General features: G+C 44.4%; 2 protein-coding genes across 3 annotated transcripts; one reads left to right on the top strand and one right to left on the bottom strand.

The window, feature by feature from the left end:
• Window positions 1–16,201: 16,201 nt before the first annotated feature.
• Window positions 16,202–28,300, bottom strand: LOC307204569 (neuropeptide FF receptor 1-like). Of its 2 annotated transcripts, none has more exons than XM_079956169.1 (5): window positions 28,084–28,300; window positions 22,022–22,190; window positions 21,321–21,643; window positions 20,042–20,141; window positions 16,202–18,448 (listed from the first exon to the last, which is right to left on the bottom strand). In XM_079956169.1, the coding sequence occupies exons 3-5, from the start codon at window positions 21,616–21,618 to the stop codon at window positions 17,557–17,559; spliced, it is 1,290 nt and encodes a 429-aa protein (XP_079812295.1). In that variant the 5' UTR covers window positions 21,619–21,643; window positions 22,022–22,190; window positions 28,084–28,300; the 3' UTR covers window positions 16,202–17,556. The 2 variants fall into 2 exon arrangements, with proteins under 2 accessions (XP_079812295.1, XP_079812294.1); XM_079956168.1 differs by having other exon boundaries at window positions 21,849–22,190.
• Window positions 28,301–45,059: 16,759 nt separating this feature from the next.
• On the top strand, window positions 45,060–60,729 carry EIF4EBP1 (eukaryotic translation initiation factor 4E binding protein 1). Its single transcript, XM_079955298.1, has 3 exons — window positions 45,060–45,255; window positions 58,723–58,896; window positions 59,721–60,729. The coding sequence occupies exons 1-3, from the start codon at window positions 45,099–45,101 to the stop codon at window positions 59,750–59,752; spliced, it is 363 nt and encodes a 120-aa protein (XP_079811424.1). The 5' UTR covers window positions 45,060–45,098; the 3' UTR covers window positions 59,753–60,729.
• Window positions 60,730–60,948: the final 219 nt, after the last annotated feature.

Consider the following 60,948-nt stretch of genomic DNA (forward strand, 5'->3'; position numbering starts at 1 on the left):
ACTCCCATCAACCCCAGCCAACACTGCCAACGGTCTGGGATGGTAGGAATAGTTGCAGTGCAGTAACACAGGGATGCCCAGACACTCCTCAGACCTGTTGCAGGTTGTGGGGAAATGGCTGGCTGGCTAGAAGGCTCTCCCCCACCCTCAAATATATGTGTCCCAAAACAGGCAAAGTCATGCCAAAATCTTGTTTTGGTCCACCATCTTGATTCAAAATGGAAACCCTCATGCCAGGTTTGGTGATGATATCTGGAGAGGCTGCTGACCCTATACCCAAAAAGTAGACAAAGTCACATTTCAATCCACCATCTTGATTCAAAATGGCAGCCAAAACTCAAACTTTAAGAAGAGTGCCACCCCCACCCCTTGGGAACCCACATGCCAAGTTTGGTGACCCTATCCGAAGAGGTGTTCAAATGTACAGACAACAAACAGACAAATGGACAGACAAAGCACTTTCCAAAATATGTAGCAGATATACACACATGCACATACACCAACCCTTGCGGTTATCTGGTGTAATTAATTTATGAAATTCACTGCTGGGAGATCTGATCAGATGGCTTTAAAATAAGATTAGACTAATTCATGGAGTCTGTCAGTGGCTTTTAGTCATGGTGGCTATATGGCATTTTGATGTACAGAAGTGGCAAGCCACTGGATTTTTAAAAAGCAGATTTTCCAACTGCACAAATCCCCCCCCCCTTCCAGGTACCCCACGCTTAAACAAACCCTAATGAACACAAGGTGTGCTTTGCTCCTTATTTACACCTGCATCAATGGTACCTTCTCCATAGGAGCTGGTGATTCTTATCTAGTATTATACAGCAGCAATTCATTCAGTAACTAACACGTGCAAAACCAGGAGTACCATCAGGGTATTTACGAGGATGCAACACAACACCTCAGTGTGCCATGAAATATCAGTTGCAGGGAGGGAAATAGTAGGACAGGTTGCTCCCTTTGTGTCCCACTTGTGGACCTCCATGAGGCATCACGTTGGTCTCTGTGGGAAGCAGCTTTCTGGAAGAGAGGGGTCTTTAGTTGTGTGTTCATGTGTACTATTTATCAAAGGCTGTCCTTTGCTTGAAGAGCAAAGCCTGGCTTAAAGATAAAGACCCCTAAGAACAAAGAGCAGGGGGGACCTTGAAGTTGTCCTTCAGCATTTAGCACCTGGACATCATACTGAGCAGTGCCACAGGCCACCTGGCCATAGTCTTCCCCACTGCAGTGAGGTTGTAGTTCTAAATTTGCATCTGTACATATCAATTAACATACAGTCATACCTCGGGATGAATACGCTTCAGGTTGAGCGTTTTCGGGTTGAGCTCTGTGGCAACTTGGACATAACGGAACGCATTACTTCCGGGTTTCGCCGCTCGTGCATGTCCAGATGCTCAAAATGACATCACGCACATGGGTGGAAGCGGCAAAATGCAACCCGCAGATGTGCAGTCGCGTGTTACGTTTGCTTCAGGATGCGAACGGGGTTCCGGAACAGATCCCGTTCGCATCCAGAGTTACCACTGTTATGCACATTTTATGCAAATCTGGCGTTCTTTTTACCTCAGCATACATTCCCCCCACCCCACCAACCCTGAACTGGCCCTTCTGGTGGCATGCTGCACATCTCACAAAGCAGGGTTTAGAAAAGAACTGAGATTTGCAGACCTCCAGACCAGGCTGCTTGAATCTTGCAGCGTAAGGAATGAAATCCTTTTCAAGTTCCAAAAGGACAATTTTAGCATGCAGTATGGAATTTGAGTTGGCTTAAAGGCAGTTACAAACACACACACAGTAAAGAAAAGGGGGGTGGGGGTGATGTGGATAATAAAATTCCAGAAATTCAAACAGTACTGAAGTTTCAGCCCCAAAGCAAGCTTCAAAGTGACTGCTGACTAGCCCATAAAGTAAAGGTAAAGGTACCCCTGCCCGTACGGGCCAGTCTTGACAGACTCTGGGGTTGTGCGCCCATCTCACTTAAGAAGTCACGTGGCCAGCGTGACATCGCTGCTCTGGCCAGAGCCAGAGCCAGAGCCAGAGCCGCACACGGAAACGCCGTTTACCTTCCCGCTGGTAAGCGGTCCCTATTTATCTACTTGCACCCGGAGGTGCTTTCGAACTGCTAGGTTGGCAGGCGCTGGGACCGAGCAGCGGGAGCGCACCCCGCCGCAGGGATTCGAACCGCCGACCTTTCGATCGGCAAGTCCTAGGCGCTGAGGCTTTAACCCACAGCGCCACCTGCGTCCCTTGACTAGCCCATAGCTTCTTTAAAAATGTTATAGTAAAAAAAATGTTATGATATATGATTGGAGTTACTGTTGCCCAGGATGTGTACACATACACATTTTTGCCCTACTGTTTTCTTTGATCAGACAGGCTTTGCAAACTTTCAGAAGTACTGCACAAATCTGCGATCCACCAGGTCCAATAGGGCACTTGCCTACTACATTCCACAATGCCTCTATCATACTAGTTTCAGCTCCCTTGGGAGGTAGGGGAAGTTATCGGTGATTTCCAGTCAAGACCACAGGCCCAGGCAGGATTTGTGTGTGAAAGGAAAAGGCTTCTGGGAGAAGAATGTCTTTCAGATAGTTGGCATTCTTTGTTTCCTTTCCGTTTGGTCTAATGCTAACTGTCTGTTGATGTGAGATAGGCAGGTTTCAACTTTAAAAAGTCCTATAAGAATGAAGACAAGAGATGCTTTGTACTGCACCTGTGAACCCATCTGCTCTGTTACTGGCCTTGTTTGCACATAATGCCATGGCCAGTGTTATATTTGAACCATGCCCAGCAGTTTCTTTGGTTTACTCCTAACAAACCATGGTCTACTGTTAGCTTGATTTGTTTCAACTATGGTTTGGCATTATGTCTGAGCCCAACACCACGGTTTGTTTGGCCTTCATTAGAGTTTGGACATTGGATAAAAATGTTACTGTCCATTAATGGCCACAGTAACCAATATGGTAGCAGGTTGTTAGGAGATGGCTTATTCATGATGGAATCTCTAGAATGTTTGGAAACATTTTAGGGTGGTGAATGCCTTTCTCAGGAGAACTGACGGTGGCAGGCAGATCTGCTGCATAACAATGGTTATGGTATATTACTGTGACTTGACTCCGCATTAATTGCTGGTCTGCTTCAATTGTGGTTTGGCATCACATGTGAACCCAGCACCATGGTTTGTTTTGCTGTTTCTAATGAAGTGGTCAAGTGTATTACAGCTGCGGTGATCTCTCATCAGGGTTCTCTTGGTCTCCTAAAGAGTTTTTTGCCCCAGCCATCAGAGTTTGGTGGTAGAGGCTCATGTGCTGATGAACCCTCACAGGACAGACCAGTTTGGAAATCCACCTCCCCCTTGGAGCTACAATTTCTGGAGGACTCTTTCTCCAAGGCCTTCCTTGACAAAATCAAGAAAGAAGATAAAATAGATCTATATCTGTTCTAAGCACTTTTTTTCTTAAGCCCACAATATTGTGGGCTAATTGACAGTACCATGAGCAATACCTGGCATTTTACTTCCTTAGTGAACTCATCAGCTTAAACTTGGACATGGTGACATTTATTAGCTTCTCACTTTGGGATGAAAGGAGAGCCCAGGACAAGGGAGATGCTCAGTGGAAGTCTGAACAGCTAAGGCTGGGTGACATTCTCCCCCCCCCCCCCCCCCAGTCTCAGTTCTGCACTTGGCAGCCACATGGTAGGAGCCATACAAGACTGCTGATGATGGTGTGATTCATGTCAGTCCCATGTTTAAGGCAAGCCAAAGGCAATGGTTCTTATTGCCATGGTGACACCTTGTGCTGGCATCTGATCTTAACTTAGCTATGCCAGTCATTAGATTCATATTCATCCTCCTTCTTGGAAATGGGCCTGCGCATTCAAAACTTAGCCCAGCCCTAAATATTCCATAGCCATCTCTGAGCAGAGAAAATGGCATGCACTGGTTTTCATTTCACCCTTTCCTGCAGTGACTTATGGAATTTTCCGACAAAAAGAGATTATATAGATAGGGACAGAGAACCTTTTTTCAGCCTGAGGGCGACATTCCCTTCTGGGCTTGCCAGTAGTGGCTGGTGTCAGAGGCCAAAGTGGACAGAGCAATGCATGTAAATCTTACCTTGGTTCAGCTGGCTAGCTTCTACAGATGCCTGCCCACCACTCTCTGGCCTCTATTCAGGAAACCAAAAGGCATTATCAGAGTTCAAGAATGCAGGCTCAACCAGGCAAAAACTCTCCAGGAGGTGCAATGCAGGGTCAATGAAAGTTGTATCTCAAACCTCCAAGTGCCCCTATTTTCCAGGGACAATCCCAGATTTACAGAAGCCATCCCAGTTTCTGATTTGATCCTGGAATGTCCCGCTTTTCTTTAGGACATCCCTATTTTCATCGGAGAAATGTTGGAGGGTATGGAGTTATGCAAGCCCCAATAAAAGGAGATAACTTAAAAACCTTTAGAGGACATCTGAAGGCAGCCCTGTATAGTGAAGTTTTTATTGTCTATTTATTTATTATTATTATTTTTAGATATGTGGCTGACGCAAAGCTAGCCGTTAGGAAACCGCAATTACTAGACCTGGCTTCTATAAATGCATGAAACAGCACACTGTGCCAGCTTGGCTTACAAGCCAAGTGACAGGCTGTCAAGCAAGGCCCTGCTGCTCATGGTGCTTCAATTGTTTAGACTCTTGGACAGCAAAGGACATGGTCCCTCAGCTCTGGGTCTTGCCTCCAGCTGGCTGGAGGTGTGTTTTCCCCTCTAGCTCCCTGGCCCCCTCTTATATAGCGTTGCACTAGGCTGACAAGGCAGCCTGGCACATTTGTCGCATCCACATGGACTATACATCACTGTAACATTCCCTATGCATTTCTGGGGGAAAGGGAGGTCTACTGTAAGTATTCTCATGGCTTTGAACGAAAGCAACAGCGTGAGCCAAACTGATGCCTTATCTATGAAAGATAACTGGCCAGCTGGTTTCAAACTTTGATCTTCCCAGCTAGTGTATTGTTTCTCATACTTTACCAACCATGTGACATACTGCTGTTTCCTATTGAATAAATGCTTGAATATACAGATTCACATTAACTCCTACAAGTATGGGATATTAATAGCAAGCAGTGCGAGGTCTGGGCGTTTTAGGCCTTCAAGGGAGAACTGATGACAGAGCCATCCTATCTCCTCATGATACAATTCTCTTCTGTGATGCTACATGCATTGACTGCCCCTGAGCTAGGTGACCTGAAATGTACCATCTTCTTTTCTTCCTGTGCTATCCTGCCACGTAATCAGTGCTTTACAAATAACTGAGGAGACGTGATAATCTGAGCACAGGAGTGTTTCTGCACAGCTGCTGTGCCACAAAAACAGGATGTAACATTAGTTTGAAAAACACGAGTTGCCATGCTGAGTGAGCCCCCAGAAGGACACCCATTATCCCAGTTCTCTGTTTCTGTCATTCATTCATAACTAATGCTCCAGGCAAGGGACCCAGTGCACAGCAGGCTGGTAGCAGCATCCAGCCTCCCACACTCCGAAAGAGATCTTTATTCTATCTATAGAAGTTCTGTTTTTAGCTGTGGTACCTAATAGCTATTGATGGACCTTTCCAATTGTTCCCCCTGCTTCTCTTTTGTAGTGTTTGGTGTGAATCATCCAAGAAGTGATCTCTCCTCTCTCTTCCAAATCTGAAACGAAAATTAATGTTTTCCTTTGGACATCAGTTTCCAGAGCCAGAGGCAGTGCTCAGGTAATTAAAGACACAAGCTTTTTGTAACCTCAGTGAAATCAGCAGCCTCCATCTCTTAAAATAATTAAAATGATGTGACTAAAGGCCTATAGATATACTGTTGCAATTATCAATTTTAATTGCTGTGTCACTTAATAAGGGTCTATGACACCTAATGGTGATTATGATCCCTTGTCGGTTTGCAGTGCAATTATAATTTTCAGAGTGGAGAATATCTCAAACACATTCATATGTATTTCTGCAAGAAAATTTACCTTCATTGTTTTTCTCTTTGTTTTTGTCCATCATTCTTTCATTATAGTAAAGATTGCCTATAGATTACCAATAAATAATATTTGCTGCCAATAAAAGGCTACTGACCTAGAAGATGCCATGGAGAGAGGCAGCAGCAGTAATATCATCCTTGCACAGAGGTTTATATGACTTTCTGTCAAAAAAATCTTTATCCTGCACTTTCTACTGCATTTCCCTCTCACTTTCCTTACCAAAAAAGGCTGTTTTTATGTTTATTTATCTAATATTGCTTTTATTTTTATTTTTGGCCAAAGTTGTTGAGCCAAGAATTTTTTATTATTATTTATTTACAGGAAGATAGACACTTCCCCAATGAGTTGCCATACATCCAGGTTTTTCTGAACATTTGGCCGACTCGCAGGAACCACAGACGTTGGCAGCCTTAATTTATCTTTAAGTGGGTATGTTGGTCAAAAGTGCAAAAGCACTTTCATCCACATTCATGGCACAAACCTAAATTTAAAAGGTAAAGGTAAAGGTACCCCTGCCCGTACGGGCCAGTCTTGACAGACTCTGGGGTTGTGCGCCCATCTCACTTAAGAGGCCAGGGGCCAGCGCTGTCCGGAGACACTTCCGGGTCACGTGGCCAGCGTGACATCGCTGCTCTGGCCAGAGCCAGAGCCAGAGCCGCACACGGAAACGCCGTTTACCTTCCCGCTGGTAAGCGGTCCCTATTTATCTACTTTCACCCGGAGGTGCTTTCGAACTGCTAGGTTGGCAGGCGCTGGGACCGAGCAGCGGGAGCGCACCCCGCCGCAGGGATTCGAACCGCCGACCTTTCGATCGGCAAGCCCTAGGCGCTGAGGCTTTAACCCACAGTGCCACCTGCGTCCCATATAAACCTAAATTTACTGGTGTGTAATTGAATTCATCTAAAATAGTGACATGAGCTCTGTACCTTTCATTGCTCTTTGGTTCTGACTAGATCTTCAGTACCAGCTACTGGCTTGTCTTGTGACTTAACGGGTTCCCACTCTTGACTCACCTAAGATTGCTGCCCAGCCCTGACACTAAATGGGACTTCCCAGGGATCCCACAATACCTGCCCCTTTCCATAACATGCATTACTTCTATGAGAAAAAATATTTGTGTTTCCCTGCCCCCCCCCGTGAGCATTTTCCATCAAGTAACAAGAAAAGAAACTGCATTCTTAAATTGAAATAATTTATTATCACTTGTACAACTTGTATGCAGTGGGATTACACGAGCACCCCCCACTCAGCTCTCTTAGTCTTAATTCCCCTCTTTTACTGACACCCACCCACCAAACCCAAAAGTCAGTTGCCCTGTTGTTATCTTTTAATTCAGCACCCTAACAGCCCACGGATAGAAGCTGTTCTTTACCCTGTTGGTGAGACTAATCATGCTTCTATATCTTCTGCCTGAGGGCAGGAGATCAAGAAAGTGCCAGCCAGGGTGTGAAACATCCCTGAGAATTTTCCTCACTCTCCCGAGGCAACGTTCTTCCGCTATTTCATCCAGTGGATTCACAGGACAGCCCATAATATCTTGTGCTGTATTCACCACCCTCTGTAGGCACTTCCTATCAGTTGATGTCAAACCAGCGTACCACACTGTGATGCATTATGAAAGGACACTTTCTATAGTGATTAGAAGGAGATCATAAAATGGCCAGGCAGGAGAGAAATGCTCAAGCAGAATTTCTGATGCACTCACCTGACTTTTCAGGTGGCCAAGAGATGTTTGTGAATATCCTTTCTTTCATCCTGCAAATCATTTGTGCTGGTCCGGGGGGGGGGGGAGGTTACCGTGGGGCGAGGTCCAGGACCTGAGTTGAGGGTCGGCAGACAGTCCTCCTCAGGCGAAGCGGGGTCCACAGAGGGAAGCCGGGCAAGGACAGGAACTCTGGGGGAAACAGGACTGGATGCTGGCCGAAACAGCTCATCAACGACATTGCTCCCGCAACCTGGGACCGGGCTGACTGGCCTTTATCTTCTCTGAGGCCAGGGGCGGTCCCGGCCCCCAGGAGACCCGCCTCTCCTGGCCTTAAGGTGAGCACTCCTCCTGGGAGAAACCAGTTCCCTTCGCCTCTCTACCCTGAGCCTCTGCAGTTCAGAAGAGGCTGAAGGGTTACTGGGCCCAGGGGGAGACTCACCTGTAGGCACTGAGTCCTCAACCACCTCTGGAGCCAGAGTGGATTCACCTGGTTCCTGCTCCTGAGGATCCGGCACAGGTGCAGGCGCTTCAGAATCAAGGCCCTGCCCCAGTTCAGCCGGCCCTGGAGGCAGGGACTCCTGTGCAGGCTGGGATTCCTCTGGTTCAGCCTCTGAATCGGATTCCCAGGCCATCACATCATCTCTCTGCTGGTATGCACTCTGCAGCCTTCCCAGGTGCCCACACACCCTCAAATCTCCTGACTTCTTGGCTAGGCATTCCTGTGAATGCAGAAGGAAGGGCGGACAGGGCCTGCCTACTGCCTATTTGACAACTGTTGTTTGTGAGGAGACTTTTTTTACTTTGAAATGAATTGTGTAGAATTATTTTTATAGGTAAAAGAAAGGACTTCCCTTGAAAATAAAACTTTTATGTGCACCAATCTCCATAGTTACCCTCCCCAGTTAAAACCCAGGGGTAGACAGTGTTAAGTTGTGGGTGAACATATCAGACAATACAGCGATTCTTCAAACAGCTCTTGTTTATTCACAGGCCAGGACAGAACTGAACTGAAGGGTTCAGTCAGCCTGCTTATATAGAGCTCCAGTACAATGTAACTGTAACAATTTTCTGAAACTATCCAATCACTGAACGTCACTTTCGATCCCTTATTTGCATAACTATCTACAGTATCCCCCCGCTGGCCCAGGGTGAGAACTTCAGTACATAACAGACAGCATGAGGTAAGTCCTGCCAGGAAGTTACAGACACCCAGGGAAGCTGCAGTGTTGGTGAAATCTTTACTGGAAAGAAAAACATAGACAGAACACTGGTTGCCTTTATCACAGGCAAAGAAAAAGAATTAGGGAATTGAAGGGAAGTTTTCTTTTTGCACAGCACTGAACATGCATCTTGCTAGTCAGGGCTGACTTGATACATTCGGAACCTGAGGCAAACCACAAAATGGTGCCTTCCCCCGCCAGCTAGGGAAGAAGGGGTAGGAAAGATCTACATCAGGAACAAGGGGGGAATCAAATCAATCTTACCTGGAGGTTGAAATGGGGATCAAAGGCCATTGGGGAGGCGCTCTGAATCATGGCAGGTGGGTGCAGAGCACAGGACATTCCAGAGGGCAACCCCTGGCATTTCCTCCCTAGGGGTGGCAGGTGCCCAGCAGCACCTCCTATTCTTCTAGAGGCTACTGTAAAGGCAGCATGGCTGGGGCATAGCTGTCAATGTTTCCCTTTTTTTAAGGGAAATTCCATTATTCCGAATAGGATTCCTCGCAAGAAAAGAGACAGCTATGGGCTGGGGCTGTTGAGGTGACAGCAGAGCCAGCCTCCAAGGCAGGGGTCAGCAAAGTTACCGCGCCTTGGGCGGTGTCTCCAGTGCCGATCATGTGGTGGGCCGGAGGTTAGGGGAGCGCATGGCCATACACATGCGCACGCACTATTTCCGGCACACTTCTGGGTCAGAAGAGCACCGGAAATAGCTTGTGCACATGAGCATGGGCCTCCTCCAACCCGGATGTGCACCGGAAATAACGCTTGCGCATGTGCAAATAACACTTCCACATGTGCAAATAATGCTTGCGCATGTGCACAAGCTATTTCCGGTGCTCCTCTGACCCAAAAGTGGGCAGCTGCGCAGCGCAGCGCCAGTAGGAGCGGGCGGCGGGGATCGCCACAGGCTGGATAAATGAGTCCCTCGGGCCTTATCTGGCCCGCGGGCCTTAGTTTGGGGACCCCAACTCCAAGGAGTGTGTCTTAGCAGCAGGGCTGGATTTAGGTTTGATGAGGCCCTAAGCTACTGAAGATAATGGGACCCTTTATATGTCCAGCTGTCCTTTGTCAACAACAAATTGTCTCTGTTTTTTGTGTTGAATATATGCTATATGGTAATTTATGGACCTAATAGGTATCTAAAGCCATTTGCACATAACAAAATATGTATTTTATCAAAGTAATTGTTGAACGGAAATACAATTAAGAAGTACATTAAAACACTGTCGCTGTATGTAGGTTTTATTTTATTTGTTTTTTATCTTATATTTTGGAAATGTACATCTAGTTTTCTTTTCCTTTAAATTTTCAGGGGGGCCTCAAAGAGTGGGGCCCTAAGCTAAAGATTGTTTAGCGTATACATAAATCTGGCACTGTTTAGCAGCAGCAGCGGGAAATGAATTCCTTGGAGGCTGAATCCGCTGCCTCACTTTCCCTCTTGGGTGGGCTGTCCCTGTTGCTAGTTCATAAAATGTTCTGCAGGGGATTCAGCAAGACATCACCTCTGAACCTGCCCCAACCTCATTTGTACAGGAGAAAGCCTGAAGCGAACAGGCCGATGTGAGACCTGACCCACTTTTGCCTTGTTTTAACTGACACAATTTTCTGGCTTCCAAGGGAAGTTTAAACACATTACTGGTCTGCTCTCCTATCTATAGAACACCCAATAATGTATTTCCCAAAATGGTAGCAGCATTTGTGAATGAGCAATTGTTCATATACTTCTAACTGTGCAAGAGCTATTTCCAGCTCCGATCCATATTCAAAACTTGCACTACATCTGAAAGTATCAGCTGCTGAATATCGCTTGTCTGGTGACTCATCAGTATAAGACTGGCAAATGCAAAATTGACCCAAAGCTGTAGGCATGGGGGTGGGGTACAACTTGCATTGTAAAAGCAGAGGCAGTTTGGTGTAGTGGTTAGAGGCTATGGTTAAGGCTATGAGGAGGATCCAGATTCAAGTCCCGCTCATCCATGAAGCTAATGGTATGACCTGAGGCCACTTACCATCTCAGGGCCTAATCTACCTCATAGGGATGTTATGAAGATTAAATGGTTGAAGCTTTCTACCCATTGGCTTAACTGGAAGAAAACATGCTTTCAGCTTCCAGTGTTCTGGCCAATGAGTGCCAAGGCACGAGGATAACTGACAATCACTAGGCCAGCGGTGGGGAACCTTATGTGCTCAAAGGTCACATTCCATCATGGGCAATATTATTAGGGAGTCCACTTAGAGTGGCTTCCATACTGTGAGAGGGATTTGTGTACATGCCTGGAATTTTAGGTTTGTACAGTAGAGTGCTTTTTTTCTTTAAAAATGCTTAGGGGTACTCTCATTTTCCTACTCATATTGAAATACTGCCCCTCAATGAGGCCAAACTTAGAATCACAAAATGTTTAGGGGTGTGTGTCCCCCTTTGTCCCCCAAGGAGAAAAAAAGCACAGGGTTTGTACAATTAAAGACCATGGTGCATTTGCAGCAGCACAACCGAACGCCTTCATCTGCCCCAGCTGCAACGAAATGCACCTCTCCTGTATCGGCTTCTGTAGCCACAGCAGGCACTGCAACCTGCCAACAGCTTGGCCTCACCCACAAAGGCACTTTCCTTCATTGTCTCCCGAGACAGACCAATGCCAAAAGAAACACTTAAAGTGAACTAGAACACCTCTGACACGGGTGGCGCTGTGGGTTAAACCACAGAGCCTGGGGCTTGCCGATCAGAAGGTTGGCGATTCGAATCCCCGCAACAGGGTGAGCTCCCATTGCTCGGTCCCTGCTCCTGCCAAGCTAGCAGTTCGAAAGCACATCGAAGTGCAAGTAGATAAATAGGTACCGCTCCGGCGGGAAGGTAAACAGCATTTCTGTGCGCTGCTCTGGTTCGCCAGAAGTGGCTTAGTCATGCTGGCCACATGACCCGGAAGCTGTACGCCAGCTCCCTTGGCCAGTAAAGCGAGATGAGCGCCGCAACCCCAGATTCGGCCACGACTGGACCTAATGGTCAGGGGTGCCTTTACCTTTACCTTTTAGAACACCTATGTACTTTCAAAAAGAAACCCGAACCTCAATCAGAGTAGAACCAATCATCCTTGCCACAAGTGCACCTTCCACTGACCACCTGCCTTGTGCTTTGCTTCAGTGGTGTAGCCTGGGGGGTGCCGGCTGCACAATCGGGGAGGCCATGAACCAGGCACCCCCCACAAAGATCCCCATTGCATGCCCATCATGCCCTGCCCAGCACGCGATCGACCACCTGGCAGAAGCAGGGACTGGCGAGCAGAGGAGAAGAGCACTCTCCCGCCCCGGCCACTGGCAAACAGCGCTATGCCCCTGCTTTGCTTCTGGTGCTAATGCTTCCCTTTCCCTAGGCACTAGCATAATCCTGTATTTGCCAATTTGTCAACAGGAAGAAATAAAGGAGGTTTTCAGCAAAGGCACAGACTCTTCTTATGCAACTCATGCTGAGGTTAGGGTGGCCCTCCAGGAGCATCCTAAATGCAACCAATTCCTGCATATCTGCTCCACAAAGCTTTTGTGCTCATTGCCCACTTCCTGGGGCTTCCAATGTCTCCTACTGCCAATTTTCAAGCAGCAAATGAGGTCCATAATTGCATGCATTTTTGACATAGACTTTTGACAATAGCACAACGCAAGCCAGCAAGCCTATCAAAAATCTGTGGATGATGGAGACAGGAAGGTGGGAGAAAGTCATATGATACCCACCAACAGATCATCCATGGAAAATGGCAGAGTTATGCTGGAAAGCATAATGCTCCCCAACCAAGAATCTTGGGAAGTGTAGTCTGTTAAGGGGGCTTGAAATTGCAGCTCTGTGGGGGGTAAGCTATATTAATAATAGTAATAATACTAATAATACTAATAATTTGTTTCTTGTACCCCACCCTTTTGACTGGGCAGCTTCCAACAAAATATAAATGAACACAATGAAACATCAAACATTAAAAGTTTCCCAAAGCAGATGTCTACAAAAAGTCCTATAATTGTTTTTCTCTTTGACATCTGATAGGAGGGCGTTCCATAGGGTGGACACCAAAATCTAGTAGGCCCTCTGCCTGGTTCCCTGTATCTTCACTTTTCCCAATGAGGGGACTGCCAGAAGGCCCTCGGAGCTGGACCTCAGTGTCTGGGCTGAGTGTTGAGGGTGGAGATGCTCCTTGATATCCCACTTTATCACTACCCGAAGGAGTCTCAAAGTAGCTAACATTCTCCTTTCCCTTCCTCCCCCACAACAAACACTCTGTGAGGTGAGTGAGGCTGAGAGACTTCAAAGAAGTGTGACTGGCCCAAGGTCACCCAGCAGCTGCATGTGGAGGAGTGGAGGCGCGAACCCGGTTTACCAGATTACGAGTCTACCACTCTTAACCACTACACCACACTGGCCAGAGCATGTGTACCACTCTGATGAGACAGTTCCCAGGGTTCTTGGGTGGGTCCACTTTAAATGCATGGTGTGTGCGCAGGCCCACACAATTTAATCCTGCTGACTGCAGTATGACTAAGGTCCTGAAAGTAGTATGGCTCACTCTCTCACCCTTTGCTCAAGGCTGAACTAGACATGACAGCCACAGCAAAATGTGAACAAATCTCCTTCAAACAGCAGCCATAGGGAGAAAGCATATTCCTGATTGGGACTGGAGGGGTAGGAGATCAACCCTTTCGTCTCAGTGCCATTTTTGCCCATCAACCAAAGCTGATAGTCAAGACCTCTTTTCAAGCCATCCAAGCCAGTTGGCATCTCCACCACTGGAGGCAGCAAATTCTACCAATTCATTATGTGATGTATGAAAAAGAATTCAGGAACTTAGGAAGCTCCCTTGCACTGAGTCAGATTATTGGTCTAGCTAAGTATTGCCTACGCTGACTGATAGCAGATAGAGAGGCCTGGAGTGCCACATTTGAACCCTGAGCCTAAGGTCACTTCTCTCCCCCACCCCACCCCCATAGTCCACATTAGTTCATATTTCCCTTGAGCCGAATTTAACATGGATTAATTGCATGGCCAAAAAGCGAGTTTTCCTCGTTCTTTCTGTCTCTTACATGTCCACAGCTCTGATCCCAACACCCATCTCCCTCCCCTTGTTCAGAGTTCATTGATCAAGGGTGTTAATTTCAAGAAGACTCAGCACAAAAGGTAATCAGGCACATCCCTAAAGAGCCGTGGGCAGCAGAAGGAAGGAGTGGAGCCCAGAGGAGGAACTGATTTGCAGTGTGTCTGAAGCACCACTGGCATGATTAGGAACTGGCTGGAGCCAATTTCCTTTCACTTGAGTAACTAATGCAAGCTGATTAAGGCTTTGCAAGGGCATGCAACTCTCAAATCACTCTGAGGACCACTCTGACATTCGTATTTAAAACAAGAGGCCAAATCACATTTTCGCTGCGGAAAAGCACTCCTGCTACAATTTAAACTCGCCGTTTTCTTTTTAACTGTTAACCACATTTTCTCTGTATTGTCAGGAGTTCAGCCTACACTTGAGTAGGACCCTGGCATGTTCTCTCCCTCCTGGTCTTTCCTTCGGGAGCTTCAAAATCTTTCTTCTGCCTGAACATCACAGCGACGGATGCCAACCGACACCGGCACACTTAGGGATCCGCAGAGTTTGCGCAGTTGCGTAACAGACCTCAGCAACTCAGCATTTAGGCTAATCTACTTTATTTACATATAAACACACAAGGAGTGCTGCAACATGGCTCCCTCTCCCTCTAGCATCTGACAGCAAAAAAGAGAAAAAGAACAAAGGACAATAGTCCCACTTCACAGAACACAGTAACAGAAACATCCTGTCTCCATCACTCCCCACTCTGTGGAGTCAAAACATATACCGTCATATGATAGACAAAAATCCCATGACTGCAATCATAGAGCAGGAATTCTAACATGTATATCCCAGAACGCTCTCTCTCACTGTCACCCTCTCTCTCTCTCTCTCTCTCTCACACACACACACACTCACACACTGCACAGGCATCTCTGAATCCCTCTCACAATTCTCTCTCCCTCCTTTCTGGTTTCTACTCTATCAGTGGCGACTGTTGCTCATTGGGACTGGTGGGGGGAGAGAGAGAAGGCAAGGAGCATACAGAACTGATGTTGCTATTGAACTGGCACAGCTAAATGTTTGCTTCTGTAGATGCATATACACCATACATTAAAAGCTCCTTTTGCCAAATTGGGGGGGGGAGAATCCTAGGAACTGTAGTTTACCCTCACAGAGCTACAATTCCCAGTACCCTTAACACACTACAGTTCCCAGGATTCTTGTGCACTGTCTGCTTTAAGTGTGCATTAACTGTGTGGCCAGTAAAGCGAGATGAGCGCCGCAACCCCAGAGTCGTCCGCGACTGGACCTAACGTTCAGGGGTCCCTTTACCTTTATGTATGCAGCCATAGTTTTCATAGCCCTAAATCCCATCTTCTTTCTCTTTGCCCATAAAAAACATCATCTTCTGAGGTCAAGTGAAACTCATCAAAGTGCAATGAAAGTCTAAAAGGGATCTGTAGACAAGTAATGGGGGGGGGGGAGGTGTTACTTATTTTAGCCAAACACAAACAAAACACGCAGGATATGCAATGAGATTTTGTACTCTTATTTTAATGAGTTACCAGCTACAGTTATGTCATGACTTGTAGACAGACACATATACACCCTTCAGTTGACAGAGTGTGAGGCACCCCCCATTCTATGAGATGAGAATGTCCAATTTCCATGTAATTATCAGCCCATCCTGCTAGGAATGACTTTTTTATTTATACAAATGAATTCTTTATATCCCACCTTTGTGCCATAGTCACAGTACAAATGAATACTGAAAAAGTATTAAACGATGCACTACAATAGCTAACAATATACTTCCCAAAATGGCATCAGATAAAAATATTGGCAGAGCATGTGCATTATAACAAGTGGAGTATCTTCATTGCAGGTTTTTAAGCAGAGGTTGGATGGCCATCTGCCATGTATGATCTAGTTGTGATTTCTGCATTGCAGGGGGTTGGACTAGATGATCCTTGGGGTCTCTACCATTCTATGATTCTATGATCTGTCTTGAGAAAGTTCCTCCTGACCTTCCCATCTGGGAGGATAAAATGAAGTTTGCGTAGTTTTGACACAAGTTCAGTGTGTGAGTTAAAATGTGGTTCCTTGCATTCTCACAACTCCTTTTGCACAAGTGTGTGTGTGTGTGTGTGTTTGTACAAACATAATTTGGTGGGTACCGTATTTGGGGCTGGCAAGATTCCATGCAAAACCTATCCAAGTATCCCCATTGCACCAGTATCAGCCTACAAGGACAACACCAGGGAGTTATCTTCGAAGACCATATGTCAAGGCTGAGACAGAGCCCAGGATGCCAGCTGGGAACGGGGTGCTGGACAACCAGTTTTCAGTGCTACAAGGGTCCCAGCCCCTTCCAGACCGCTATAGCCTCCAGTTCCCTTTACTCTATCTTCCCTGTGTTGTAGACTGTACAAGTAACTGAGATTCTTCCTTGGAAACATGAAAGCACAGTGTTGTTCTTGACATTGCTAAGCAATGGCATTAAGGTTACCACAACATGCACCTCTTAACTTCTTCACACAACAATAGCCGCTTTCATTCTTTTGAATACTCTCCACTGAAAGTTGTTGGTTTTTCTCTGAAAGTTGCTCAGATGTTTACAACTGCGCATATAAATGACCACTTGTTGCAAATTTGCGCTCTGTTGACCCCTGCTCAAAATCCTTTCAATATCTAGCAACATCTCTGGTGTTATACACTTGGTATCTGAATGTCCAAAACTGGGCAGAAAAATATTTGCAAAACCACTTGGACTACTATCCTGCAGCTCATCAGCCAGCCTCTGGTGGGTCATGGGATCTTTAAGACGTGCTGCCATACCACTAGGGTGGCACTTGAACTCCGAATGAAGCCCCCATCACACACTGACAGAAAAGTCCACCAATGCAGATGTACCACCAGCAATGCTTTCATGTCCATAGGGGGGTTAAAAAATGACATATCAGGGCATATCAGGGCAAATGAAAAAAGCTTGGATGTTCCGTATCCAAATCCTCCTTTTTCACCCAATATGCACCCAGGAAGAGTAGAAAAGAATGCCAGACTTGAAGCTAGAAGGCCGCATACATATTGTACCTTTAAGTGCACTTTCAAAGCACTTTCTTTCCCTCAAAGAATTATGGGCACTGTTGTTTACCCCTCACAGAATTGACAATTCCCAGCAACCCTTAAAAACTACAATGCCTGGAATTCCTTGAGAGAAAGAATGTGCATTCAATATGCTTTAAAGGTATGTACGTAGAAAGAAAAATAAAACAACAGGCTGAACAGGGGAAATAATAAATGAAAAATTCTGTTCTCTTTTTAAATCCATATTTGTTTGGGCTTCCAATACAGGATTTGGGGGCAGGCAAGGGAAGACAAACTCCCTCCATATGTTTTTTCCCCTAATAATTGTAGAAAGAACTGCCACAACATGCTCAGTTCACAGAAAATACGAATGAGTGGCCACCCAAATATCCCCATCCATTCATGTGAGGCAAATGCAGTTGCAGGAACGGAATGATCCCAGAAAAATCTCTGCTGATTCAACCCTCCTCAGGCATCCCAAGCTTTGCAAACTTTGCTCAGGGGTGTGATGTCGTTGACATCCTGCAGCAGTATTCCTGGTCCTTGTCCCTGGCCATGTCCAGCCTGTGGGCCACAAGGAGCTTGAGGGGGCAGGTTCTTCAAGCACATTGAATCGGAGGACTCCCCATCAGTGAAGATTTTATTCCGGGTACCAAAGCCACTGGTGCTGACGGTTGTCCGCTCAGCATAGACCCCTTGATGGACCATTTCATCAGAGCAGGTCTGGAGTTTGAAGGCTGCCTGGAAGCCCTTCTTGAAGTTCTCATTGAAGTAGCCATAGATGATGGGGTTGACGCTACTGTTGGAGAATGCCAGCCAGTGCGCAAAGGGGAAAACATAACTCGCAAGGAGATTTATGTGCTGTTCATCCAGCTTGGCATAGTCCGTGAGCAGCATCAGTGTCCACAAAGGTAACCAGGAGAGCATGAAGAGCAGAGCCACGAGCACAAGCATTTTGATGACCTTCACCTTCCTTCTAGAAACCGCCATGTTGCACTGACCTTCGTGAACTACCTGGTGCTGACTCACTGGGCCTGAGGACCTATACAGCTTGAGCCCAATTCGGCCATACATGAATGTGATGAGGGTCAGCGGGACAACATAGATGTGGGCAAAAAGCACAGTGGTGTAGACTTTTCGCATTTCACTATTGGGCCAAGCCTCGTAGCATGAATACAAGGGGTAGGTCATGCTCTGATTGCCATTGTATACCATGTAGCTGTCCTCCTGCTGAGCCACTGTGAGCTTGATAGCAGAGGGACACATGATGGTAATAGCCAGTACCCAGATGATAGCAATGGTATTGAGTGCCTGGAAGAGGCTGAGTTTGGATTTAAATGGGTAGACAATGCAGCGGAACCTGCAGAGGAAAAAGGGAGGAAGAATACAAGTAGGGGAATGACTGCTATGCAAGAAGGGAGGAACATAAAATATATGCTTTCTATCTGGCCAAAATGGGCCATTCTGAGGGGCAAGGAAATAAAGAGGCTAAGCTGGCCTCAACCACCATAATTTAATATTATTTGTTTATTATTTGCATTTATAGACAGCTTCCCGTCTGAGATATCAAAGTGGTTTGCACTAGGTAAATAAGTATAAATGCAGATTTACACTAGGTAAATAAATTTAATGCAGAAAAGACTTTGCAAAACAAATATTCATACATAAACACACTATTTATATCAATGAAATCGGAGAGCATTACAAGGCAGCATAATGTAAAATTTCAACCCACATGTCTCATTCACCATCCATTCTATGCAACCACAACACTCATTCTCTACCTCAAACATTATCTCTATCTCCCAACTGCTCATGCTCAACAGTATTAACCTACATGCAAAGGATATAATAATAATAATAATAATAATAATAATAATAATAATAATAATATTTATATCCCACCCTCCCCAGCCGAAACCAGGCTCAGAGCGGCTAACAACAGTAAAATGATACAACATTCTAAAATGGTGGATGAATCCTCTAATCGAGTCTTCACCAATTTGATGCCCTCCAGATCTGTGCTGGCTGGGGGCTAATGAAACTTCACAACTGCTAGAGAGTACCATGTTAATGAAATGAGGTACCATGGAGTGTTGATCAGATGATTGGGCAAATGAATGCATTGACCTTCAGCACAGATGAGTGAATACATTGTATTCCGTAGATGGGGTGCCACCACAAGTTCCCATCTCACAAGGTCTCATCCCGCATCATAGCATGTCACTGGCACTTTCCTTCTCAGTACTGCAGCTTTATAAGCTCCTTGACACTGTGCCCAACATGAGGATGGAGCAAGTGGGGAAGACCTGCTACTTTGCTGTCAGTCATGCAACTATTTAAAACACAGGAGGATTGCTGTCACAATAAATTTGGCAGTCCCAAACACCTATATTTCCTTTAAGTGGAAACACTTAGCATCATTTGGCCTCAGGATAGGACTCTGACCAGGAAGGGGCCAAGCAAATACCCTTTTATCAGGACTCAAGGTCTTCAGCACCCGTTAAGCCTCCCTCACCACGGCTCACAGATTGTCTGGTCACTGCTGTTGGGGTGGATGACACACTCGGTGATTGCATGGGACAAGTGACAGTCCCCATGGACAGGTCCTATGGGTGAGCTGACCCAGTCCTATCCACTGAACTGAGAACAGACACCTCATAACACATTAAGCATCTGACCTATGGAACTTGGCTCATTTGTTTGAAAGAAGGGTGATGGGCATCAGTTTCCTCCTTCCTTGGCCCCAAATGCATGGGAACTGAGCTTGATCTCACAGCAAACCTGTGTGCTCTCCCTTTCTGGCAAGGGTGGGGAACCGGTGGCCCTCCAGATGTTGCTAGACTCCGACTCCCATCATCCCTTTCTTCTGGTCATGCTGGCTGGGGCTGTTGGGAGCTGGAGTTCAACATCTGCTCCCCATTCCTGCTTTAGGACCTCACCTTCTTCTTACCTTTCCACAGCGATTGCCACCAGAGTGAAGACAGATGACGAAACAGACATGCCCTGCACCAGTCCACTCATCTTGCAGATGCTGTTGCTGAAAGGCCATCCTAGGAGGAAGCAAGCAGTTGGGGGCCATGAGACAGAGTTCAGCAGACATTAGAGAGAGGCTAGTTTTACCAGCTGATTCTATCTATTTAACATGCAGGTGGTCTCTCTCCACTGTGAAAATCTCGTCACCAATACATCTCCAGCATGGCTCAGCTGCTTTTCAAAAAGTGAGAAGCAGCTTAGAGGAGGTTATGACTTGCACAGCAGCAGGAGAGAATGATGCTTAATCTTTTCCCTGCTGACCATTTAGAAAAAAGGACAGGCAAGAGACAACATGGTAGAGATGTAAAAAATTATGCATGGCATCAAGAAAATGGATAGAGAAAAGTTTTTCTCCTTTCATAACCCTCATGGACTCCATGCAGCTGAATGTTGAAGCATTCATGGCAGACAAAAATAAGGACTTCTTCACACTGTGCATAGCCAAAAACTATGGAAATTCACTCACACAATGGCCACTAACTTTGGTGGCTTTCAAAGAGGATTATGTTATTTTGTGGTTTTTATATTGTGATTTTATGTTGTAACCGCCTTGAGACCTGCAGGTATAGGGCAATATGCAAATTTAATAAATAATAATAAATAATACTATTATTCTCTACTCAAAGTCCTATCCTTCCAAGCTGCTTTCTGTTTCATTATGATGTCAAGTCAACATTCAGCATGAAAGTGAGGGTTGTATGAATCAGCTCTTACACCATCATCATCACTATCATTAATAATAATTACATTTCTAAACCACCTTTCATTGTGTTATGGGGTTGGATCAAGGCCAATTGGGTTGTAGCCAACTAAGCTCTATGTAGAGTAGACCCATTAAACCTGTGCTATGTGCATTAATTTCAGTGGGTCTTCTCTGAGTGTGACTAATATTGGATACAAGTTACCCATTGAAATTAGTTTCATTTGGAATAAATGGGGCTGAATTTAAGCCCTGACTAACCTTGCCCCCTTGAATTCAGTGGGAGGTAAGTGCAACCAACTTAGCCTGTGTCCAGCACATGATCTGGGAACATTTCCCTCTTTCCCCATAAGAACATAAGAAGCCAAAGGTCCATGTAACCCACAGCAAACCAGGTGCTTCTGGGAAGACTGCAATGGGCCATGAAGGTGAATTTTCCCCCAGAAACCAAGAGGCTGAGCTTAGCCATCCTATGCCCCCCCACCTTTTGGCTTACCTGTGATCAAATTGTCAACTAGTGTGGTAGGAATACAGAAGATGCCCACCAGCAGATCACTGATGGCCAGGTTGAGGATGAATAGGTTGGTGACTGTCCTCATCCGGCTATTTTTCAGTACAATGAAACAAACCAGGCTGTTCCCAGCCATGCACAAGGCAAAGATGAACAGGTAAGCGACAATGTAGATGGCGGCAACAGGTGGTGAGTGAGAGTAGTATGGGGAATAAGTCATGTTCCTTTTGGCATTTCCCAAGGAGTAGGTTGTTTGGTTAGTGCTGCCTTCAGGGGTCTCCATAGTGTGGCAAGAATTTGGCTCTCACCTGGGAAATACAAAAGAGAAATCACAAGTTAACGTGGATGGTTTGAATAAGGGGAGCCTTTCAGGTACAAAATTAGGATGCAGCTGCTGGTGCTACTATTATGAAAGGGCTCTGCTTCAGCGTTTTCATTGCTGAAACAACTGTGTTTCCCAGAGCGTAGGCAACGTCCTGCCCTGGGGCCAAACCATACATTGTCCCATTTTACCTTGTTTCCAGCTTAAACCTCCCCTTGTTTGGCTGAGCCCTGCCACTCTGCAGAGCAGAACATCAGTTGCTTTAGGCTTTTCACACCTGATGTTGAAAAGGCTGCACCAGAGACATACACATACGTAGGGAGCCCATTATGTCACTTCCTGTTTTGCCCATCCCATCTAACACCTGATAAGGTTCCTTCTCTTTCTCCAGAGGGGATAACTGCAGAGCAGTGCTTTCTGGGTGCTTGCAGGCATGCAGATCAGTTGCAGGTCTTCTACTGAGATTGCTGCAGGGAAGCGTCATCTTCTCCGCAACCTGTGTGCCATCTTGAAGAAGAATGGCCTTGTTGCAGCTAAAAACAAACAAACAAACACAACAACATTGTGCCCAAATCCACCTTGTTATTCTGTTAGCAATGCATCTGAAAACTGCAGACATGAGAGAGGTGCCCCTGGGTAAGAAACCTGCCAGATTGCAGACAAATAGGCCCAGGGACTTTTAAGCACCTTTGAAGTTGATGTTTGGGTGGGAAGACCTAAAAGGGATTCGCTTTCTGGATGAAAGCATTCAACTCATACTGCTCCATACCAATCCTGCATCACCTCTGACAAGCCCCTAATTCCCCCTGAATCCCTCTGGATCTACTGTGCACCTCTGCTTTTTATTATTAAATATTAAACTATGACGTTCATTTAATTGCTTATTGTAACCAGCCCATGTATTGATGGAAGTCAATATATAAACATTTTAATGAATAATTAAAAGCAAACAAAAACGTAAATAGGCCTAATGTTTTTGGTAATAGGTTTTTCAGATTTACACCACCCAGGACTGGCTCTAGGTTTAACAGTGCAGTGGGCAAAGCATCCTCTGGTGAACCCCTTACTCTGTTGGTGGGTCCCCACACGCTTATCGGGTAGTAGCAATGGGCACAGTAGCACTTCAAGCAGCACTGAGTGGCTGGGAGCTGCCATTTTAATTTCTCATAATTCCTCCAAAGTGATGCTACATTGGGGTCATTCTTGGAAATCAACATGGCACCCAGCCTCTCTGAGGATTAGGCCATATAGTGCGAACGAGCCCCCAGGGCAAATGTGAGCAGATGGCCCTGCTTCAGCAAGTTGAGCCCTGGCAGCTGTCCAAGGTGCTGACCCATGAAGCAGTGCAAATGGGGCAGTGGTTTTTCTGAGAGCTTCTACTGCTGAGATGTTTAAATGGTTCCTGAAGACAGAGGCTGCATTCTCTGAGGCACTTGCAGGAAACCTGCCACAATATGGACAGCTTAATTTGGAATGCATTGAAATAAGGTAAACAGCTTTTTAATCACCAGGCAAGACATTAATGAGAAAAACAAGAACAAGAGGAAATGCACCCAGGAGTGAAGACTTAATGCCCACCACAACTGGCATTCCATTGCTGCTCTATTTGTCTAATTAGCTAAAGTAACTAATGAAAGCAACCGGTCTACAATTATCTGGGGGTGGGTGCCATTCAGTCTTGTAATTATTCTCCTGTTTAATAAGCAGGTGTCAAAAGGAAGGAAGGAAGGAAGGAAGGAAGGAAGGAAGGAAGGAAGAAAGATCTCCCCATCACATTTTCCAGGTCTAGAAAAACACATCTTTGTCAAAGGAGTGCTCTTTCTCAGCGGTCGGTCACTTTCTCAGTATTTCAAGGGAAACTAATTTTTGCAAGTGCACAAAAGCTTCTCTCCAGCAACCAAGTGCACTTTCCTTTTCCTCAAGTCTGAACACAGGTGGCTGAGATGAAGCAGGAGCATATAGAAGAATCAAAAGCCTTGTTCTTCTGGCAATATAAGCATTTACCAAGAAGCCTGTACTTCTGCAGCCTATAGGGCAAGGTGAAAAGACCAGATATTCTATTAAGATAGGGCTGTCTGAATGCCAGCTGCTGCCCCCACTCCAGGTTTTGAACCTAAAAACCTGAATTCCATGTCAAGGAAGCGCATGTTCTGAGATCAGAAAATGATTAAGCATGGATAGATTTGCTTATTTAACATAATGTTCTTTTGCTCAGGCTGTTTATTAAGCAGATGTCTTGCTGAGCTGATTTGAATTGTCTCTTAATTGCTTTGTACTGTACTCTTGAATCAATTATAAACCATCAAGGCATCAGTTTGATTGAATAGCAGGGTACAGATCTTTAAAACCAACCAAACAAGCATTTAATTACTCCAATATTTTGTGTGATAGGATAGAATGAAATAGAAGGAAGGCTTTAGAGATAGAAGTATCATAGAGTTGTAGTCAGTTAAGATTGACTCAGAGTAAACCTATTGAAATTGATGGATATAATTTAGTCATCTCTATTTCACCTCAGTGGGTCTACTCTGAATATGACTAGTGTTGGAGGCAACCCATAATAATAAACCCCAATCAATTCCATGTTTTGCCTTAGATTTTTGAAATGCATTGACTGCTCTTTAAGCAAAGTCAGTGCTTTTCTGTGTGATCTCTGTATTTCTTGTAAGCAAGTAAGATGTTGCAGCAAACCTAGACATTGTGTAAATGCAAGCAGTTCCATCACAGACTCTAAAAGGCAGACCCCAGGCCTATCACAATCGCACTGAGGAAACTGATGGCAACATTTCATGTGCACGTACCCGTGGCTGAGTGACAGCCAGAAACCTAAACAACTATTCTACACGATCTTCTGCAACATTGCCAATGACCCTTTAGCACACCTCTGAATGATGCACCAGATCATTGATCTCTGCATTCCAAGGAACTCTAAGAGTATGCCTGGAATTTTGGGGTGAGAGCTTGCAGCCTGCTCCTCATGACACGATATGTTTGTTTTATTATCCCTGTATGTTTCCAGTGGGAAGGAAACTGGTTTTTTTTCTGACTCCACATGGAATGTGGTACACGGTTCTGGTTACAGCAAATAGACATGAATATTGTCAAACTGGAGAAGGTGCAGAAAAAGACAACCTCAGATACAGCTTATCCCACCCACCTGCCAAAATCCCTTGTGCAGTGATTCCCAAGCACCCAAAATCCAGCTGGGAACCTTGTGCACCTAAACAAGGCAGGATTGGCATCCAGGGATGTCAATCCTGCTTTCTGTCTGGTTTGGGTAATGTCTGCTGATTAATAGCCGGGTGTGGTTTCAGGAAAACGGGCTCATGGGCCTAAATGGAACCACTGGCAGGTCAACATTGGCCTGTTGACCTCATGCTCACTCCCCCTGCACTAGGACAACAGAGCCCTTCATTCCACTTCAATTGTGCAAACCTAAATTTCTGGTCCCCTTCATGGCACACTGTCTTGTTGTGGCAAAGGGGCTTGAATAACTCCAAGAAACTATGAGCTATGCCATGCAGGGCCACCCAAGACAGACAGGTCATAGCAGAGAGTTTAGAGGTCCAAAGTCACAAGGTGGTTAGATTGGTCTCAACTAGAACCAGGGCCTTTTCAGTACTGGCCCCGATGTGGTGGAACGCTCTGTCACAAGAGACTAGGGCCCTGTGGGACTTGACATCTTTCCACAGGGCCTGCAAGACAGAGCTGTTCTGCTTGGCCTTTGGTTTGGACTTAGTCTGACCCTTATGTTTCCCTCCCCTTATGGTTTTGATCTATGGGCTACTTTTAAAATGAGGCTGCATTTTAAATTGCATTTTAACCTGTGCTTTAAATTGGTTTTTTTTTCCCCATTATGTTTTTACTGTAATTTTTACTGTTGTTAGCCACCCTGAGCACGGCTCTGGCCGGAGAGAGTGGGGTATAAATTATTATTATTATTATTATTATTATTATTATTATTATTATTAGACTAAATGTGATCCACCTGGAGAAGGAACTGGCAAACCACTCCAGTATTTTGCCAGGAAAACTCCATGGACATAAAAAAGGGAAAGCTTTGAGAAGAAAGTGAGAGTTTCCAAGGCATGCTCTGGTTCATGGGGTCAAGGAGAGTCGAACACGACTAAGATGACTAAACAACAAAATTTCAGGTATGTCCTGTAATCCTTCCTGAAGAATAGCAACAGTCTGGAGGCACCTTTGGTAAAGTAAGTTTGCAGATGGCTTGAGGTGGGTTTCCTGACTTTAGGTTGGTACCTTATCCTCACCCTTTATGGCAGAGCTCCAACCTGGCCACATTCACACATGCCTTGGCAGTGTCATGATGAGGTCCCCACATTGCCTTTGAAGAGCCTCCAGAAACGCTGCCTGGCCCCAAAAGGCAGCTGCAAGAGTCTTATCAGTGACTCATCATTTGGAGCACATTTTATCCCATTGATTTATTTTTATTTGCGTCAAGATTTATATTGCGACTAATCACTGAAGCCTCAGGGTGGCTAACAAAGATAAATATTTTTAAAACCTGAAACAAAGCAACAGCAGGATTGGAAGCCCTGTAAACAACAACAAAATAGCAGATAAAGCACCAAACCAAAGCAGCCAAGGCACTAATTCAAGGGGGGGGGAGGAAACAAGTGCTAAAAGCAATCAGATGTCATACAAGGCAGAAACTGAGCTATTGAGGACCCAGGCCCTGAATTTGTATTTGCTGCCAGCTCTCCAGCTTCAAGCATCAGGGATATTAATTTTTTTAAATGGTTCCAGTGGGTGGGTGCAAAGTTCCTAAGTGGTATAAAAGTCTGAGAGCAGACATAAGGCAGCAGTGCAGGGGTGAGGGATCAGTAGTCCTCCATGTGCTTTTGGACTCCATCTCCCATTGTCCCTCACCGCTGGCAATGCAGGCTGGGGCCAATGGGAGTTGGAGTCCCAGCAACATCTGGAGGGTCACAGGTGCCTCATCTCTGATGTAGTGGATAAAGGTAAGTTGTCAGGTAGGGTGGGGAGCCCTTGACTGAAATCTCTCCTATCCCCTAGCCATGAACTAAATAACAGCAACTTCCCAGGATGCAGAGATGCAGGCAGAGGCCATTCTCGCCAGTAAGTACCATGGAAGCTCAGTGTTGTTGACTGGCTAGATGATCCAGGTGCAGGCTGCTGATGTTGACACAGTGGCTAGGCAGTCAGAAACTGCATCCTTCCAGTTCTGAGGCTTCTGCCTCACTCCATGGGCATTCTTGAATGATCATAAGTATGGGTATAAATTTCCTTTCTGCTCATTTATTTGCCATTCTTCAAGTACCAGATTTCCTAGAATAGGCCACTGCTGCAATAGATCAGCCACTAAGGCTACATCCATATGATCTGTTGATGGGTGATTTACGCTTAATTGTTTGCACAAGTTTGCAGGGAGGGCAGGCAATGTCAGATATTTGCTGAGCATTCAAGCTGATTTGTTTGTGTTGAAGTTATATGATTTTGCATAAGGCAAGTGTTATTCCACATTTTCTAGTTTATTTTCCCTTGCGGGAGTGTGGTTTGTTGCACAAGAGCACCAAGCCAACTTTAACTGAATTTGCTGGTATGCGATTGAATCTCACCCTGAAAGAGCGACAGTCTGAAAGTTTCTGCCCATCTGCAATATGAGGATTCTAATACTGATCTGTCTTATAGGGGTGTTGTAAGGATTGTTAAGACGATGATTGCAAAGCACTATGAATAAGTGTGCAGAGTTAATTTTCCTTCTTACTGAGTAATTCCAGCATAGTCCCATACATCTGATATTAAAAATGGGGCTTACTTGGCAGATCCATTCCGCTCTTTACCCCAGCTACTCCTTCATTTCCTCCAATGATCCCTCCATGTTCCATTTTAGACTGTAAGCTCCTTGATCACCACCTATCCTCTTATATTCTGCAAAGCACCATTCACATGGCTAGAGTACGACAATAACAGGGATGGTGCTGATGCTGTAACAGAGCCCTGGATTCAGCCATAAACAAATAAACAATATGAGTGAGCTCTCTTTAAAAAAAGAAAATAACCATTAGAGTGTGTTCTCTATCCAACCCACTAATTGGTCTAAAGCAGCCCTACATAGATCTGAAAATGTGTTTCATGGTCCATGGAATGGGATTTACCCAAGGCTAGGGGAAGAAGGGAACTGTAGAAACTAAAGACTGGCTGTTATATCCCAAAGGTATGAGAGTAGGCAAAAACAGTTAATGAAGCCAAGGAATATACCATACACTCCCTGTATATAAATAATACAAGATTTGTTGTCCCCTTTCCTTCTTCTTTGCTTCTCGAGAGACAACTGTTAATTTTGCATCACTTTCAACAACTACTCATCTGAAAGACAGACCCAATTTTCCTGACATGAAATGTAAAATTCAGAATTTATTTCCACAACATTTCCCCCCTTACCTGCATCCTGCAGTGATTTTGGGATCTTCCTTTGTGGCTGGCAGAGAGAGGAATCAACTTTGCTTCTAACATTCTATGCTTCCATCACTGGAACAACAGATAGGCTTAAACAAACAGCAGCAGCAGCAGCAGCAACAGCAGGGAACTAATCATGCCTAGTCTGTTTTAGTCAAGAGAAGAACAATCTGGAGACAGAAGGAGGTGCTGTGCTCCCAGCTCCCATGCCTATCTAATCCACCTCAGCTCCGACTGAATACAAGAGAATATACAGTCCCTTTATAATAAAAGGCAAGAACAGTGATGTCACTAAGAAGCTTCATAACACATATGTGCAAAAGGGAAACAATGATACTACTGCACTGTACCTTGCTTTCCATTCACAAAAAAATAGTATTTGTTGCATTGTTGTTGCTGACATTATTTGGTACAGCCAATTCCTCACTTTTCTTCTTCCCCCGCTTTCTTTAAACATATTGCAAGCCTGAACCCTTCCCTTATTTTTTTTAATTTGGAAGGCTCTCCTCTAATGGAATCCAGCCCTCATACTTAAAAAGTGTCCCCACCCCTAATATAAAATAACAGCATAAAATCATAATACATCAAGCAATGCATCACCAAACTGCTAGGCAACCCCAATACAGATGATAGTTAGCATGAATCAAATGCCTCCATAAAGAGGCAGGTCTTAGCTTGGCACTGAAATGAGACTGCTGTCGGTGCACTGTTAGCATCAGCAGATGGGACACCCACTTCAGTTTTGACATTGCCGTGATTTGAGAACTGATCTGCAGCATGTGCAAAGTGTGCCACTTATGGTTTTGTTTCACAGCTGAAACCAAAATTTTGCTCTGTTAAGACAGTAAATCCATTTAGCCTCCCTCACAGGAGCCAACTCCTAGGGGCCAAGGTCCCTTGTCCTCCCCCCCCAATAAAATATTTGAGGGCCCCCCCATTAAAGGGCACTGCCATTCAGATGGTGTGTGTGCACACCATGTCTTGTGATTGATTCTTCACCCCCCCCACCACCACCACCACAAAAAAAATATTCAAATTGCCACCCCTGGTCTCCCTGAAACTGATTGCTGCCATTCTACCCTGCAAAACTGAATCCAGACAGAAAGTGTGTTCCACATTCCATTAACATCAATAAAAAAGGTTCACATGCTCATATTTTGGCATTGCAGCCTAGCATCTCTAAGCATACCTGCAGTCCTAAGTAAGTTTGTCCCAACCAAGTTGCACTGATTTTAGCGAGACTCAATCCCTGTGAAGAAGTAGGGCTGCAGGAACAAATATAGTAGTTTGTTCTTTGTCATATACACCCAGTCCTTTAAGATACAAAAATAAATGTAATATTAACATAAAGCACCAATAAATAAAGGATATTAAACCAGGTTGGTTGTAAAGGAAAAATGAGGAGGGAGGGGTAAAACCATTTACGGGCCCCTTCAGGTGTTTATTGAGTATTCCTCCTGTTTTTCTTGCACCAAGGTTACACTTCGGTTAAATTATGTTTGGTCCTTATTGAGCATTCATCCTGATTTTATTATGAAGAGGTTATATGACAATGAACATTCACCGTGATTTGCCAGTGCAGTGCTTAACACATTTTCCCATTAATCATTTGTCCCCACCCCACACTTTCCAAGGTAATTCCTCGTCACTTTCCAAACCACCAAGGGTCAATTTCGCCTTTTAAAATATGTATTTCTTATTCTCTCGTTGTGAAAGTCTAAAGTTCCAGTATGTGCTTGAATCCCTCCCACAAAATAATGACAGTGTGGAAGCATAGTCGAATAGCAGAAGAGGCAGAAAGTGCTTAGCACAAATGTTAAACGTTTTACAAGCTTCTTGGGCTCTGTCCAGGGTCCTGAAAGGCTAACCCCTCTTATTCTAGGGAATCCTGAGCCTGACTCACTCCTGTCTGCCCTCTGCCCCAGAGTATTTACCAGATCTACACCCTCCTAATGTACCTGCAGGTTCTGCATCATCAGGAGTGGACAAATGCAACTTTCAACTCTTTTCAAAACTATTATCAGGCTAATGGGAGTTGTAGTCCAGCAACACCTGGAAGATACAATTTGGGCTACTTTTCCAGTCCTTCTAAAAATGCATATACAGTAGTGAATAGACAGAAAGAGATTATGCCTGCAGTCTCTGCAATCTCCACCATTAACTTTCTGTGCAGAGAATCTACAGATAAGCAGGCTGTATGCAGCTGAGATTCCTTCCAAAAGCAAAGTCTCACAGTTACACAGCAAGAGAGAGACAAAAGGCATAGCTTCTGTGCATACTAAACCAATCATTTAAGGGACAAAGACAGCTGGCATGATCTTTCTTCACCTGTTTACTTTCAGGAATTCTGGAAAAGACTAAATTCTATAATGAATTAACTCTATAAGACAGAGATATCCCTGCTTCTCAAGACAAACAATGCTGCAAACTGAAGTTCTGATACCAAATAGACACCAGGTGTTCACAATGCATAAACAAAGCAGCTCCGAAACAGCAACTTGCAATTGTCAGCAAAGCCCAGTCAAGTTCTCTGTAAGCCTGGTTTGTTTTCCAAGCCAGAATGCTAATCAATTCAGGCGTCCAGCTAGGAAGGTACACAGAGGCTGTCAGAGTTTATTCTTGGCTGTCCTCACAGGATGGTTAGATTCACCCACGCTAAACACTTCACACACAAAAAGGCATGTTTCTTAGGAGTAAGATGGTGTACGGCTTTAGAAATTCAATCACCCTGCTTTTCCACCTCCCCTCCTGTCCATCCTGCAGTTTGCTCTAAGCTTCATTTTGTTTGTTATGCGGGGGGGGGGGGACACATTAGATGGATGTCGATATTTATTTCTGTATACCGTGTGGGTGGTCTTTTCTTCCTTACTGGGCTACAATCCAAGGACCATATGCAGCTCTGGTACAGGTGGAAAGATTCAGAGGCAAAAGTGGGTGGAAGGATGAATATAAATTTTATCTTCTAGGCAACTGGTTATTTCCTACACACAGATCTCGCTATCCTCCATTCAGATTAGCAAGAATCAATACAAGAGTTCAAGGACATCATCCAGCCAGACAAAAATAACTCAAGGTGGATGTAAGGCAGGACCAGTGAGACCAGTGAGGTGTGTCCTGGGAACCACTGTTTAAGAAAGTACTTGACAAACTGGAAATAAGTCTACAACAGAGTGGCAAAGGTGATGAGATACCTGAGAACCAAGTTCTGTGAGGAATCATTGAAAGAACTGAGTACGTTTGACCTCAAGAAGATACCATTATGATGCAACATGGTAGCTATCTGGAAATATTTGAAGGGTTGTCACATATCAGATGGTCAATTTTGTTTTTTTTGTGTGGTTTTTTTGCTGCTCCAGAGGATAAGATCCAAATCAATGGGTTCAAATTACAAGAGACTAACAATTTTAAGAGCTTCCTGATGGTATGAGCTGCTTGACAGTGGGAAAGACTTCCTTGGAAAGTGGTGGATTCTCCTTCATTAAACGTTCTGAAACCGAGTTCACCTATATGAGATGCTGCACTAATGAATTCCCTGCATTGGCGCAGGGTTGGTTTACACGGCCATTGAGATCCCTTCTGGTTCTATGATTATATGAAAATCCACTTTGAAGAATGCTTTGGGGAAAACTAAAGACAAGTTATACTACTCTCATTCTGAATTAGGAGGGGAGGGAAAACTGTCACTGTTCCAGTCCAACGCTGGATCGGTGAGGCTGGTCAAAAGTTACAGGACCATGGATAACACCATATGAGCAAGTCACTCCAACAAGGGTTGGGAGCAGCCTGCGGCTTAACCCTCTGTCTCAAGACTACCTCCTCCAAGCTCCACCACCTCATGGAGAAATGCAGAGCTTTAAAGGGCTAAGCACCTGGCCAGCAGACAGACACTCCTCTTCCACTCCACTGCCTGCCTCCTAGTGTGCTCTCTGTGCTACTGGGCTAGTGAAGTGTGGTGGGAGGCATCTGGTTCCTCCGGCTCATGCTCAGAGCTCCGGTCTCGGCACCTGTGAGAATCTGAGCTCTGGCCCTCATAGTCCAGAGGATTATTCTGAAGGCTCCTGTCTGACAGCCAGTAGTCAGCCTAGAGCCCTGGACTTGATCCATCTCCTTTACTGGTGCCTCTGTCTCTGCATCTTGGTTGCTGCAAGATTAAGGGGTAATGAGAGGGACTCATCCCCATTGTCAAAGCAACAGGGCTGAGAGTCTCTGTTTTCCATTGTGTGCTATGGCAGTTTAATTGCCACCGTACAGCACAGCCAAGGTGAGAACATCACTTTGGTTGTCTCAGCAACAGGGTTGCATTTCCTTTCAAAGCTAGGGTCGCCCGCACATGATGGGTGTGAACATTTTTCTCTCCTTTCTTAGAACCCAGGGGGGAAATGAGCAATGGGGAGGGGAAGCCCCCCTCCCCCGTTTCAGCACAGCTCCAGTGAATTAATTCACAAAACATTGTGAGAGATGGTAATTCACATAGCAGTTTCAATATTCAAATGACTGAGCCACAAATGGTTCTTAACAAAAAAAGAAATCCTAGCAACCAAAATCAGCATTAAAGCAGGTTAGGGAAAAGGTATTTTAAAAATGCAACTGCTTCCCTTGGCTCCTTTGGGTGAAAGGTTTGGATTTTTTGTTGTTGTTTAGTCGTTTAGTCGTGTCCAACTCTTCGTGACCCCATGGACCAGAGCACACCAGGCACTCCTGTCTTCCACTGGCTCCCGCAGTCTGGTCAAACTCATGCTGGTAGCTTCGAGAACACTGTCCAGCCATCTCGTCCTCTGTCATCCCCTTCTCCTTGTGCCCTCCATCTTTCCCAACATCAGGGTCTTTTCCAGGGAGTCTTCTCTTCTCATGAGGTGGCCAAAGTATTGGAGCCTCAGCTTCAGGATCTGTCCTTCCAGTGAGCACTCAGGGCTGATTTCCTTCAGAATGGAGAGGTTTGATCTTCTTGCAGTCCATGGGACTCTCAAGAGTCTCCTCCAGACCATAATTCAAAAGCATCAATTCTTTGGCGATCAACATTCTGTATGGTCCAGCTCTCACTTCTATACATCACTGCTGGGAAAACCATAGCTTTAACTATACAGACTTTTGTTAGCAAGGTGATGTCTCTGCTTTTTAAGATGCTGTCTAGGTTTGGAAAGGTTTGGATAGGCATTAATAAATACGATTCTGTATTATAATATTTACAAATGCTCAGTGATCCTGTGCAGCATGTTTCAACATGACACCAATGCATTTGGAATCTTGGAGAAAGTAATGTAAAGTGAAAGGTTATTTCATCCATACATGGTGAAGTTGTAAGGTGATTTAAAAAATACTGAGGGGAGGGGACTAGAATAAAGCAAAGTGAGAGGTCACTGCATTGCAATAAGACTTCAATGGAACTTTTAACTATCTTTGATGGACAAAACAGAGATCTCCCTGACAAAGACTTGCTGTCATTTCTTTTGGCAGCAACTAGGGAAGTGACAGCATGAAATTGGAAGTCAGATGAGGAAGGTTCACTATAGGAATGAACAAATGTGATTTGGCAAATTGATTTACTGGAAAAACTGACTACACACATAAAAGCAACAAGACAAGTAAACACTGTAGATGACACTGTGGTCAAAGGTACCGATTTGTTCCTTGGACAAAATATAATTCTGGCTACTCATGGATCTTTGGGGTAAGTAAAGAATGTTATACTAGTTAAATTTACTTGTTGTGTAACAAAAAGTATTAAGATTATCAAGGGTAGTGTACAGCTAATTTACAATGTATGCAAAAATAGGTACCGGTACATTATTGCTCTTTGCTGCTATTGGTAATGGTATTTTTTAATAGAACAAAATATAAATAAACTGGGTTTTTAAATAAAACAATAAAACCCCAAACATCAACATTAATCATCCTAAAACTTACCAAATAATTATCCTCAATACAGTGAATAGAAAATTATTGGTGTGTAGCAGCTACTTCTGGTGGTTACTATGTATGGCTGTTTTTTATTCCAGATGTGCCAAACTGTTAATGATTTTTTTTTCAAAAAACACATTTGTCATGCTTTGCTTCTCTGATGTTATCTTAGGCCACTGATGAAGACATTTGGGTCAAAATGTGTTGAAGCATGCTGCTGCCTAGGATTTGGCCTATTAAGGACAGATTATTGGACTGCTTGTATTCTGGATAATTACTGCAAAATAGTATTTTTTTGCCAATACAAATACTCCAGTATTACATCCATAACAACAGATTTTTGTAAATTTATTATGCCTTTTGTCCTTAACTCGGATTTTTGGTACCGTTTCAGTATTCAGCAGAATATCTGGCGTGTCTGCACAATAGAACCATTCTATTCATTCCTCCCTTCACCTAGTGGGCTGGCTGCAAAATGACATTTCGTCTTCTGGTGAGGCTTAATAATACGTCTATATTATTCAATCTCAGATTCTCCAAGCATATTATTATAACTAATTTACAGATCCAGATTTAGATAGTGCAAGACAGTGCTCTCCAAGGCCCCCTGACACGCAGAACCATAGAAAATAGGCTGCCATACAATCTCAGTTGGAAATGAGGACCATTCGCCAGTCTTTGCTTCTGATAATTCATTCCTGGCATTTTCTACCTGGCCAGGTATTCTTACTGCTGCAAAATAGCATTGGCTGGTCCATGATGCTCTGGTGCAGCAATGATCTAAAATTTTCCCCAGCAGCTTATCCTCAGGCAACATTGATCAGAAACTTAATAAAGCATCAGGGTTTCATAATGTCCTTGGTGGTTCCATTTGCACTTTTCCTATTAAAAGATTTAATCAAAGTTTATCCCAAGATAGAATGTGACATTTTAGAATGTGGATGAGTGAGGCATTTGACACGCCACACCATCAGTTAGTACCCTGAGCCAAGTTAAAATTTTGTGCACATGCAATTGCCAGGCTTTCCTCTCTGTATAATGGTACCCACAGAAGCACCCCTGGCAAGTTCTGGGTGGTCTTAACCTTTAATGCTTAACCCTATGCAGAGAAAGCCAAAGGCTGGGTCCAGGTGCCACAGAAATAGACATCTGAACAGCATAGAAATGAGCCACAGAGAGCTTTGGGACAGCAGGCTCCCTTTCCCCCTTTTTTTTGTTCAGTGTGGCTGCAAGGAGATAAAAACCTTTTGTCCCCATTCTTTATTTACCATTATTGGAGTTCTGAGTTTGTTTTCAACTTTGTGAATCTATTTTATTCTTTGCTTTTGTAATACCAAGATTACACACACACACACACACACACACACCTGTAGTTCAAACAGCTTTGGTCTGACTTTGCCTGGAAAAGTGGCATATACTGTAAATTAAATGAAAAACATTTGTGAATTGTGTGGTTTCTTTTTTAAAAAACAAAACCATACCAGCATTTGTTTCATGGTTAAGATCAGGTTCAGGAGAACCTGATCTTGTAACACCAAACCATGGTTTAACATGACATCTGAATGCAGCCTACTCCCTCAAGTCCCATTGAACCAGTGCCAGAACTTCCACCAAGGGATGATTCTTGATTTCACTCAGGAACAATGCACTGTGATTACAGCATGTACTAACCAAGGCCATAGGGCCATCCTTGCTGTTAGGTCGAATGAGGCCATCATCTCAGGAAGCTAATCTGGCCTGTCCTAAAAGGGTGACATTCTCTATATCCCCTCCACAGTTATGGAACTGGAACTTATTGCCAGTTAGGCACTGCCAGACCACAGCACTACAGCTGAAGTGTGAGCTTTAGCCCATTGAAGGAACTCCAGTTTTTCATGGAGTAGGTCTAGGTTCAATCCCTGGCATCTCTGAGTAGGGTTGGGAGAGAACCCTGCGGGAAATCCTGGGAGGCCATTGCCAGTTTGTGTAGGCAATACTGAGCAGGTGGACCATGTGTCAGACTCAGTGTTAGACAGCTTCCTATATTCCTACAGGCTTAAGGAATAAGCTATAAGGCAAGGAAGCATGTAGGTAGTATTTTGCCCAATTGCTCAGTCCAAATTATTTTAGATGTACCTGGCAGTCTTTAAGTTCTGACTGCTCTGGAATGATTCTATGTCTCCATAAATCCCATGAAAAGCATGCACAAACTTGTTAACAGACTATCATGTGACACCTTTTTGCACAAAGATATGGACTGTAGCCAAGGTGAAGACTAGTCAGGAAGACCAGAAGGACTACCAGGAAGACCAGCTGGTGCAAATCAAGACATAAATAATTGGAATATTCACAGTTAGCATTCATAGGACAATCTGGGGTGTGCAGTGCAATCCTATTCATGTGTACTCAGAATTAAGTCCCACTGAGTTCAATGGGCCTTGCTCCCAGGTGAGTCTGCCTTGTGGACTGAAGCCTGAAGGAATAAGTCCAGCTCAGCCCCTACAACCTGTTTTCAAGAGACACCAAAAGCGGGGGAGGGACCTCACTTATTACACAATTTCTTGATTATTCACTATTATAGGGCCATGAGCTTGAATGCAGAAGACTTGTCCAAGTAGCATTCACATGGAAGGTCAGCAGAGGGCACCAGCATGCTGTGTAAACACCTCTGGATTCTGAAAAATGAAGATCAGCTTAGAAGAAAATGTTACCAGTCTTTTTGCTTCCACTTCTTTTTTCAGGAATATAAATGATCAATTGCTGTAAAGGTAAAAGGTAAAGGACCCCTAGATGGTTAAGTCCAGTCAAAGGCGACTATGGGGTTGCGGTGCTCATCTCGCTTTCTGGCCCAAGGAGCCAGTGTTTGTCCACAGAAAGTTTTCCGGGTCATGTGGCCAGCATGACTAAACCGCTACTGGTGCACAGAGGACCCTGACGAGTGCCAGAGCGCACAGAATGCTGTTTACCACCCCACCACAGCAGTACCTATTTATCTACTTGCACTTTGACTTGCTTTCAAACTGCTAGGTTGCCATGAGGTGGGACAGAGCAACAGGAGCTCACTCCGTCGCGGGGATTCGAACCGCCGATCTTCTGATCAGCAAGCCCAAGAGGCTCAGTTCTTTAGACCACAGCACCACTTGTAATGATCCAGTGCAACTGGATAGGCACTCATTTTTGCATCTATAAGCTAATAATTGGGTGAAATTCTTTACCATTTTACTTACTCCATCAAGGAAAGGCTGGTGCAGGAAATCTGCTGCTACAACATCCTTGATAAGTGCCCATCAAGGCCAACTGGTGCAACTTGCCAAAACCCATGTGATTCGCCTCCACAAAAAGCCAGGAAAATATTTTCAAGTTGCTTCAGCACTGGCACTTGACACCACAAAACTGTAATCATATTGTCAGAGCTGCCTGAGTCCCTGACACATATTAATCCATTTTCTTCACCTCTCTCTTGGCGAGGACACATATTAATCCATTTTCTTCACCTCTCTCTTGGCGAGGAAGCACAGAGATCAGGAGAATATTTCATATGTGGTGATAAAGTTCAAGCATACTGAGCAGAAATATATTCAATGAAATAAGTCTCTTTACAAAACAGACAGTTCACAGTTCAGTTCAGTTCAGCACAGCACAGCTTTGCTGACTGTCTTCCATGGGGAACAAAAGGAGCTGCATTCTAAGGAATTAATTACATTTCTACGCATGGCAGCTCATTAGTAGAAACTGGCGGCACAAAACTGGAAAAGCTCGTCAAACATGCAACTTTCTCCATGGAGACAAAAGGCAAAATGGACAGGAGCATTAAGGGTGAAACTTACAAAATATATGAAAGCTTTAAATGGAACTCAAGACACCAACAATTTTATGGAAATAAACTGTCCTTTTTTTACTTTCTTGTCTGGCAATCCACACAAATTGCACCCTCCATCTATGCAGTGCAATGTACGTTGTTAAATACCCGAGCTTTTAATCAGTGTGTGGTTGAAGAATGTACTGTTTTTGATACATGTTTCTTCTGATGTACTAGCATAATCTAAAGCTTCCCCTTGTAAAATTGAATATCAAAATAAATTTTCACACTGTAATGCTACATCTGCATGTCCCAGTGGATAACCAATAGATAGATGGATAGATAGCAGCAGCAATATATGTGATAATGAAGCAAAATATGCAATTTGTGCTGATGTTATTTCACAGTTGTCAGCATCATGCTTCTAAAGAACTATTCTGACCATATTTCCTGTTCCAATAATAAACAGACCTTCTGCAAAAATAAAAATAAAATAAGTACTCAAGAACCATTGCTACTGAAAATGTCAGGACATTTCCCAACAGCAAATGACAGTGACAGATCCTTTTGAGTTGACACACTGCTTAGGCAGCTTCCTCTTCCCTTCTCTATTAGTGACATTTTACCCAGTGTCAGTTTACACCCAAGTTGGCAGAAAGAGGCAGAGCAGAGCATGGGGCTAGTGGAGTCACAGAGATATAACAATTACCTTTCAGATATGAATGCAAACATGTGGCCCTGCTTTCATCAGCCAACTGATGTGCCAAAGGCACAGTGGGGCACACCTACAGATGGCTAGGCATGGACCACACTGGATTCAGAGCCTTTAGGTGGTCTTGCTGACCACCCACTTCAATTCATCCCCTAGGCAATAAATCTCTTTCTTTCTTTTTTAGGTTAACGTTGCCCAGCTATTAGGAACATCAGAGAGAACGTCATTCACAGAAACATCGAGTCAGCCAAACTGTAAGTTTGCGCTGGTACCCTGAATACCCTTTGCACAGCAATGGAGCATGCACATGCGTATCTCAGTGGAAAGAGAGTTTGTGTCATGCTCATGAAGCAGATAAAACCACATGCATATTACCATGTACTTTGCATATTTACAGTGCGATCTGGTGAACGTTTACTTGGAGCTACACTAAGTCCCATTGTGTCAAGTTGGACTTGTTCACTCCTAAATGTGTTTGGATGCCGCAGCATTAAGCTTGCCAACTGCCATAATGAAGATCTTCTTTTATACCACCCAAGCTAAGAACATACATTTCTTACCAGTGTTGCCAACTTTCTTTTCTTTTCTAACCATCCCTGTTCATCTGCCTTTAACTATAGTCTGGCACACAGAAATTAGAAATTAAGCCAGGAAACATTCCTCAGCCAGTAAACAAAACTTTGTCGCTCCCTTTTTCTGCACCTCAAGTGTTTATTTTTACTTATCATTGCATGCATATCACAGCTTTCCTCCAAGGAGTTCAAGGTGAGCATGGTTCTTCTCTCCACAACAACCCTGCCAGGGAGGTTAAGCTGAGAGACTGTGACTGGCCAAAGATCACCAAGTAATCTTTGATTTGAACTTTGGGGATTTGAACTAGGGTGTTCCAGGTCCTTTTCCAACACTCCAGCCACTACAGCACACTGGTTTTCTTGATGTTAAGAGCCAAGGGTACTAAAAAAGGGGGGGACCAGTCCCAACACCAGCAGTTAGCCAGTTTGAGCATTGGCTGAAGGTCCCAGAGACTTGGAAGGGCTCTTCATGGGACCAACCCAGCTGAGATTCACTGCCCTCCTCACCAGGCCCTTGGATGCTGCAACAAACTCCCCTCCTCCATATAAATACATTTCTAACCACCACAGGTTATTTTTTGGATTTTGTGTGAGGGAATTCTTAGATACTTGGAAACTCAGGCAAAAGCAGAACAAATAAGAAAAAATTATTTTACAGAACAAAGTAGATAAAACAAAGGATGTTATCAGGAAGTAATGTTCTTTTGGGAAACGGTTAACTTATTAATAATTATACTAAAACTAATGGATGTTACAGGCTTCTAAACAAGGCAGTACATGCATAGCTTCTTTCAAACTTTAGTTGCTTAAATTCAGTTATTACACTTCAGGTAGTTGTTACAGGTTTCCACACTAAATGGAAAACGCTCAGCTTATTTGGAGTTATTTTACTTCAGGTCCGTAAGTTAGTTAGATGTTTACAACTTAATACAGTGGTACCTCGGGTTACAGACACTTCCGGTTACAGACGCTTCAGGTTACAGACCTGAAATAGCTAACCCAGAAATAGTACCTCGGGTTAAGAACTTTGCTTCGGGATGAAAACAGAAATCGCGCAGCAGCGGCGCGGCAGCAGCAAGAGGCCCCATTAGCTAAAGTGGTACCTCAGGTTAAGAATAGTTCCAGGTTAAGAACAGGACTCCAGAACAAATTAAGTTCTTAACCCGAGGTACCACTGTACTTTGGTTCTTAAACAAGGTGGTACTTTCTGTCAGTTACCCAATTAAACTCCTGAGGTATTTCCAAATAGTATAACAGACCCAGAGGATCACCACACCCCTCTTAACTGGTTTGGGTCTTGGGAGTCTTCTCTTTCTAGGTACATGAGAGGTACCCAAACACCCCATACTTCTTGACGTAACACATAGTTAAATGGTGGCATTTGCTCCTCCCGCAAGAAGCAGCGACTGGCACCAACTTGGATGGCTTCAAAAGAGGATTTGACAAATTCATAAAAGCTAAAGCTAACAGTGGCGACTAACAGCTTCTACATTCTTAATGTTTGAATGTGAAGGCTAGTGCAGGATTGGGGAACATGTGATTCTCCAGATGTTTTGGGACTGTAACTCCCATCCATCCTGACCACTGGCTGTGCCATCTGGGGCTGATGGGAGATGATGTCCAAAAATATCTAGAAGGCCCCAGGTTCCCCACCTCTGCAGTAGTGGGCCAACCCTACACAATGTTTCCTCCATTCTTGGCTCTTCTTATGTGAGAGAGACTTGGGGAGTGGCCATAAGTAAGGATTTGATTCTTCTACACACCCTCGACTATCACCCCAACAGGTGAAGTTTGACACAATGGCAAGGTCACACAGAAACCAAAGAATGGGAGAGGTAGGAGGGGGGAGAAGAGGTGGAGCAAAAGAGTGGCGAGAAGGAGGGGAAGCTGCAAAATCTGACACTGCATGGGGTTCGCAAGTGGTTCCAAAGGCCACCCAAACTTTTCTTAGGAGAACACAGGGAAGGTGAGCTGGGCCACAAGGGGACGGAACAGACCAAAGACCTGGAACAAAGAAGCAACAATAAGAGAATGAGATGAATTGGGGGGGGGGGGCTTTGGTGCAGGGGAGAGGTAGGAGAATGGAAATGTTTAAAAACGTGAAAGAAAGGGGAAATTACGAGGGACATGGAGTAATGCATTACAAAAATTGAGAGCAGTAGAGGACTCAATGTGCATAACTTTTTTGTTATTCTTTGAAGGAGAAATACCTGAAAATGATTCACAGATGGTATTTAACTCTGAGTAGGCTTGCTAAAATGTATAAGTCCGAATCAGGTAAGTCCTGGAGATTCAAAGAGGCAGAGGAAATGTTTTTTCATATGTGGTGGACTTGTAAAAGGATAAAAGAGTATTGGGAAATAATCCATAATGAATTGGAAAAAAAAATGTCTAAAAGTACTTTCCAAAAAAACAAAAAACAAAAAAACCAGAGTCTTTTCTGTTGGGGATAATTCAGACTGAAATTCCCATGTGTCAGAAAAGGTCATTTATGTATGTTACTATTGCGGCCCGTGTTTTATTAGCCCAAAAATGGAAAACGAGCAAGGTCCCAACCAAAGAAGAATGGCAACTTAAGTTGACAGAATATGAACAACTTGCAGACTTAACATATAGAATAAGAGAACAAGAAGAACATATCTTTAAAGAAGATTGGAAAACATTTATTGAATATATGGGAAATAATTGTGTACAGCTGAAAACGCTGGCAACATTAAGATAAATTCAACAGTGTAAATAAGTTTTGATGGATGCAATAATAGAATACTGGTATAGTTTTTGTAAAATATGCAGGGATTTATGATATGTAAAATGAACCATGGAAAGAGAAGGGAAGTCACTGATATCTAAAGGATGTAAAATAAGTATTTTAAATTGTGAAACAGAAAAGTTAATAAAAAATTATATATGAGTATAAAGCCTGTTTTCAGAGCACAAAAAGCCAGATTTGCATAAAATCAGCATGCACTAACCTGCCTGTGTAGGTGCACATTTACAAATACCGTAATTGCTATAATTTAAATAAAACCCCTAGAGGTGCACTCCATTGTCTCTTGAGGCAGACCAATGCCAACAACATCACTTTGGGGAATACTTGTAACCAGATGACCTGTGCGTCTGCTGTCCATTGTTGATGAGCTCTCCTTGCTCTTCCTTCTTATAGTTCATTAAGTTGAACTTGAACTGGAAAGAAGAAGAAGAAGAGTTTGGATTTGATATCCCGCCTTTCACTCCCCTTCAGGAGTCTCAAAGCGGCTAACATTCTCCTTTCCCTTCCTCCCCCACAACAAACACTCTGTGAGGTGAGTGAGGCTGAGAGACTTCAAAGAAGTGTGACTGGCCCAAGGTCACCCAGCAGCTGCATGTGGAGGAGCGGAGACTCGAACCCGGTTCCCCAGATTACGAGTCCATCGCTCTTAACCACTACACCACACTGGCTCTCTTCAAGCCCTTCAAGCAGATGACTCTTTTAAAGGCTGCCCTTTGTAAGGTAAAGGGTAAAGGGACCCCTGACCATTAGGTCCAGTCGTGGCCGACTCTGGGGTTGCGGCGCTCATCTCGCTTTACTGACCGAGGGAGCCGGCATACAGCTTCCGGGTCATGTGGCCAGCATGACGAAGCCGCTTCTGGCGAACCAGAGCAGCGCACGGAAACGCCATTTACCTTCCCGCTGGAGCAGTGCCTATTTATCTACTTGCACTTTGACGTGCTTTCGAACTGCTAGGTTGTCAGGAGCAGGGACCGAGCAACGGGAGCTCACCCCATCGCGGGGATTTGAACCGCCGACCTTCTGATCAGCAAGCCCTAGGCTCTGTGGTTTAACCCACAGCGCTGCCCTTTGTAAACTAGGACGCTAATACAACTATTAAAAGTGTAAGAGTCCTGTCCCATTTTTTATGTGTCTGTCCCATTTTTTATGTGTCTTGACATTCTAGCACAATAGGAGTAAAGGAAGCTTATCCCAAGTCAGACCACTATTCCAACTCAACATTGTCTACACTGACTTGGAGAAGCTCTCTAGGGTATCAGACAGACAGACCTACCCAGGGACTGAATCCAAGATCTTCTTCAGGCAAAGCAGATGTGCAATCTATACCCTGCAGGTAGGTGCAGTTTTCCGTCATGAGCAATGTCTCCGTGTAAGTAAATCACACATAAGTTGAAGGTCCTCCATAACGCTAAGGTAAGTCTGTGTCTATTGCTCCCTGAAAATTGGGATTTTAGAGTTAACAATGTGCATCATGGGGACAAATCAAAAGTGAGCATGTAAGAGTGTGGGGGGGTGCTGTTGTTTGCAATTTTTATTATGTATTTTGTGTTTGACAATATGACATCTCTCGCTACCTATAAAGGGACTGCTCACAGGCGCAGACTTTGTCTGGATAAATATGATAATATATGGAAGGATTTTATGCAAAATGTAGGCTATTAACATTTACATAAGTATTAGGATAATAACACTATACCAATTTATATAAGAATATGGGAATATAATGCATTTTTGCTTATATCTATCTATCTATCTATCTATCTATCTATCATCTATATCTTTATATGTATCTTTTTATTTTTTATAATTTGTATTTATGATTTTTAATTTCATACATTTCAATAATTTTACAATTAAAATGATTTTGAAACTCGACTTCCTTCCCCCTTTCTGCAGTTCCTTGAATTTATTTTTTATATTTTCTGCATATTCCAAATTAACTTAATCATTTATTCATCTACTTTAAAGGTATACACTTATGAAACTTCAGGTTATTACAATATTCCAGTTTGTTGGTAAATATTCAATAGACCATTTCCATTCTTTTATATGTATATTTGGTTTTTTTTCTCTCCCCCTCATCTTTCCTTCTTTTTTCTGTATCACTTTATTTCTTTTAACAGAAATCACTCCAATAAAATGTAAATTTTATTTTTTTAAAATGTATTTTGTGTTTTTATACTGTAAACCATGCTGTGGTCTTCGGACGCTGTTGTCCAGAGACAATGAAGTGCGCCTCCACGGGTGAAGTCAAGCCACTGGAAAATTGCAGCGGCTGAGGACTGGAAACTCGTAACTGCTGCGTCCCGCATTGTTCTATCTGCATTAGCACCTTTGGATGAGAGGCGGTATAGAAATTCAGTTATTAATAATAATAAGATGTTAAATTATTTTTGTATGCCACAAGTGCAGCAAGAATTTTGTTAGCAATGAATTGGAAAACACAAGAAGTACCAACAGTGAAAGATTGGCAGATGAAGATGATGGACTTTTTGGAGCTAGCTGACCTGACTGGAAGAGTCCGCGACCAGAAGGGGGAGGAGTACCATGAAGAATGGATAAAATTTAAAGACTATTTAGCTAAATACGTTAAGATAACCTAATTGGAAAAGCTTGCAAATACGAGATAGACTTAGGATTTAAATATGTAAGGATCTGAATTAAGATGTTTAAAGCCAGATTAGAAGGAATGAAAGATGTTACGTGATCAAGATAATTTTTCTTTGAGAAGATCAATTTTGGAAAACTGTTAAAATGATATATAATGAAATTCAACCAGGAGGATTTGAGGAAGTCACTTAACAATGTTACCAAGATTGGTTTAATTATAAACAGGATGTTTGTGTGTGTGTTTGTTTTAATTTTTTTGGAATATTAATTTTAAAAATTGAATAATAATAATAATTTTTAAAAAGTTGCACACTGGGAGCCAGAGGCGGGTCCTGAGTCTATGCCAGTGGGAGACCATTCTGGCGCAAACGACACCGCGCTAGGTGAACAACGGCGCTGGAGGACTACGCTTCCCGCCGTGCTTTGCGCGGCGCCGCCGTAAACACAAAGGGGCGGGACCAGTTTCTTTCCCTCCCTGAGGACTCCGCTCCCCGCCGTGACGTAGGGCAAAGGGGCGGGGCCGGCGGCCGCTCCCTCCGCCCCTGAGGACTACGCTTCCCGCCGTGCTTTGCGCCAAGTGGGCGTGGCCGCGGGGCGCTGGGACCGAGAGGGAGAGCGAGCGCCTGGTCGCGCGTCTTCTGGTCCGCGAGCGCCTCCGCCATGTCCGCCGCCAGCTGCTGCCGCCCTCAGGGGCCGACGCTGGGCAGGGATATCCCCGGCCCCGCCAAGCGGCTGATCCTGCCCGACGGAGCCGCGCTGCCTCCCGGCGACTACAGCACCACGCCCGGCGGAACCCTCTTCGGGACCACGCCGGGCGGTGAGCGGCCACGGGGAGGGAGAGAGCGCCCCTGAGCATGTGCAGAGCGCCCCTGAGCAGCCCCCCGGCGGGCGCTGGCTCTTGGGACTCCCCTCCGCCCGCCCCCCTCACTTCCAGTGGGAAGCGGCTCTGGAGTGCCTCTGGGCATGTGCAGAGTCTCGTTCCCAGGGAGGGCTCGGTGTGGTGGTCCCCCTTCAGACCAAGCTCTAGTAGTGCCTCTAGACATGTGCAGAGTGACAGCTGCGGGCGGGTAAGCAGGCGGCTTGATCAGAGGGAAGCAAGAGCACCTCTGAGCATCCTTACCAGTGTGAGCTCTTGAGGGAAGTGGGGCGGTGGGAAAAAGGATTGGGGGCCGAGACTCCCCTGCCACTCTGCATCCTTTTTGCAATCAGCTCTGGGGTCCCCAGGGCATCCTCGGAGGGGCAGGGTCTGTTCCTGGGAAAGAACTGGAGAAGAGGTGTGGGTAATATGAAGGTGAACTTGAGCCAGACCTGGGTCATTCCCCTCTTCTTAATAACACATAAGTAATATTCAACTGGGGGAGAAAGAGGGAGACAAGATTTCCTTGGTCACTTAGTCAGATGCATGAAGTGTTATTCTCCCTTAACAGATTGGCCAGTGACTATAGGGAGCCAGAGGATGTAAAAGCCACGAAATTCAGAGTGCTGCCTTAACCACAGCACTAAGGGCCAAACTATTCCTTATGTGGGGAGAAATGATTGAATATGCTGTTGTCCTTTTACTAAGATTACCCACACGTGGCATTTGCCTATTGGAAATCAACCATTCCCTGTGACAATGAACTGCCACTTTGTGCCAACAGTGCATGGGGGATCCTGGGGTATGGGGATTTTGGGGAAAGGGACAGTAGTTATGGTCAGGCTTGATTCATGATACTGCCTGTTTTAGAATGATAATAACGAATTAGGTGCTCCTTTGCTGTCCTGAGTGCTTAGGAATACATATTGACTTTGGAAGGTGGGCAGGGGAAGATAGTGTATAATTCTGTTAATTTGAGGTAGTGGAACTAATTACCTAACACAAGAGAGCAAGCCTAAAACATCAGAAATGATCTTCATTGTGTGGAGAAATGTTTTGTCTTTATGCTGTGAAACAAGTCTTTGATTTAAAAGCTTTCTGTCCTTGGCTTCAGTGCAGGAAACTGCACAAATGGCTGAAACCAAAACAACTGATTGCAAACAGTACAGATTAAGCCTGGTTGCTGCATGCCTTCAAAGAGGCTTTGTGTTTAGGGGCAGAGAATGGGTACCCCGAGGTTGGGGAGTGGGTAGGGACTGCCGGAGAATACGAGAGTGGGGCATATTTGTTCTTTGGAAGTATTTGGGCTAGGGATTATGTGCATAGTACAGGTGACTCAATTTACAGGGGTCATGCAGCACTCCATGCAGATTATTAGGCTTTTTGCCACTCCTGATGTTGAGAACAAAGTAGTGAATTTCTTAGATGCTAGGAAATGCACTTAGGTGCGGAATTTAACTTGGAGTGACTTAAGGCAGCGGTGAAATGCTTGAACACAGGGCACACAATTTGGCATGCACTGAAAGTAGAAGAGGCTACATCTCAAAATAATAAGGATGGAACAGCTGAGGCAGCACTTTTTTGTCTGAACCAGCACTATGATTCACTTAAAGACTGTTTCTGCCTTCTCCGTGTTTACTGTTATGTCAGACAGTAGTAAATATCTTGCAAAGAATGTGACTTTCTGGAGTTGGGTGATGGCTGAGCAGGGCATGATTTGTGGAATTACATATACGGGTCTGTCAGAAAAAAGGCTGTTGCTTTCTGTCAGGCATGAGACAGTTGATATTAAATGATTATATTGGCATTAGCGGAGAGCAGTCCTGGAGGCTCAAGTGTATTTGTTTGTTTGCTTAGGCTGCAATCCTAATATTACCATGGAATACCCGTGGAATTCAATGGGACTTACTTCTGAGTAGACGTGGTTAGAATGCCAGCCTTAAGTCGCCTAGAACAGTGCAGAGGACTTAAATTCCAGTTTATAAAGCAGCATACAAAATTGTGAACAGCAAATTATGTTTGCCTGCATAAAGGACGGCCATAGTCCTCTAAGCTGTCATGTGTATAACTTTTTCCAGAGTTTATCTGTGTACAATGGTTTAATCAAAGGCTGCGGAAACCTCCCCAGAATGATAAGAATAAAAGATAATGAGCAGCCCTCAGTCCATTGCCCCTTCCAATTTATTAGCATTGCTGAGCAGATGTCCACAGCAATAACTGTTCATAAATTACTGAAAGTAAAAAATACAGAGATCCTTCCAGCGTGGAGAACGTTCTGTTATAAGCGCCGATGTAGTAATTCTAATGGGTTGTTTTTGAATAAAAACTGTTCAGTAGCTTTATTGTTATATCAGTCCAAGAGAATGAGCTGTGCTGAGGAATGCTAGTAATTTCTTTTATTTGACTAATATCCATCTGTGTGCAAACTTCTCTGGTTCCCCATGCAGAAGTGTTGCCAGGCTTTAAAATCTGTACGCTGTTGTCAACTAAAAGCAATTGTTGTTTTTTTAATAGATTGTTTGAACCGAGTTAAACCGTGTGGCAGACATGCAAAGGCAAAATTTAATTCTTTGTGCATGGCCTTTTCTGTCTGAAAGTCTTAATGTTGATATGAGTAGTTGAGGACCAGAGGGTAAGCTAGAATAGCCTTGTGCACCTGAAAATGTGATCAACTGGTGAAGCTTCCTGCATCCCTGTAGGATGCAGTTTCCCAAACTTGGATCCCCAGCTGTTTTTTGGACTACAATTCCCATCATCCCTGACCATTGCTCCTAGCTAGAGATGGTGGGCATTGGAGTCCGAAAACAGCTGAAGACCCAAATTTGGGAAACCCTGCTATAGCTTATAGAGAACTTGTGGCTCTCAAGATGTTGATGGACCCCAGCTCTCATCATTCCCAGCCAGAGGGGCCAACGGACAGGAATTATGGGACTTGTAGGCCAACATGGACCGCCACATGTTCCTTAGCCTTGCTTTAGCTCTTTTATGCAAAACTTGGCAGGAAGCAATGCCTGAGAAAATACAGTATGGTACACCCAAGTTTTGCTTGTCAGCCGTCTTTCTCCCTGCTACCTCCGTTGTGGTTGCCCCACACCTGCTAAGCACACAGGTCAAGGATTGGTGTGAGATATGCACAGGTGCCGTGGCCTTGCAAGAATCAGCAAGCTGAATTTGCGCACCAGGGACATGGGGCGTGGAAGAGGCATGCCTGGCCTTGTTTGTTTTTGTGTGAAGCATGATTCCTTGGCAGCAACCCAGACTGCTTCATAACATTAACTGTTTTGTAGCATGTAGCAACGCACAAATATAATGGAGCAGGTATCTTGCAAAGAACAGAAGTGAGCTTAGTGAGCAGTGTAAAAGCTTCCGTGACAGTTCATGGAAGGCTCCAGACTGTGCATAAACTTCCTGGGTGTTAGCATTGCTTACAGTGTTTAACTTGTTGGAAATGTGTTTAAACAGTCTTGTCGCTCTAGATTGAAAGGTTGTTGCGGACCAGAAAGCACATTGTTGTGTCATAGTAGTAGAGACCACTTTGTCAGAGGCACAAACTATTACCCCTTGGTTGGCAGGCTGTGTATTTGTACACTCCTCTTAGGCATAGAGGGAAAAAATAGTAAGCACTGGGTCAAAAAATATGAGATACGGGTACAGTTCGTGACATTTCTAATCAAAATTCAAATATATGCAAATTCAGAGCAGGGTGATGCTTCATGCAACCGACTAAGTGGGCTGTATTGGACATAATCTTATGCCATAATGACCTTATGCATCTGTTACACTTTAGGTCAGGCATCCCCAAACTCGGCCCTCCAGTTGTTTTTTGGAACTACAATTCCCATCATCCCTGACCACTGGTCCTGTTAGCTAGGGATGATGGGAGTTGTAGTCCCAAAACACCTGGAGGGCCGAGTTTGGGGGTGCCTGTTTTAGGTGCTACAAAATGCATAGCTATTCTTCTGGAGTTTGTCAGCTCGGAATTAAACATACTTAAAAAGTTATTGCTGTCTGCTAATTAGTAGAAACCTGAAGAGAGAGCCTTGGGTTCTCTGCTCAGAGTCAGAAGTCCTAGAACCTAGAATATTTTGCTGCACCACTATAATTTTACTTTATTTAAAGCCTTTTTACCCTGTTTTTCTGCAGAAAATCCTCACAGAGTGGCTTATGAGTCAATAAAAAAACAGGACAGTCTCTGCCCTTGTGTTTGCAGTCTAAAAAGCACAACAAAAAGGCAGAAGGAATGGGGGGGGGGGAGAGAAGAAAGTAAACTCAGGCACTGGTTTTTATAGTTGGAGGCTTCTTAGAACAATTAGTTGGCATATAAACGATTCAGGTACCTGCTGGTACACCATCTTCAAGGTAAAAGTTGAGGGAGAGCCAAAGGCATCTGGTGTCTCCGAAGACCATATGGGATAGTTCTGTTTCCTTTCTCTCCCTCAGCCTGATAGAATGGCTGCTGTTAAGTGACAGATACTTCACGTTAGTACCAAATTATTTTTGTCTATCTTTTATAGTGTCAGGTTAGATAAGATGCCCAGTGGCTGTGCTGAGGTCATGAAGTATGTTCTTGATTTAATCAGTGCTATGCGGATTATTATTATTTGAAACTAAATGCACAATTGCTTCCTTTTTGATTTAAGTATTTGACTTGAATTTAACTAGCCTTTAAAGTTAATAACTCTGCAGCCTTTCTGCACAAATCTGACATTTTCTTGTAGTGTAATCCTTCCCATATTCGTTCAGCACAGTAAGTTCAATGGCACTCGCTCTGTAGCAATTGTGCGTAGGCTTGCATCATTAGCAGCTCAGCTGTATTTCAGCAGACGGCGACAATGCTGTCTTCTGTCTATGAGAAACTCAGTTGCTTCATGCACTGTGGATTCCATCATGGAAAGCACTTTGGAAATTGCTATATACAAAGGCTATCCAGCTTGGTTGCCTGCACGTGACTCTTATTCCCTTCAGGTGACCAGGTTTGTGGTTATTTAGAAGCCTGGAGGCTAAAGGAAGGGACGCAGGTGGCGCTGTGGGTTAAAGCCTCAGCGCCTAGGGCTTGCCGATCGAAAGGTCGGCGGTTCGAAGCCCTGCGGCGGGGTGCGCTCCCGCTGCTTGGTCCCAGCGCCTGCCAACCTAGCAGTTCGAAAGCACCTCCGGGTGCAAGTAGATAAATAGGGACCGCTTAGCAGCGGGAAGGTAAACGGCGTTTCCGTGTGCGGCTCTGGCTCGCCAGAGCAGCGATGTCACGCTGGCCACGTGACCCGGAAGTGTCTCCGGACAGCGCTGGCCCCTGGCCTCTTAAGTGAGATGGGCGCACAACCCCAGAGTCTGTCAAGACTGGCCCGTACGGGCAGGGGTACCTTTACCTTTACCTTTAGGCTAAAGGAAATGCAGTTGTACCTTGGAAGTCGAACAGGATCCATTCCAAAAGTCCGTTCAGCTTCCAAAATGTTCAAAAACTGAAGTTGCAGAAGCCCGGTCGGACATTTGAGTTCCAAAAGAACGTTCACAAACCGGAACAATCACTTCCAGGTTTGGTACGTTTGGAAGCCAAAACATCAGAGTTCCAGGGTGTTTGGGATCCAAGGTACAACTGTAAATGTTTGTGGCACATCCAGCAAAGTCAAAACTGCTCTTCTGGCTACAGTGGAACCCCAGGTTATGTACCATCCTCCTTACGAATGCTTCGGGTAACGAGCTCCGCTAATCCGGAAGTAGGTCTCCTGGTAGCAAACTTTGCCCCAGGATGTGAGCAGAAGTCGCGTGCCAGCAGCGCAAGGCCCCATTAGCGAAAGCACGCCTCAGGTTAAGAACGGACCTCCGGAACAAAAAGTTCATAACCGGCGGTACCACTGTACTTCGAAAGCATTCTACATCCTAGTTTGCCACAAACAGCAGCGCTAAGCCATGGTTTGACTTAACATTGCATGTGAACCTGGACTTGTAGTTTGACTTTCTCCAAACCAACCATGAGCTGCAGCCAAGAATTGTTCCTCGCTAACTGCACATGGTTTATTTGTGGAAAACACACCATGAGCCTGAGTTTGCACATAATGCTAAGCCAAGCCATCGTTTTGCTCCAGGCAGCACAGCAGCAGCAGGACCAAAGGAGGAGCAGCTGCGATTTTTGCTCTGTATAGCCACAACACTTGCTCATTCACGCTTAGTTTTGCATACAAACTGAGCTTTGCCATCTTGTGTGAAGATTTAGTTTGGCAGCTGGCTACTGATCTGAGGCGTTGACTACAGGGTAAAATGAGTTTTGCTGAATAATATGTACTGTGAAAGTAGATGAGAGTTACCCTAGTAGTCTCTCGCTTGGCCCTAGTAGCTTTTGCAATTATAAGTTTTTTTAACTGTGTTTATTGTATTTTAAATTGTTGTAACTCGTCCTGGGATCTGAGGGTAAAGAGCTGGTATTAAATTAAAATAATACAGTACAGTACATGCCCTTACCACAGCAAAAAAACTGATACGGATGAATTGGAAAAATAAAAATGTGTCTCCCTTCTACAATTGGATTGAAGACTTTTACAAACTCGCAACATATGAACAATGTGCATTGCATATAAACGCAGACTTGCCATGGACAAATTCAATGATATTTGGAATCCATTCTTACAAATAGTGTAATAGGTTAAGATCTCCTGAAGTACAATAAAAACCTTGGGGGGGGGGGAATTAAAATAATACAGAGTACAAAGAATTGTCTGCAGTTGCTACTTGGAGGAAGTTTTGCAGTTGTTATCCTCAAGGAATTGGAACTAGGCATAAAATCAGACCTACATGCAAGCTCTGGTTCTGAAATTAAGGTTCTCAAAATCTTATGCCAAGGCATGGCTTGGCGTTGGGTGGGAAAATGCTGTGATAGATTACACAATTTTCTCCCTATTCCCTTTGCATGCTTTGCTTTCGACTTGGTGGCAATGGTAGTCCGCCATTACATCTAACCCCACCAAACCAGCACCTGGACCCTTCCTAGAATAAGGCCTGAAACCGTTAAATCTAAAAGTGTGTGCTTATGTGCATGCTGCTTGTTTCCTTTGTTAGCTGTGCTGTTGGGGAGTAAGCGCGGGAAAGGCAGAATTCACCTGAAAGCTTTGCTGGGAAGGAGAGGAGAGGTGATGGTCTATTGCAGAGCTTTCCAAACTGTGTGTCACGTGAATACTCCCCGTGCTCCTCCCAGAGCTGGAAAGGGGTTAGTTTAGCCTCCTCTTTGCTAATAGAACTGAATTACCATGTTACAAAATGATGCATGCCAACGTGAAAAGTTTAGAAAGCTCTCATCTGCTGCAAGGGTGGGGAAGATGTTACACTCCAACCCTGATCAACCCCAGCTAGCATGGTCACTGGTCAGGGACGATGGGAGTCTAGCAACAGCCCCCTCTTCCACCCCACCCCTATTGTTGTGTAGGGGAACTGCAAATGTAAATTGGGAAGTTGAGTTGCTTGCAAGTCTTCAGCCAAGTCCAGAAATGTCACCTTGACCAACACTTCTCTTACTCCTCTAAATTGTAACCTGGACAGAGAAAGGGGTTTAGTCACGCTGGTGTCAACAGCTCTGACCTTTGACTTTCTAACCGAGGCTTATAGAGAGTGGGAGAGAGAGAGCTGAGAGGGACAAACAGAACAGCTGACCTGATCAAAACTGTTGTTTGTCGATTGCGGCAGAGCTCAGTATGGGGAAGTGAGAACAAGAAGCTGACCTAAGTACGTGGCACTCTTGATATGTCAGGAAATGGAGCACGTTTAATTCTGGTTTGTGTAAAGTGTCCAAACGTTTTTCAAAGAGGGCCAGATTTGATGAAGTGGAGGGCCAACCAAAGTTTTTGACCTTTTTTTAGGATTGAAGTTTTGAAGTTGTTGAGCTTTTGAGGTTTTTTTAGGATTTAGGGACATGGGCGGTGTTTTTTTAGGATTTAGGGACACAGAGCCTAGGGCTTGCTGATCAGAAGGTTGGCGGTTTGAATCCCTGCAACGGGGTGAGCTCCCGTTGCTCGGTCCCTGCTCCTGCCAACCTAGCAGTTTGAAAGCACGTCAAAGTGCAAGTAAATAAATAGGTACCACTCCAGCGGGAAGGTAAACGGCGTTTCCGTGTGCTGCTCTGGTTCGCCAGAAGCGGCTTCGTCATGCTGGCCACATGACTCGGAAGCTGTATGCCGGCTCCCTCGGCCAATAAAGCGAGATGAGCGCCGCAACCCCAGAGTCGGCCACAACTGGACCTAATGGTCTGGGGTCCCTTTACCTTTACCCCAGGAAATTAAGTGCCACAGGAAATTAACTGCTGGATTACACCAACCAGCGGGCTGGATTAGGCCCCCGAATCAGACTTTGAACATGCCTGGTGTAAACTAATGCTGTGGCAATGTCCTGCCAACACAGCTTTTAGATTCCATGGCTTTAGTTACCTCTGTGACCCCCCCCCAGTTCTGCAGATGTGTTGCACATCAACAGGCCTTGGCCCATCAAAAGTCCAAAATAAATCTTATTGCTGCTGAGCAACAAGTAAGTGGCCGAAGGTCCTATTCGTGGCTTGTTTTTAACTGTCTCGGATTGCTGTTGAGAGGCTTGCCAGCATCGAAGGTGTTCCTGCATAAGAGGTAACTGAATGACATGCCTCCTTAGAGCAGGATCTCAGCACATGGCGGTCTCTGGGAAAGGGCGGGTTCCGCTTTTGGCAATCGATCACAAATGCTTGAAAAACAGCATACAGAGTGAAAGGCTAAAAACTGGGCATGGCGATGGGTGTGCATAACTGCCTGTTCTTGGGTTGAAGTAGCAAAGGGGCATTGAAAAGGACAAGTGTTTTCTCCACTGTCACCACACAGTGCTAATTGAAATAGCCCCCCATTGCTTGCTGGGTTGGAGAAGGCCATTGGGTCAGGTTGAGATCTCGTAGATCAGCTTTTCCAATCTGGAGCCCTCCAGCAGCTTATGAGTTGTCGTCTGGGACATCTGGGGGGCACCAGGTTGGGAAAGCCCGTGGTACACCGTTCTTGTCAGTCAGTGGTGGGGAGCCTGTGATTTTCCAGATGTTCTTGAATTTTAGTTCTCATGAGACCCAACCACCATGGCCAGTGGTCAGGGAGGATGGCTGGATCTCATGGGAGTTGGAGTCCAGTAACATTCAGAGGACCACAAGTTCCCCACACCTGTTGTAGAGTGAGAGTTTCTGACTTTAAATCATGACACACAAGCATCCTTGTGCCATAGGAACATACAAGAGTCACAAAGCAGATTGTGTGAATAGCTTTTGGACACTATTTTTTAAAAATCCTAGTAAATTATATGTGTGGGGTTTATTTGAGCAATTAAAACTATATAAATTTGCACATAAAAATGAAAACAGTTTTAAAGAAGTAAAAGTTTTGTTTTAGCTGTGCATATAATGCACCAGGCTTCTTGTACTTCACATACAAGAGCAAATTCCTCAGAATGGTGTTTGCTTTTCTGCAGTTTTTATAAATATGTTTATTTTAAATGTAGTTGCTTTTTGTTTTTTAAAGTCAAAATATTGGCTTGCTGCTGAAGTACCTAGATTTTGCAGCCCTATTTTTAACGGATGATGCAATATATATGTGTGTGTGTTTTGATAATATGCCATTGTTTAAAAGTCTGAGGTCATCCAGTTTGCTACCACTTATGATTGAAAGGGCACCTTCTTCACACATCACAGAGTTAAACTGTTGAGTTCCACAGGAGACAGTGATGGCCACAAACTTGGATGCCTCTAAAAGAGGATTAGACAAATTCACGGAGGATAAAAGCTATCAGTTGCTACTAGCCACAATGGCTAGGTTCTGTCTCTGTTGTTGGAAGCAGTCCATTTCTGCATCCCAGTTGCTAGGAATGGCAGGTGAGGAGAGTGTGCTGCTACACTGGGCTCCTGCTTTTGGTTGGCCACTGTGAAAACAGGATGCTGGACTATTCAGCTCTTAAGCTCTTGAGCCAGTGTGGCGTAGTGGTTAAGAGCGGTAGATTCATAATCTGGGGAACCGGGTTCGCTTCCCCGCTCCTCCACATGCAGCTGCTGGGTGACCTTGGGCTAGTCACACTTCTCTGAAGTAGCTCAAACTCACTCACCTCACAGAGTGTTTGTTGTGGGGGAGGAAGGGAAAGGAGAATGTTAGCCGCTTTGGGACTCCTTAGGGTAGTGATAAAGCGGGATATCAAATCTAAACTCTTCTTAAGTTAATTTATGACCAGGGAGTAATTGGGGGCAGCGGGAGATTCAGAAGGGTAATCCTGTACTTGACTACACAGAAGTAAGTCCTGTTGAGTTAAATGGGGCTTACTTCCAAGTACTAAAAAATACTACCTCCATTACCTGGTTTCAGAATTAAATTGTTCAATGAGAAAAGCATATTAGCCCTTCCCTGCAATGCACACACCAGCATGTGCATACAAGCTTATGCAACTGTATGTTCATGTAAAAGGGTTCCCTCTTATCATTATATACCTTCAATGAAGCTGTAGTCCAGTGTACACGTTGCAGAAAAACAGTCACCACAAATGAGAATTCTCTGTTAAATGAAGGCTGATCTGCAGAGCATCTGCTTTTCATAAAGAAAATCCCTGGTTCGGTCTCTGGCATCTCCAGCCAAAATAATTTGTTAGACTACCTCTTTCAAACTTGTTTCCCCAGATGTTGGACTACAACTCCCATCATCCCTAGTGACCAGGACCAGTGGTCATTGGTGATGGGAGTTGTAGTCCAACAACTACAAGTTGGGGGACCCAAGTTTGAGAAAGGCTGGGTTAGCAGGTAAATTTGATGGACCCTTGCCTGGTAACCCTGTGAGATGCCGTCTGCCAGAGTATTTCTTATTTAGTAAAAGCACGTGTAAACCACCAGCAAAGCAGTTTTTACAGCTTAGGCAAAGATGAGGCAGACTTGAGCTATATGTATGAGTTTACATCCCAATTACTTGGCACTGGGGGGGGGGGAGGTTCAAGCTCAGCCCCAATGTGGCAGCAGTTGTTCAAAGGGGAAAGGTCAAAAATCCCACCAGGTATGCCCTGTGGAATTTGGCCCTAGAAAACAGCTGAAAACTTAATGGGCTAAATGGGAGGGGGTGCTATTGACCACTTCAAAAATGAAAACATTCAGACATGGCAAAACACAACCTCTAGGTTTCTGCCAATCCCATTTGTATAATGGCACAAGCCTGTTGGGCTCCCTGTCCCGTATTTGCTTTAGCATACTGGATCTTTAGATATGTGACTTGACTGTAAACTCAGGGATGGAGTCCTCCAGTGAACCCGTTACGAAATGTCCCTGCGGTAACTGGTACACTGACAACACTTCTAGGAAAACTGGTGTTGTTCTGCAAGTGTTCCAACGGCTGGCAGCTGTAATAACTGACAGGGCTTGGCTCCAGGACCTTGATTAACGGCTGTTTAATGTGGGGCGTAGTCTAAACTGGTGACTCTGCCCGTGATCTGCGGATAGTAGCCAGATTTCGAAATACTGCTACTGAGTTGGAAGATTATTTAGCACCAGTTCCTCCATGCTGAGTTTCAAAAAGCCTTTCCTCACCACACGTACACATAGAGCCTCTGTTTTGTTTGAAGGGGACTGTTTCACTCGGCTCAGTGAATTGCAGAAGTGACATTTATAGGCCTCCTTTCTTCCAAATGGACTGCAGGGTTCACCCTCCCATTTCATGCTCACAACAGCCCTTTGAGGTTGGTTAGGCTGAGATCCACTGATCTTCATGGCTGAATTGGCTTTTGAACCCAGCTCTCCCAGGACCTAGCCCACACACTATGCTTTGAGCAGGCTAAAGCAGACACACGGTGCTTTATAATGTTCGGAGCACTTCATGTTCATTACATCAATAATCCTTGCAACAGCGCTGCAAAGTACGACAGTATTTTCCTGGCAAGTGAGACTTGCAACAAAGCATTGCATTATATCCTATCACTTATTGTATGTCCTACTTCCCAGGGTCATCTGTTTGACCACTGAGAACAGGATGTGGAACTAGATGGGCCTTTGTCCGATCCAGCAGGGCTTCCCTTACTTCCTTATCCTTATCCCCAAATGGGATGTTCAGGGTAGCCAGTCTCTATCCCACTTCTCTGTTTTTCTTCTCCAGCTGGCTGTCAACATTCCATAGCTCAGTTTTTGGAGGGTTGCACCCCCTTAATATTCATTCTAAAATTCTTGGCTCTCACAGCCTGCAGTTCACAAGAGGAGCAGGTGGCAGTTTGCCTAAAGTCCACTGAGTAGGTTTCTGGCTGAGAGCATTTCTGGCACATTGAATGCAAATTTGTGTAATAAAACCCTGATGATCTTTTTTATTATTTTAGTAAAGGGGAAAGCTGCTTCAGTGGGGGGGGGGCTGATTTTGGAATGGAGAAGCGAGAAGGAAGAAAAGACGCTGAGTTTCCCCTGCTCCAATTGCTTCAACTCCTGCCTGTCATCTTCGCCTTTATTCACTTATTTGGAGTGTAGCTAGGACCAAAGTGAGACTTGAATTGGGCTCTTCAAGGCTAACACTTACAATTGTTGCACCAACTGTTGCTAGGTATTGACAGTCAATCCAGAAATAAGATTTCATTGACAGACGGTGGCTTTTGGAGAGTGTGTTTTGTTCTTTAAAACTGTATTTGGGGTCGTCTTTCTTCCATCCAATCCTGAGTACATGTTTTGAGATTTGGCTGCTGTTTATTGATATGCTTCCTTTTAATTCTCTCTGGAAGCAACTGCCATCTCTACCACATGGCAGAAGATAAACATTTAATTGCATTTGTGTCAGGGATGGGGGAAAGATCCCATTTGCACCATACGAATCAGCCAACTTACTGGATATATTTATTCATTTTTTAACTCAAATCATGACTTCACATTGGCAACTGACCCCTCTGTTAAATGCCACTAAGCTGTCAAAGGGTGAAGACAGAACTCTGATAATGCCCCATGCCAGCTTGAATAGAGTTTGTGTAGAAACTAACATACTGTACAAAGGTATATTATATTTTACATTTGTTGTTCAGAGGCCCCCAGAAGGGAAAGTGGCCTTCTGAAAAAGGTTCCCCACCCCTCTCCTCCTCTCCTTCCAGTTTTAAATGAACCACAGTTCCCTGTAATTGATTTTGAATTGATTTTAAAATGAATTGATTTTAGAGTGCTGTGTTACTTTTATTGTTGTTAGCCGCTCTGAGCCTGGCTTCATCTGGGGAGGACGGGATATAAATATTTTATTTTTTTTACTATATTATTAATGCCCATACTTGGTATAAGCAATGGTTTTGAACTTGGTAGGCCAAAATAGGTGCTTGAGAGGAGAGTGTGCAAACCTGATGCCGTGAAATGCAAGAGTGTAGTATAGCCTATAGCACTTGGGTGATGAACACACCAAAAAGTCCTTCCTTACCTCCTCCCTAGGATGAAAGCAGTGATTTGTGGTTGTCTCTCTTTCCTAGGTACACGCATTATATACGACCGCAAATTTTTAATGGAGTGTCGGAATTCTCCAGTTGCCAAAACACCACCTTGTGACCTTCCAGACATTCCAGGTGTTACAAGCCCAGCTGTCGAAATCCTTGGGACCGAGACCAATCTCATCCACGCTGAGGAGGAGAAGCAGCCAGGCGTAGGTGAGTGATCTGTTGCTGTGTCATAAAGTGCCATTGTTTTAATCACAGGTTGCACTGATCTTACCCAGCAGCTGGTTATGGTGGTCCATCAGGAGCGCCATAAACCCTGTGTGTTGTTGCCTGCCTAGGATTGCAAAATAAGAGAATGAGGGAGACCCAGGCCTGGGTCAGCACCTGGAATCCAAGGGCAAGTGCAAAGTTCTCAGAGCTCCAGTGGAGGCCCCAAATATGTGGTCAGTGGACTGTGTTGAGTGAGCCAAGTGGTTCTCAAACTGTGCATTAAAATGAGATAGAGGTGTTAAAATGTGTGAGAGCAGGGGTAGCAAATGCGGTACATTCTAGGAATTGTTACACTACAACTCTCATTATCCCAGGCAAGCAGGACCAACAGTCAGGGATGAAGGCAAGCTGTAGTCCAGCAAATCGAGATGACAACTGGTAAAGCTGCCTGGAAATGCAAAGGTTAAGGGTACCTTGCAAGGTTGCTTTCCCATAGCACAACATTGCTCAAGCCAAATGAATATCAGCTTTTGAGAGAACACATTGTTCTCCGCTGGCAGGCAAAGAACATTGAAAACTTTTTCTACCACCTGACCATCCTTATCAAAGGTGGCAATGCCATTTGTTTGTTCATAGTCACGCTGAAAATATTAAATGGATTATAGGCTGCCAACCTTTGAAGTCATTGCTTTTTCCAGCTGTCTCAAGGAACACATTATGTCCAGAACTGGGTGCCTTAAATCTTTGGACACTTAAGCAGTAGGCAACATCAAGTTAATATATGCAAAACTTGGAATTCATCAGCAATTTCTTTTTCTTTGCAGGTGAGGAAGCCCAGTTTGACATGGATATCTGAAAACCTGCCCCCTGAAATATATCTAGGCATATAGATAGATACACTTTTCCAGTGAAGACGTGATGCTTCCAAAACAAGTGGGGCTTGTAGAATAGCCCACGCTTTGCAAAGCTTTCCAAGATGGAAGGTCCATTAATTATTACTACTTTTCTGGGAGGAAGAGGAGATTTCCTGTTACATAAGGACTGAAAACACTTGGCAGAGCCTCTCTGTGTGGTGGTGGTGGAAAGGCGGCCAAGGAGAAGCATTGGCATGGAGAGGTGGAACGCTCTGTGCAATTCTGGCCCTTGAGTTCCAGTGCCTTTGTTCGTGAATGTCTCTGCTGCCAAGCAAGGCATTGGATGCAAGGACAGATATAAAATTATGCCGGATCTAGGGGATTAATACAGTGGTGGGTCACGCTTCCAATCACATCACATGTCTATGCAACGTGCTCTACAATTGTTATCTCATCACTGTTCACAAGAAATGAGATCAACGGATGCGGTGCACAAATTAGTTGTTTCTGTAAATTGACAGAACAACATTCTGCCTTAAGCTTTTTTTCAACACAAGCACCAGTCCAGCACTGGTATCTTGATAAACTTCTACAAATAGAGTGGAAAAAGAGAGAGCCATGCTTGTTAAATCGGTTTTCCTGTTGTCTTATCTGTAGCAGCTTTTCCTAGTACCATACAAATTAATGCCATGCTGAAATTAATTAGACATTATCAGCAGGTTCTGGTCAATTTCACTCTGGTAGAAACACTTCTTTTAAAAAATAATAATCCTGAATGTGTTGGAGAGAGCAAGATCACTCGCTTCAAAGAGAAGTGGATTTTCAAAAACTATTGGAATGAGAAAGTATTGCTGTGGGAAAATGGGTAGCCTGCTATCTTTCTTACTTTTTAAAGGGCTGCATACACATTCATGGAAATCTGTACACATTATTCAATGTACTTTAAAAAAAAAGAAATAAAACTTTACAATTGCTCTAAGCTTTGGAGGAAATGGTTTCCCATTATTAGTAATGTTGCACAAACTATCCAATCCAATGGGCGCCTGCGCTAATCATACGCTGTCAAAGAACACATAAGAGCCTTTTCTAAATTGGTGCCCTCCAAATGCTGTGAACTACAGTTCCCATTAGCCCAGGCCAGTGCTTGGGAATTGTGAGAGGTGTAGTCTGTCAGAATCTGGAGGGTAACAGGATCATA

Source organism: Podarcis cretensis, assembly GCF_951804945.1.
Source record: "Podarcis cretensis genome assembly, chromosome: 15".
Taxonomy (NCBI): domain Eukaryota; kingdom Metazoa; phylum Chordata; class Lepidosauria; order Squamata; family Lacertidae; genus Podarcis; species Podarcis cretensis.

Coding starts and splice junctions, on each gene's coding strand:
- LOC307204569 (XM_079956169.1), bottom strand. CDS start 21,618: ATGGAGACCCCTGAAGGCAGCACTAACCAAACAACCTACTCCTTGGGA. Junction 20,142..21,320: donor AGTTGACAATTTGATCACAG/GTAAGCCAAAAG, acceptor GCTTCCTCCTAG/GATGGCCTTTCAGCAACAGC. Junction 18,449..20,041: donor GTGGCAATCGCTGTGGAAAG/GTAAGAAGAAGG, acceptor TTTCCTCTGCAG/GTTCCGCTGCATTGTCTACC.
- EIF4EBP1 (XM_079955298.1), top strand. CDS start 45,099: ATGTCCGCCGCCAGCTGCTGCCGCCCTCAGGGGCCGACGCTGGGCAGG. Junction 45,256..58,722: donor CTTCGGGACCACGCCGGGCG/GTGAGCGGCCAC, acceptor TCTCTTTCCTAG/GTACACGCATTATATACGAC. Junction 58,897..59,720: donor GGAGAAGCAGCCAGGCGTAG/GTGAGTGATCTG, acceptor TTTTCTTTGCAG/GTGAGGAAGCCCAGTTTGAC.